This window comes from Mobula birostris, chromosome 5 (genome assembly GCF_030028105.1).
Source record: "Mobula birostris isolate sMobBir1 chromosome 5, sMobBir1.hap1, whole genome shotgun sequence".
NCBI lineage: Eukaryota > Metazoa > Chordata > Chondrichthyes > Myliobatiformes > Myliobatidae > Mobula > Mobula birostris.
Genome location: NC_092374.1, coordinates 73,276,869 through 73,348,957, shown reverse-complemented (window position 1 = coordinate 73,348,957; position 72,089 = coordinate 73,276,869). Strand labels below are relative to the sequence as shown.

General features: G+C 41.4%; 1 protein-coding gene across 5 annotated transcripts; it reads left to right on the top strand.

The window, feature by feature from the left end:
- Positions 1 to 11,893: 11,893 nt before the first annotated feature.
- LOC140197769 (SWI/SNF-related matrix-associated actin-dependent regulator of chromatin subfamily E member 1-related-like) lies at positions 11,894 to 68,415 on the top strand. 5 transcript variants are annotated; one of them, XM_072258205.1, is made up of 12 exons: positions 11,894 to 12,061; positions 13,558 to 13,720; positions 14,469 to 14,579; positions 20,727 to 20,802; positions 24,083 to 24,206; positions 30,351 to 30,557; positions 40,336 to 40,456; positions 40,695 to 40,732; positions 41,334 to 41,412; positions 50,753 to 50,968; positions 62,996 to 63,131; positions 64,225 to 68,415. In XM_072258205.1, exons 3-12 carry the CDS (start codon positions 14,546 to 14,548, stop codon positions 64,235 to 64,237), a joined length of 1,044 nt encoding a protein of 347 aa, XP_072114306.1. In that variant the 5' UTR covers positions 11,894 to 12,061; positions 13,558 to 13,720; positions 14,469 to 14,545; the 3' UTR covers positions 64,238 to 68,415. The 5 variants fall into 5 exon arrangements, with proteins under 5 accessions (XP_072114306.1, XP_072114307.1, XP_072114303.1 ...); XM_072258206.1 differs by having other exon boundaries at positions 30,348 to 30,557; positions 41,337 to 41,412; XM_072258202.1 differs by having other exon boundaries at positions 30,348 to 30,557.
- Positions 68,416 to 72,089: the final 3,674 nt, after the last annotated feature.

The following is a 72,089-nucleotide window of genomic DNA, read 5'->3' as shown; positions in this document are numbered from 1 at the left end:
CGCGCAAGGCTTCATGGTCATGGTAGTCTTTCTCGGGGTAAACACAAGTGTCCCGTATTTGACTGCTCTTTTTGTCCCTTATTTGGGAATGAGAAAGTTGGCAACCCTACAATCACCCCTCGTATGTCAACTATTTCCAAGTGACCCTGATAATCACAGTTATTTGCAAACACATGAAAAAGCCTTTGACCTGTTTAGGTTGTTAAGACAATCCAGGGCTGGACATTGAGTTTCTATCACCTGTGACTCAGCTGCCACAGGATCCCACAGTAGCGTCTGTGGTTGCGACAGCCGCATACAGCTTGTATTTTTCTTATGGGGGTAAATTTTAGACATTAAGATTATTTCGAACATATACTGGACTTACCCAAACCAAAAGCTACGGATGAACCAGGAGATTAGTAGTCTGCTGAGGCCTAGACCTATAGCATTCAAAAGCAGAGGTACAGAACGATACAAGAAGCCCAGATATGACAGGTAAACAGAACTCGGATCCACAGCACCCACTACATCATCATGTGCCAGTTTCCAACCGCCTAAAATCGAGGAAATGCTTTGCTACAGTGGAGGAACTACTGCACGGAACATCCCCCCAAACATACAGATTGACCTCTGGCAACAAACAGAAGCCAGAACCCCACCAAACAATACAGTGTAAGACCCCACAGAAATGTTACCAGACGGGGCACTGCTTGACAGACGGAAGTGGTGCATTCTCAACAGAGCGAGAGCGGGAGTTTGTAGGATGGGAGACAATATGGTGAAGTGGGGTTTAAAGACTAGTGAATCCTGTGAGTGTGGCGAAAGGCTGCAGAACATTGAACACGTTCTGCGCAACTGTCCACTCTCACCTGATTTAGCTGACACTGACCTGCTCAACATCAACCAAACAACACTAGAGTGGCTGGCTGTCTGGTGTGACAGGCTATGATGTTGATGATGACGGTGACCTATTGAAGGCTATTTTAAGAGTGAGAAAACAATTCGGATTGAAGTCAAAGATGGAATCGGATGCACGTCAGCTCTGGCGGAGTTTGCAGGTCATGACTTCCTACAAGGCTAAACCTAACATCATGGATAGCTAAGATTCTTCATCCCAGATGAGCTCAATGCCCTTTATGCACACTCTGAAAGTGAGAATAAAAATCACACCTATGCAAATCCCTGCAGCATCTGGTGACCTGTGATCTCTGTCTTGGAGACCGACATCAGAACATCTTTCAACAGACTGAACCCGCACAAGGTAGTGTACCTGGTAGAGTACTAAAAACCTGTGCCAACCAAATGGTGGGAGGGATCAAGGATATCTTTAATCTCTCACTGATGTAGTCGGTGGTTCTTACTTGCTTCATAAAGATGACAATCATACCAGTGCCCAAGAAGAGCAGGGTCCACACTGGACCGGATAATTTTGAAAACACCGGTTTCGCATAAAAATGATAGGCGTCCACACCAGGCATTTTTCAAAATACATCCGTCCACATTAGAATGGATATTTGGGAGAATCTCCTCCTACTGGGCATATGCAGGACACTGAAAACAAGCAAAGAGGAAACAGTATACTTGGTGCACGTTTGTCCAGTTAGACTAGAAAAACTTAAAAGGAAATTGCCAAACAAAAGATTTGGTGCGTGTTTGTCCAGAAACACTTCCTACAGCCATAGTTTCTTCACCAATGAAAGGGACGACAGCTACAACTAAATGCAATAAGGCTTGTTACTGGGCAAAAGTGAAATTTGCTGTTACCTCATTTGTTTGCCTTTACTTTTGCCATGTCCTTGTGTATTATTTTGCTGTATTTAACATGTGAAATAAAATGAGTTACTGGGCAAAAGTGACAATTACATCTATTGAATGTTTGCACATGCAATACATTAATAATGTTACACGAGCGTGGCGGTGGACGAACCTAAGTGCAGAACACGGGCGCGAGGGCAGAGTCGGGAGGCGTTATTGCCGTAGCAAGCGTGGAATCGTTTTCCAGGAGAGTCTTTACCTGAAGTCTTGGGTTTGGAGAGAATCCAGGAGCGATGCTAGACTTATAACAGTCCTAAGAACCATGAAATGAGGTTACTCACACCAGAGTCGACCAATGAACTGCCAGCTCCTTGTTCTGATCACAGGGTCTTTATCCTGCATTTTCTGATGGAAAGCAGGTGTGTGTAGTTAGTGGAAGCTGGAAATGATCGGAAATTAAATGAGGGGATTGAAGCCCAATTCCTGAGGTAAATAGTAAGGTGGGGGATTGCCAGGAGGGACCATGACAAATAAAGCACCTGGTTAAATGTATGAAACATGTCTGCATCAGTGTTATCTTGTATTGCCATACAATGTTACATTAGGCTGTTACACATCTATTGTCAGATGTTGTTGTTGTGGTGTTGAAGGTTGCGTTCAAGAAAACAATGAAATGCTGTGCTGCCACCACCATTTGTTCCGGCACGTCATGACAGTGTTTTTAAAATTAGCCGGTTACCCCGTACACACTACAACGTCCTGGTCATCCACTGCGCCTAGTCCCATCTCCAGCCATCTCTACTCTGTCTTGCCACTGGATCCAGATGGGAATTGGGAAGAGAGAGTGAGGCTGACGCTCTCCCTCACTTAAATCCAAACCACGCGCTAGTCTTGACACCATCAAAATGGTGTCAAGGTCCTCATCGACATCGACGATGGACGAACATCAACATCACAACGGCCAACCGGCGTTTTCAGATTTAAACACTGGAGAGTGTTTTAGAAAAGCTCCATTTTCGGGGGAGGAAAACGGCATTTCAGTGTGGACGGAGAGTCAAAACGAAGAGAAAAAGCTTCGGTTACTGATTTATCCGGTCTAGTGTGGACGTAGCCTTAGTGAGCACTTTTCTTGAGAAAATGAACAAAGTCTAATAAGTGATGCTACCAGATGTCCTGCTGCTGCAACAGCTGGCCTGCTGTCACTTCGGCCAATGAGAACACAGGGAAAACAAACGGTCGATTCCAGTTAATTGGGATACTTTGGGAAATGTACACAACAGGAATTCTGCAGATGCTGGAAATTCAAGCAACACACATAAAAGTTGCTGGTGAACGCAGCAGGCCAGGCAGCATCTCTAGGAAGAGGTACAGTCGACGTTTCAGGCCGAGACCCAACTTTTTATGTGAGTCCTGACGAAGGGTCTCGGCCTGAAACGTCGACTGCACCTCTTCCTAGAGGTGCTGCCTGGCCTGCTGCGTTCACCAGCAACTTTTATGTGTATTGTTGGGACATGTACATTTGGGTCCAATTAAGTTGCTGCCGCAATTCAATGCATTTCAGTAGGTACATCTAATGACAGGGAAATGTATACAATATACATCCTGAAATTCTTTCTCATCGTAAACATCCATGAAAACAGAGTAGTGTCCCAAAGAATAAATGACAGTTAACTGTTAGAACCCCAAAGCCCCCCCCCCCCAACTTAACCCTCCCACACATAAGCCGCAGCAAAGGAACAATCCCCCACCCCCCACCTGCAAAAAAAGCATCTACACTCCCCACTGAGCACTCAAGTGTGCAGCAAAGTATCAATAAAGATACAGACTTGCAGTACTCCAAAGACTACTCGTTCACCCAGTATTCGACATACGACAGGATCTCTCTCTCTCCTCCTAATAAGGGAAAAAGAGGTGTCCCTGTTTCACAGCGAGAGGGGAGACATAACAAAACAACTCGCTGATTTAAGGTGCTAAAAGTCTTTTGCGTTGCCTTTTCCGAGCTCTGTGCCCAAATAACTCGGGTCTCTGGGCACACAGCCAGCAGCCAGCTCGCTGCTCTTGATCTTCCATGTACTCCCACGACACATCAGGTGGCGGCACCACCAGCCTCGAATCTGCCCACCTCCAGAGCCATGAAAATCTGGCACCTGAAGGTGTGCTAGTCTTCCAGGCCGCATCTTCGGCACTTAGAAAAACGGCCAGTCGTGAGGCCCTGAGAGCCTCAACAAACCAAACTGAAGTTTCATGGAAACAGTTAAAAAGACATAAAAAGACAAACTTAGGAACAAATTATATATCTAAGTGAAATATAGAATAAATTACTATAGTACTATTGTAGTACCAATACTACTATGGTACGATAAAACTGTACACTGTATTAGTTCCTAAGAATAATTGACGTTGCAATTCATCCAATGTATACAATCAACAAAATCAGCACAGACACCTTGTGTCAATAATGGACTGCCTTCGTACAATGCTATTGACGATTGTATTTTCCAAATCTTCATTGTCGATACCTTCAAATTCTTCTTAATTCCCAAACTGTTGAAGTAGTGGAATTGTTTCATTTTCACTCCCGGCCATTTCTGAATGCTTGAAACCACAGTGAGCAACAGTTCTGAATTGTCTTATTACTTATTCCTCACCACCTATCACTGACAAAAAAAAACACTGCTTCATGCACACAGGACATGCAACTGATACTATTTAAAAACTGACCACTCTAAGCACAGTGTAGCGTCTAATGGCCATGCAAGTGTGCACGACTGATGCTAGTTAGAACCTGTCCAACAACAGTCTCCTACCCCAATTATGCAGCATGGTGTCCCAAATAAACAGAGGGAATCCTGGAAATTTTCTCAATTGATTTTCGTTTATTAAGAGTTGACCCAATTAAGTGGCAGCCCTGATGAACCGAAGGCTCAATTAACCTGAATTCGCTGCACTTTGTTTTAAATTTGTTCCATTGTTCAGTAATATTTTGGAATAACCACGACACATATTCAGTATTTAAATATGACTTAAGTAATTAAATCTTCTGTAAAATATATACGCGGAACATATAACTTGGAACAGTACAGCGCAGGATCACGCCATTCGGCCCATAATGTTGTTCCAAACCAACAAGTCAAAAACTTCCAAATACTAATCCCTCCTATCTACACCATGTCCATATCTCTCCATCTTCCTTACATTCATGTGCCTATCCAACTGTCTCTTAAAAGCCTCTAATGTATTTGCCGCTAACACTGTACCGGGCAACACATTCCAAGTGTCTAGCACTTTCTGAGTAAAAAACGTAACCCTCAATTTCCCCTTGAACCTAACTGCTCTCACTACCAATGCATGCCCCCTGATATTAAACATTTCACCCTGGGAAACAGATACTCTCTGTCCACTCTATCTATGCCTCTCATAATCTTGTGAACCTCTGTCACATCTCCTCCCAGCCTCCGGCACTCCAGAGAAAACAGCCCAAGGTTATCCAGTCTCTCATCGTAGCACATGCCCTCTAAGCCAGGCAGCATCCTGATAAGCCTGTTCTGCGCCTTCTTCATAGCCTCCACATCAATGCTTCCACTAATTTGTAATGACCAGAGTGTGCAAAAATTTTGTGCTGTGCAATTTTTTTGTCCAGTGACAACAACATGTGCACTGAATATTTAAGTGGAATAAACCCAAAGCTATTCTAAGGCTCATAAACTACCAAGTCCAGTTTGTTGTTCATTGTTTAAAATAAATAAAATAATACACATCACTGATTCTTTTTTCTCATATACTACAAATTCTCCAGCAAGTTTTGCATTGCTACAATACATACAGGTAACACCAGTTTCAATATTGTACCTACATATTTCCCATAGCTGCACGTTCTTGACCTTATGAGCTTTCCCTGTAGCAGTTGCTACTGTTTCATTAAACCATTCTGCTTTAAATGAACTAGCAGTTCTTTTGTGCTTCACGCCCTTTGCTTCTTTGGAATTCGACACAGTGAATCAATAATTTCTTCAATAAAAACAGTATAAAGAAGCCAGTTCTAAAATCTACAGACAAATCATCACAAACTCCACATTGTCAACACTGTCCACATCAGAAACCAGAAAAGGAAATGTGATTGTGTATGATCATGAAATATACTCAATATGCCAACAAGGTAGAAGGTGACAACCTTTTGTGCGCAGTTTAAATTCCTTTGTGCACTAATAGCAAAAGATGTGTGCGTGCATATGCACACACCTTAGAGGGAACATTGCTCAACAACCTCCTGCAGTGAGGTGAAGATGAATACTCAAAGATCAAAGATGAATACTCCAAATACATTTTCCTGGAAATGGCATTGGATGTCTTGAAATAAAATATTCTTCAATATCTAATGTTTAAAAGTAATAAGTCAGAGGTGCAGTTAAGCATTATTTTTAAATTGTGGACTTCACAAGATGAAAGACACATTAACATCTCTGTGTTGAGTGACATTTGACTGGATCAGAGTCCGGGTCTGAAAAAGAAACACTGCAATAGATATATAGGTGATGATCTTAGACAGACCTTGATTCCAGCACTACACATAACCAGAATTATCTTCCCTATTGACCAAGCAAAGGTAGTAACTGACACTGTGAGCTGAACCCTATTGCATAGTTCTAGCTACAATCACATAGTAAGGATACAGACAGGAAAAAAGCTTCAAATATTCAGTGGCTCATTCTAGCTAAGAGACTTAAAACAGATGAGAGTAGCAGCAGTGTGATTTTCTTTGTTATAGATTTTAGAGTTAATAATCAGATGCCATCTGCTGAAATTCCAGGAAACTACAAAGACTAATTCTGTGAGGCACAAACATACTGTACTTTTATTGTGGAGCTCTTAGATCTGACTCCAAGTTGCTTTTAGGTCCAATCCTGATCTTTTCTGTGATCTTTCACAAAATGTGACCCTGCAGGTTCATTAAAATTAAATTGATAATGAATGATAAAACCAAGTAAAATGAACTGTTCTGTGTTGTGACTCCAAAGTATATAAATTGAAAACAATACATGGAGAGTCCATAATACATGTCTAACTTTGTTTTTTCCTAGGTGTGCACATATCATGTGGCAGTGTAATGACATGCCATTTACTTTGACATACAACTCGTAATAAATTAAACAAAAAATGCTTAATCAAACAATATATTTACAATATTACACAAATATGACTGAAATATTAAATACCATGACACTTCTCCCTGCTTAGCTATAAACTACAACTCAATGTACAACGCATCAGATGGAAGCTAGTAAGTTTTAAATTGTCCTATTCAGGTCTAAAGATGTTATTACTGTGGAGGATTTCTTACTCTTGTGGGATAACATCTTCTCTGACAAGGGAGGTCACGCTGCTTGGCTGGTGAGACTTGTGGCTGTGAAAACAATCTCAGCTTTTGGGCTCCTCCGTGGTGGTTGTAGTAGTTGACTCTTTGCCTGCAGGAAGTGGTTATGACAGCTCTGGACACCTTTCTTCTACTTTTCACGGCTTTTCCTCCAGATCTACTTCCATCCTAGCTTCTCTCCCAGTCTTTGGCTTCCTTCACTCTCTTTATCCCATTCTTGATCCCTTTCTTGGTCACATTCCTCTTCCTTATTCTTGGTTCTCACACAATCCCTATCACGGTCTCACTCACAGCCCCCACCCCACTCACGCTCACATTGCCACTCTTCCTCTTTTGCACGTTCCTTCTTTCTTCGAAGTCTCTTTCTCACTCATGCTCTTTCTTTCTATGTCTCACTCCTTTTTAATTTCGTCTTTCTTTTTCTCACCTTTCTTTTTCTTCTTCTAGTTTCTTGTGAGTATCCCTGAATTTGCTAATTTCTCAAGAAATTCAGTCTTGTTTTTCCTCTTCCATTTCCATAGCACTTATGCCATCTTCCCCTTTCTTTTTCTTCTTTCTAAGATGTGTTATTTTTCACGTTGTAAATCTCAAGGCTAGCCAGTCGTGGGTCACTCTCATTGTCAGATTTTTCACCAACAGTGTGCAGAATAGTGTTCTTTCTGAAACTGCCACTCGCCTTTTAATCTTTTTCTCTCCACTGTGCAGTCCATTTATTTTTGACTGCCCGAAGCGCTATTTGTATGTGTCCTACTTTGTTGCATTTTCTGCAACTTTTGCCTCTAAATCTGCATTGGTGTAGTGTACATAAACCCCTGCCAGAACAGTAACACAATTTATTCAGCCGGGCTGGTTTTTGTCTAGGCACTGCAATTTTGTTCACGCTCACTTTCATTCCTGCCTGCAACTCAATTGCATCTCTGCTGTTTCCATTGATACAGTTATTTCAACTGCACTTTTAAATGTAAGTTGTGCTTCAGTTAGGAGCAGTTTTTGAATGCTTTCTTGTAAGATTCGACAAACTAGATGATCTCTCAGTGCATCATTATGTCCATCACTGAACTGACTATGGTCTGACAATCTCTTCAATACAGCCCCGTTTGCTGAAATGGACATCCTTTTCTTTTGATTCTGATTTACAATATAACTCAAGTACTATTAAAATATTCAATACACAACAGAAATATGGTTCCAACATTCAATGACATCATGGCAAATTGGAGACTTCAGTTCATAAAGTTGTATTTCCCAATACCCTTTGTAAGCTGTCGTGGAGAAAATAATATCAATCTCACAGCAGCTTAGAATCAATAGTTGTTTGTTAAAGGGAATTTCAAAATTCTACCAACTGTAATTTGGTGTGATCAGTCAGAGTCATACAGCATGGAAACTGGCCATTTGACCCTGAAAGTCCACACCAATAAATGGGAACATAACATTTTCCAGTACATGGCATCATAGCTGTCTATGCTTAGGGGATTCAACTGGTCATCTAGGTACTTTTTTAATGCTGTTGTGATTCTGCTCCCGCAGTTCTTTCAGACAATGTATTCTATATTCAGTGTATTCTATGGAGGGGAGGAGAAGATGGCGGCGCGACACAGCGTGCGCAGCCGCTCCGAAATTATATTGTATTTGTTAAATAGGGGGCATGCACAATCCTGATTTGATGGAGATAGACGTGAGAAGCACAGAGGAACATCTGGAGAAACTTCTGAAATGCCTGCTTCGCTGCCGCTGCTACTGTGCGATCGAGAATCTCCGGAGGGGAAAGCCCCAAACCCTCGGCTTTGCCTATTGCCTGTTGCCGGGGCCAAAGCATTCGGCAGAGATGGTGCTCAGTGCTCGGTGTCAGAGGGCTAGTCGGGGGCTCGAAGTTTTCAGATGGACTCAAGAGTCGGCTGTGGTCGGGTGCTTCCAGGATGCTGCATTGGCAAGTTTGCGGCGCTGGAAGCTCATGGCAGGGACAGTTTCTCCCTTGCACCATCTGCGTGAGATGTTGGGACTTTCTAGAGACTTTGAGACTTTTTTTTTACCATGCCCATGGTCTGTTCTTCATCAAATTACGGTATTACTTTGCACTGTTGTAACTATATGTTATAATTATGTGGTTTTTGTCAGGTTTTTTTAGTCTTGGTTTGTCTTGTGTTTCTGTGATATCATTCTGGAGGAACATTGTATCATTTCTTAATGCATGCATTACTAAATGACAATAAAAGAGAACTGTGTCTCCTCATAATCTAATCTATCATCACCACTCTCTGGATGGAAAAGGCGTCTCTCAGATCCCTTCTGGATCTCTTACCCTTTGTCTAAATATTTCTATCTTTTTCTGTCTCTTATATGGGAAAAAATTTCCTGCAGTCTTTCCCTCATAATTTTATATACCTCAATCCTGTCTCCTCCTAATCTGCTCCATTCCGGAGAAAACAGACTTAGTCTCTCTCGTCTCTCCTCATAAATGAAACAGTCCATCACATCAGGGCGAATATCCTCTCCACCTTCTCTGGCATCTTTCCTACAGTGTGAGATCTAAGCAAGGTTTTATAAAGTTGTGTTCAACACCCAGATTAGTGAAAGCTAGCATCTCAGTACCTTCTTAAGTAGATACTGAAAATACTGAAAAATGAAACAACTTGCAAAAAAAAAATCAACTGTGCAAAATCCCTGGGATCAGAACTGAAAAATGTGATATTTTTAAAGTAATAGCTGAAAGTAGAATGATATTCTATTGTGTACAACCCTTTTCAGGCCACAAAATGAAATAAACTGCAGTTCCCGAAAATATGAAACAAAGAAAATGCTGGAAACACTCACCATGGTCAGGCAACATTTATAGAGAGAGAAACAGAGTTAATGTGTCAGTTGAAATTCATAGACCCCCCTCATCAGAAGTAACTTCTAAGCTGCAGATAAATTGGAAAGAGAAATTAACAAGACAAAGAAAAGATCCAGATCTGGCTGAGACCAGGGTTTCTATGGGGATGGGTTGATAAAGGGCCATTTGGAGGATTACAAGAAGTAATGTGTTGGAGATAAAAAATCAGGGCATGCAGTTGGAAAGGGGTAAAAAGAACTAAGCCAATATTATAGATGTATGATTTATAGCTGAAATAGCCAATTTGATAAAGAAAGAGAACATGCATTATCAAAACGTGGAGGATTGAAATCGCATGGCAGATGAGGTGCTGTTGCTCAGGCTTGCATTGACCTTGTTACGGCAGTGCAACAGACTAAAGACAGGTTCCTCCCACAGTCCAAAGACATAATTGGTCATTGTAAATTGCTCTGTGATTAGGATAGGGTTAATTAGGTTTATTGGGGTGGCATGAGGGGCCAGAAGGACCTGCTCCATGCTATATTGTTAAAATAAATAAGTCAAGTCTGAATGGCAGTGGGGTGACGAATTGAAGTGGAGGACACCTAAAAGCATAGGGTTGCCTCTGTTGATTAACTACAGGTGCCCTGTAAAGTGATCACAGAATCAACATTTGGTTTCTCTAATGGCAGGACAGAATTCTCATGGTCACATACCACCAGCTTTCATATTTAATGAATAATCCTTTGAAATTACTGCAATTGAATGAGATTCCACTACCAGACATACCTTCCTCTTCCTTTCCTTTTTGGCACTTTCTTTGTGACTGCTCTTTCATTTCCACGCCATTCCTTTTTCTTACAGCAGTTTTCCATGCAACTGCAAGAGATGCAACCCGTTGCCCCTTCCTGCTACTCTGCGGCCCAAACCGTTTTTCCAGATGAAGCAGCCATTCACTTACACTTCTTTCAATGTGCTGTACATTTGGAGCCCTGCTCCTCCACGGTGCTGAAAGCAAAGGAAGACTGGGTGTCAGCCTTGCTGGAAGTTGTAGTTGTCAGAATACAGCAGCAGTCATAGTGGTGCCACACCCCAGGTTTAACACTGACCTCTAGTACTGCTTGTGCAGATGTATCCATGAAGTCACCTGGATTTCCTTTGGGTATTCTGGTTTCCTACAAAAATCCCAAAGGTATGTGGTTTGGTTGTATGGCACAGTAGATTCACTGTGGTATGTAGATAGGTTGTAGAATGTAAGGGAGATTGATGGAAATATATGAAGGATCAAATGGGAATAGTGTAGGATTTGTGCAATTGGCTGCTGGATATTCATATAAGCTTGAAGAACTGAAAAGCCTGTGTCTGTGCTGTATAATTCTGTCACATTTATTACCCTCTCCCTATTCGCAGGAATTTAAGAAATAAGAACATTTCCCTATCTGAGCCTGGTCCACCCGTGATTAATTAAACATATTTTACCTCAGAGCCATTTTTCTGCTTAATCCTTGTATCCAGAAATCGATCCATTTGTTCTGAATTAGTTTAGTGACTGAGCTTCCACAGCCGTCTGGGGCAGAGAATTATAAAGGCTCGCCACCAGCTATGGAGAAATCCCCCCTAATTTATCCCAACCCCAATCCTTGTTCTCCATCTGGAATATTTTGTTGAACCTAACTTGATTCAGAACTGATTCCCTCACAACAAATTCTGCCTGAAGCTCTGATGTTTTCTGCATTCTGCGCGGATTATAACAGGATTTAAATGTTAAAGCTGCACCGCTGAATTTTAATCCAGGGACTGCTCCAAACGGGCATTCTCCGGACGATACGGTGCTCTGGTCTCCAAGACAAGGGCTGGACGCGGCTACTGCGGTCGGACGGACTCCTCCGGCCGGCGGGGGCGCTACCGAGCCGCCTGCCGGGTGCCGATGCCGATACCGATGCCTGGTGACCTCTTCCTCTTGCCGCCCTGTAACCCGGCAGTAGAAGCAGGGTAGCGTGTGGGTTTACGGTTGAATGTGGACGGGAAGAGCGCAGCGGACTGGAGTGGGATCACGGTGGAGGGAGAGCGGCTTTCGGACGGGTAGGCACGGCGAGCTGCACACGTGGGAGCGCCGTGAGCAAACAGCGCAGCAACAGGTACATCCGGGGCTGGTACACTGAGCTGTGTACTGTTATGCGTGTGGACACCGAGGTGTGTGTTTATGTACACGTGCACCGGGCTGCTGATAGTGTGTTGTGTGTATACACTGGGCTGTGTGTGTGGTGTGTGTACATTGGGCTATGTAGAGGTGTGTGTGGGTCTACACTGGGCTGTGTAGAGGTGTGTGTGTGTAGCATGTGTGTGGCTGTATATGTAGTGTATGTATCTGTGTAGTGCATGTCTGTGCTGTGTATATGTGTAGTATGTAGTATGTATGTACACAGGACTGTGTGTGTATATGTACACTGGACTGTGTGAGTGTGTGTGTGTACGTACACTGAGCTGTGTGAGTGAGTGTGTTTATTGTGTGTGCAGTGTCTGTGTAATGTGTACTGTGTGTATACATAGGGCTGTGTGTGTAGTGTGCAAGTGTGTAGTGTTTGCCTGTATACGCATGTGTAATGTGTTTATGCTTGTAGTATATGTGTACACCAGGCATATGTATGTGCATGGGCGTGTAGTGTGTTTGTGTGTATGCATGTGTAGTGTGTAAGTTTGCATGTACTGTGTATGTAGTAACTGTGTGTACATGTGTGTGTTTGTGAATTGTGGGTGTAGTGTCAGTGCATGTAGTGTGTAGAGTTAGTGTTATGTGAGTCTGTGTAGTGTGCATGTGTATAGTGTGTCAGTGTAGAGTGTGTTTGTTCGTGTGTAGTGTCTCTGTATATATAGACTTGGATCTATGTGTGTAGTGTGTTTATGTACACTGAGATCTGTGTTTGTGCGCACACGCTCATGCATGTGTGTAGTGTGTGTTTAGCGTATGTGTACATCAGGCTGTGTGTGTAGTGTGCGTGTATGCGTAGTGTGTTTGTTGTCTGTGTGTGTATACTGGGCTTTCTGTATATAGTGTGTGCCTGTGTCTGTGTGTATCTGTAGTGAGTGTGTGTAGTTTGTATACACCTGGCTATGTGTTTGTGCATAATATGTGTGTGTGTATTGTGTAAGTTATGTGTTTCTATTGTGTGTATGTAGTGTGCATACATATAATGTATGTAGTGTATACACCGGGCTGTGTGCATGTGTACTCTGGGGTGTGTGTGTGTGTATGTATGTATGTGTATGTAGAGTGTTTAGTGTGTGTAGTGTGTGCGTACACTGGACTACGTATATTTGTGTGAGTGTGTGTGTTAACACTGGGCTTTTTGTGTGGTGTGAATGTATGCACCATACTGTGTGTGTACACAAAGCTGTGTTTGTAGTGTGTGTGTGTGTGCTTTGTGTGTATGTAGTCTGAGTGTGTGTGTATATCAAGCTGGCACTTGAACAACTAAGCAACAATCAGTAAGAGTGGAGTAGTGTACTCTTGACATCTGTTGCATTGCGGTGGGAGACTTCTATCAGACTAGGTTGAAGAAGTTTCTCCCTAACTGCTATCAGCAAATCACCTGCATTGCTCTGAACACTTTGATTACTGCTAACTCATCATCAGGAATGCCTACCAATCCATCCGTCACCACCAGTCTGGTAAATCCAACTACCTGCCTGTGTATGCACAGAGACTGAAGAGCATGGCACCAGTGAAGAGAACTACAGACAGCGAGATGGCAGAGGTGGAGGGTTGCTTTGAGTCTGTGGACTGGACCGTTTTCAAGGTTTGTCAGTGGACCTAAATGAATAGTCATCACCAGCTTCTTAAGGACATATGAGGTTGTGTGTGTAGCCACAAAATCTTCATGAGTTTTCCCCACCCAGAAGCCCTGAATGAACGAGGCATTTGTAATCTGTAAGATTTAGGGCTGGTGACCCCATTCATGTAAGAAGTCCAGGTACAATCACAAGAAAGCCATTGAGAGCACAGAGGCCATTCCAACTAAACTTGAATTGTAGGTGGATGCTTGACAGCCGTGGCAGGGCATGCACAATGTCACTTCCTACAAGGCGAGATTGGATAGTATAAGTGGCAACAGCCCATCACTCTCAAATGACCTCAATCCCTGTCATGCACGCTCTGGTAGGGAGAGCCACGACACACCCACAGAGCCCCCTTTCTGCAACATTCCTACCAAATTTTGAAAGGACTAGATGAGGTGGATGTGGAGGGGATGTTTCCTATGGTAGGGATATCCAGAACTGGATGAGACAGCCTCAAAATTGAGGGGCAACCCTTTAGAACAGAGGTAAGGAGGAATTTTTTTAGCCGAAGAGTAGTAAATCTGTGGAATGCTCCGCCACAGACTGCAGTGGAGGCCAAGTCCATGTGTATATTTAAGGCGGAAATTGATCAAGGGATCTGGAGAGAAGGCAGGTGTATGGGATTGAGTGGGATCCAGGATCAGCCGTGATGAAATGTCATTGAAGACTCGATGGGCTGAATGGCCTAATTCTCCTCCTCTGTCTTAGGTTCTTATGGACAGCATTCCTTGTGTGCTGTTGCAGGAAGGCAGCATCCATCATCAAGGATACTCACCACCCAGGTCATGACCTCTTCTCGTTGCTACCATCAGGAAGAAGGTACAGGAGCCTTAGGTGCCACACCATCAGGTTCAGGAACAGTTATTACCCTCTTAACCAGCAGGCTCTTCAACCAGAATCGATAACTTTGTTCATCCCAACACTGACCTTATTCCACAACCAATGGACTCACTTTCAAGGACTTTACAACTTATGTTCTTAAATATTTTTTATTATTTTTTCTTTTTTGTATTTACACAAGTTGTTGTCTTTTGCACTTTGGTTGTTTGTGTGATTTCTCATTAATTCTTTGTATTTACTGTGAATGCTCACAAGAAAATGGATATATATACCCTTTGCAATTACCCGGTTTTCTACATTTAATCACTCATAAAATGTGGTCTGACCTCCTGAATCACAATAACAGACAAACGCAATCTGTCTAAACTAATAATACACAAACAATTGTACTTCTCATCAATACTGAGTACACCATTTAAACAATGATAGTCTTATTTCAATAAAGTATGTAAGGTAATGCCTTCTACAAAAGCTATTTGGAGTCAGGTCTTTCAATGAATGAGATGAGATTGGAGGTGTGGGTTATAGAGGTGCCCTGCCCTATAAAAAAGACACAAAGTCAGGTTACTGACAAAGCCTGCACTTCTCAAGAAAGAAATGTTTATGTGTACCATGCTTTGATCGAAACAACTTTCAGATGACCTCATAAGAATTGTAGAGATGCACGAAGCTAGAAAAGTCTACAAAATCATTCTAAAGACCTGAGTGTCCATCAGTCCGCAGTAGGGGAAATTGTCTCCAAGTGGAGGAAATTAAGTACTGTTGCTACTCTCCCTAGGAGTGGGTGTCCTGCAAAGATCACACCAAGAGCACAGCGTTCAATGCTGAAGGAAGTGAAAAATAACCCAAAGGTAACAGCAAAAGACCTGCAGAAATCTCTGGAACTTGCTGAAGTCTCTGTTCATGTGTCTACTAGAAGAAGAACACTGAACAAGAGTGGTGTTCATAGAAGGACACTGTTCTCTTAAAAAACTTTGCTGCATGTCTCTAGTTTGCAAAAGACCACCTGGATGTTCTACAGTGTTTCTGGGACAATGTTCTGTGGACAGATGAGACAAAAATTGAACTTCTTGGCAGAAATGCACATCACTATGTTTGGAGGATAAAGGGCACTATACAGCAACACCAAAACTTCATCCCAAGTGTGAAGCGTGGTGGAAGGAGCATTATGGTTTGGGGCTGCTTTACTGCCTCAGGGCCACTGCAATCACTGAGGAGATAATGAATTCAAAATTGTATCAAAATATTTTGGAAGAGAAAGTCGCGGTAGCAGTCTGACCTGGATCTTAATAGAAGTTGGATGATGCAACAAAACTATGATCTGAAACACAAGAGTAAATTAACAACAGAATGGTTTAAAAAGAAACAATAATTGTGTTTTGGAATGTCCAAGTCAGAGTGCAGACCTTAAACCAATTGAGAAGCTGTGGCATGACCTGAAGAGGGCAGTTCATGCAAAGTATCCCAGAAGTATTGAACTGAAACAGTTTGGAGGAATGGTCTAAAATTCTTCCTCACCATTGTACAAATCTGATCAGCAACTACAGGCAAACTTTGGTGGAGGTTGTTAAATACAAGGGTGCACAAACTTTTTCCAGTCTGGAATGTGAATGATTAAACAATATGTTCAGTTAAGACATGTAAAGTACAGTTGTTTGTGTGTTATTAGTCTAGGCAGATTATGTTCGTCTGTTATGGTAGCTTAGATGAAGATAAGACCACATTGTATGAGGAAAATCAGATAATTGCAAAGGGTTCACAAACTTTTCTTTTGCAACTATATATATCACCATATATACTTATGTATTTTAATAATAAATTTACTTTGAACTTTAAAAATTTCCAGATGACCTTGTAATTTCAGGCCCTGAGGCTGATGTCCAGGTGCCTTTCAAGAGGGTGAATTCATGAAATGCATCTGGTCCAGATGGTGTACCTGGCTGGAGTATTAATACAAGTATTCAGTGTCTTGCTTCTGTGGTCTGAGTTTCCGCACTGCTTCAAAAAGGCATTTATTATATCAGTGTCCAAGGAGAACACGGTGATCTGCATCCTCTGCAGTTTGCCTAGTGCTACAACAGGCAAATAACAGATGCAATTCTTTGGCTCTTATTCTGCTTTAGGGCATTTGAAGAACACAAACTCATACGTCAGGCTCCTGTTCATCATCTAAAGCTTGTTGTATAATACATTCATCCCATCCAAGCTCATTGTCAAGCTCCAAGACCTTGGTCTCTGTACCTACGTCTGCAACTGGATACTTGATTTCCACATCAGCAGCCCTCAGTCCATGAGGGTTGGCAATAACATATCTTTGCTGATCATCAGCTCAGTAGCACCTCAATGCTGCGTCCTTTCTGTACACAGTGACTCTGTGGCTTCACACAAAGTACTTGAAATTTGCCAGTGACGAGGCAGTTGTTGGATGAATCACAGGTGGAGAAGAGTCAGCTTACTACAGCGAGATGGGAACATATGGTTGAGTGGTGCTGCAGCAACAACCTAAAGAACTGATTGTTGACTTCGGGAAGGAGAAGAAGAGTGAGCATGCACAAGTTTTCATTGAGGAATTAGCAGTGGAAAGAATCAGCAGCTTTAAATTCCTGGACATTCGCATATCAGATGGCCAGCATGTACTTACAATCATAAAGAAAGTGCACCAGCACCTTTACATTCTTCGGAGGTTAAGGAGATTTGACTTACTACTAAAATCTCCACAGGTGTGCTGTTGAAAGTATCCTGACTGGTTGCATCGAGGTCTGGTATGCAATTCAAATGCACCGGAATGTGCAAAGCTGCCTGATAGATCACAAGCACGTGCCTGCCCATTATACCGGAGGCACAGTGTAAGGAAGATGCTCACCATCCAGCAGGTACCATTGGGCAGGAAGTACAGAAGCCGAAAATCCCACACCAGCTACTTCCTTCGACCATTCGGTTCTTGAGCCAGCCAACAAAACCCTACTCATTACTGTTTAGCAGCACTCTGACTACTTCGATCACTTTGCACTACAATGGACTGTATTGTTTTGTTCTAATTGTGATCTTTCTCATAAAAATTGTGCATAATTTGCTTTTATGCGAACGCATCTTATATGATGTATTGTGCCTGTGCTGCTGCAAGTAAGTTTTTTATTTCATGTATAAATACGTGTACTCTTGCATATGACAATAAATTCAACTTTGACATTACAGTGTGTATACCTGAGAATGTGGGATGTGGTGTGTACACAGAGCAGTGTAGTGTAGAGTGCGCAGCAGTTTGTAGACACCAGTGGGTTGGTTGCAGTTCGCTGTGGGCATACTCACCTCAGGGATTGATGTGGTGTGGTAGGTACACCTGGTTAAGGGTTTCAGAAGGCCATTGGCAAGGTGCCACACATGAGGATGCTTAACGAGGTAAGAACTATGGTATTACAGGAAAGATGATAATACGGATAGAAGATTGGCTGACTGGCAAGAGGCAAAGAGTAGGAATAAAGGGGGCCTTTTCTGGTTGGTTGCCTGTGACTAGTGAGGTCCCCCAGGTTCTCTGTTGGGGTCACTTCATTTCACATATGTGTTGTAATATGAACAAAATCACCAGAAAGACACTGAAGCTAGTGGATACAGAAGTGTTCATTCAACAAAATGAGATACTTTTTGAGGAAGAGGCCTGTTTGACCCAATAGAACTTGACATTTTGTATGCAAAAGATCAAAGGTAGCCGCTGGACAATTCTATAGTTACAATGTATCTACAGTGCTTCCTTTGAATTACATATAGTTTTCATACAAACCAACACACCCTTCATCAGAACCCGTAACGTTGACTGTACTCTTTTCTATAGATGCTGCCTGGCCTGCTGAGTTCCTCCAGCATTTTGTGTGTGTTGCTTGAATTTCCAGCATCTACAGATTTGCTCTTGTTTGCAATTGGACTACTTTTCAAACCTCCATTTTCGTCCCCACACTCCAGACATATATAGGCATCCATTAGTCTCGTGACACCATGGATTTGTGCCTTGGAAGGTTTCCAGGGTGCAGGCCTGGACAAGGTTGTATGGAAGACCGGCAGTTGCCCATACTGCAAGTCTCCCCTCTCCACGCCACCGATGTTGTCCAAGGGAAGGGCACTAGGGCCGATACAGCTTGACACTGGTGTCGTCGCGGAGCAATGTGTGGTTATGTGCCTTGCTCAAGGACACAACGTGGTGCCTCAGCTGAGGCTCGAACTAGCGACCTTCAGATCACTAGACCGATGCCTTAACCACTTGGCCATGCGCCAACATGACATCCAGACGTCCAAAATGAATGTTAATCAGCATTGGTTTTCAATTAATGGTGACCACGGCTCCAGGAAACTATCGTGCAGGGCTACATTTAATCTACAATCCATATTCAGGTCTAAATATTTGTTGCTGAATTTAATGTTTTGCTATATACCCAAACTGCAGAATATACCCCAACAATATGTCAATGATTTGGATGATAGAATTGATGGTTGGAGGGGCAGGTAGTGTTGAGGAAGCAGGGAGTTTGCAGAAGGACTTAGACAGGTTAGGAGAATGGCAGAGAAGTGGCAGATGGAGTATAGTGTAGGGAAGGGTATTGTCATACACTTCGATAGAAGGAATAAAATTGTAGATTATTTTTAAGTGTGGAGAAAATTAGAGGTGGAAAGGGACTTGGGAGTCCTCTCGCAGCGTTCCCTAAAGCTTAACTTGCAGATTATGTCGGTGGAAAGGAAGGCAAATACAATGTTGGCTTTCATTTCAAGAGGACCGGAATATAAAAATAATGGCTTATAAGGCATTGGTCTGACTACATTTGGAGTATTAAGTAGATTTGGCCCCTTCATCTAACAAAAGATGTGTTGGCATTGGAGAGGGCCTGGAAGAAGTCACGAGAATGATTCTGGGAATGAAAGGGTTAATGTGTGAGGAGTGTTTGATGGCTCCGGGCCTGTACTCACTGAAATTTGGAAGAATTAGAGGGTGAAGAGAAATCTCATTGAAACCTCTGAAATATTGAGAAGGCTGCGATAAAGTGGATGTAGAGAGGATGTTTTCTATAGTGGGTGCATCTCGGACCAGAGGACACAGCCTCAGAATAGAGGGACATCCATTTCAAACAGAGATGAGGAATTTCTTTAGCTAGAGGGTGGTGAATCTGTGGAAATCATTGCCACAGACAACCATGGAGGCCAAGTCATGGGTATGTTTAAAGTGGAAGCTGATAAGTTCTTGATTAACCAGGGCAGGAAAATGGGATTGAGAGGGATAACATGATGGAGTGGCGGAGAAGGCTCAGTGGGTGTTACATACACTGTGGGCATTAGTCCATGATGGCAGTTGCAACCAGTATTTGCCCTAGTAGGCACTGGAGCAGGTACAATCAGCTGTAACTGTGGTGAACATCAAGCCAGGCACATTCAGCAGTGACATTAGCGTGCAAAGTGGCAAACTGGGATGGTTGTGGTCCTAGAGTGCACTGCAGCTGGTAAACTTCAGTATGGTTATAGTGTGTACACTTTATGGGCGTATTTTACACCATGGCTTCCACCCTTGTGGACACCTCTACAGTTTCTTCCTGAAGCACAGCAGCAGGTACACCACCTGTGGCTCCAGCACATCTCATCACAAACTTTATCTTGACAATTGTTTAAAGGGAGAATAATATTGTTTTGTAATTATTTTGCATTGTTGTTCTTTATTTCAAACTTTGTCATTGATAGGATGTCGATTTTGTAGCAACTGAGAATCTAATGGTTTTCCTATATCTAGCTGTGCCCCGGAATTGTAATGCAATGCCACAGCATTGGGAGACGGACCTGAATACTGTCTCCTGCTCCCCTAGCGTACTTCCCATGGTGCACACTACCACAGCTACCTAGTGTAAACTTGTATTATTGTTTTTAAATTATACGTTTTAAAATTTTGCAGAATAATGAGAGTTAGTGAATAATGAGAGGTAGTCAGTCCAAATTTAAATATGTACTAATATAGAAGGATTCTCTTGTAGAACTTGTAATAAGATGCTAAAAATTGGTTCTTGTGCACCTGACTTTATTTAATTTGAACCTGGAATTGTACAGAATTGTAATTTTCAGGTGTTAATGCAGCTTCTTTTGCAATTCTCTATTCAGGCACATTGTGTAACCTCTGTTGTTTGACTTCGTCATTTGCACATTTGCCAATGATGGATTGTACTCCAGACTCTGGGTAAGTTCAGTTTTTAGTATGGAAATATTTATTTCTAATGTTTTATAAATATGTTCATCAGTTGCATGTGGCTGTTAATATCTATTTACTATGGTTGCACAACTAGTTTGACTTATTTAGCAAAATTGCAGTAGACCAGTTTTCTGAATGGACATCTTCTTTCAGATAGATTTCAAATGCTTTCCTCTGAGCAAGTTTTTAGTGACCTCCCTAATAATCTCTTCCACAGTGGTCAATTTAACTGCCTTATTAAATGCTCAGAGGTTCATTTATTATCATAGTACGTATGCAATTATAACTCTGAGATTTGTCTCCTCAGATAGCCACGGAACAAAGAAAACCATGGAAGTCAGTTCAAAGAAAAGCACCAACACCCCCCACACAGACAAAAAAATTGCGCAGTGACATCAAAACCCCACACAAAAAAAAGCGCAAAAGGCAATAAGAACATCAACCTCCTCACGCAGAAAAATAAATCCTGCAAACGGCAAGAACATTAAACCCCAACACTCCCTCCCCCTGCACAAATAAAAGCTAACAAATCACACCAAATTTGCATAGTAAGGGAATTAAGGGTTATGGGGAAATGACAGGTAGGTGGAGATAAGTCCATGGCCAGATCAGCCATGATCTTATTGAATGGCAGGGCAGTCTTGATGGGCCAGATGGTCTACTCCTGCTGCTATTTCTTACGTTCTCATGTTCAAGTGGCAACAAGAAAGAAAAGGTGAAAACGCAGAATATATGTAAAAAATACGTAAATTACAGAACTTCAATAACATCTTCTGATAACACTGAGGGAGTGAGAGACCACTTGAACACAGAGACCTTCCCTCAGGAGCAGCGAGTGATAGGCTGTCATACATAGACACCTTATCTGGCAGCAGCGAGTGTGAGATCCATCACAGTAGCGAGCAAGAGGCAGGTAGTCGGTACTACACGCTTGCTCGCCTTCTGCATTCACCTCTGTTTCAATCTACTTCGACAGTTTAATGGGTGAGAAAGGAAGTTGATCATGGGCACACACCCAATCACTTAAGCTTCTTTGGCTCAAGGCTGATCTCCTACTAGAATTTTCTTGAATACAGCAAAGTGCTAAATCACTGGATTGATCTCCAGGCTATAAATCACAGGCTCTAACAGTTCCAGAAGCACATTTAAAATAAAAAGAAAATGAGGAAGTGAAGTTTTCATGGGTTATCTAGAAGGTACCGCCTGAAGTCGCATTGTTTGCTAGCGCCATCTTGACTGATAAAACCTTGACGTGTTTTGATACGTGCTGTAAATGGCACATCCTCACTTTCTGTTATCTTAATCAAAAGTTAGGCTTTAATATAAATTATTGGGCCATTTACTAGAATAGTACATTCATCTCTTCACTGGCTTTCAATAAAAGTTCAGTAAATTAACATGAACTTGATAATTCAAAAACTGCCATTTTTGAGTTGTTGAGCAACACACACGAAATGCTGGAGGAACTCAGCAAGTCAGGCAGCATCTACGGAGCTGAATAAACAGTCAACGTTGCAGGACGAGACCCATCATCGGGACTAGAATTAGGAGGAGGGAAAATAAATGACCCCAACCGATTCGCAGTTGAAATGTTGTTTGGAAGGTTTGTTTGGAGCCCTGAATGGTGGTGAGGGAGGAGGTGTAGGGACAGGTTTAGTACGTGGTACACTTGGAGGGATGAGTGCCAAGTGTAAGATCAGTGGGGAGGGACAAGTGTTCAAGGGAGTTATGTGGAGAGTGATCCCTATGAAAGGAGGAGGTGGAAATAAAGGTGTTTCATAGTAGGATCTAGTTAGAGATAGTGGAAGTTATGAAGAATGATGTGTATGGAGGCTCATCAGATAGTGGGTAAGGACAATGGGAACCCTAACCCTGCTACAGCACTGGAAGGATGGGGTGAGGGAAGATGTGTGGAAAATGGACGTGTGTGAGGGCAGCTTCGATGATGGTGCAAGAGAAACCCTGTTCCTTGAAAAAATATGGCTTTTCAGATGTTCTAGAATGGAAAACCTGATCCCGAGAACAGATGTGACAGAGATGGAGGAACTGGGGGTGATGGCAGGTGGCATTTTTACAAGTGACAGGATGAGAAGAGGTATAGTCAAGATAACTGAGTCAGTAAGTGTAGCCAAGGGCATTCACATGGGCCTCAGCTCTGCCTGCCTTTTTGTTGGCTACTTGGAACAGTCCATTTTCCGAGCCTTCACTCCCAACATTTTGTCCGCTACATTGACAACTACATTGGTGCTACTTCCTGCAATTTCATCAAATTTTCCTCCAACTTTCACCCTGCCCTCAAACTCTGACACTTATCACCCTTTTTTTGAGCTCCCTGTCTCCATCTCTGGAGACAGACCATCTACTGACGTTTTCAGCAAATCCATTGACTACAGACTAACATTGCTTTTGTGTAGTTTTAATCAAACTTTCTGAGCACCTTGTAAGCGTTGGAATTTGAATTTTTATTCAGGGAAATATGGAGAATATAGACCAGTGCAGCACCGGAACAGGCCTTTTGCCCCTTGATGTTGTGTAGAATTAAAATAAAAATTCTACAAGATACTTGTAAAAACGCCATCCCCTTCTCTCAATTCCTCTGCCTCCACCACATCTGCTGTTAGGATGAGGTTTTTCATTGTAGTACAAAGGAGTTGTCCTCCTTTTTCAAAGAAAGGGGCTTCCGTTCCTCCACCATCAATGCTTCCCTCAACTGCGTCTCTTCCATTTCAAGCACATTTGCTCTTACTCCATCGTCTCGCCACTCTACCAGGGATAGGGTTCCTCTTGTCCTTACCTACCACCCCACCAGCCTCCACGTTCAGCACATAATTCTCCAAAACCTCTGCCATCTTCAATGGGATCCCATCACCAAACACATCTTTCCGTGCCCCTGCTTTCTGCAGGGATTGTTCTCTACGTGACTCCCTCCCCACTGATCTCCCTCCTGGCACTTATCCTTGCAAGCCAAACAAGTGCTACACCTACCCCTACACCACCTCCCTCGCATTCAGGGCCCCAAACAGTCCTTCCAGGTGAGGTTACACTTCACCTGTGAGTCTGTTGGGATCATTTACTATGTTCGATGCTCCTGGTGTGGCCTCCTGTATGTTGGTGAGACCCAACGTGGATTGGGAGACCGCTTCACTGAGCACCTACGCTCCGTCCACCTCCAACCTGATGGCAGGAACATTGATTTATTGAACTTCCAGTAATGCCCTCCACCCCACCCCCTTCACCATTTCATACTTCTGTTACATTACCTCTGTAGATGCTCAGGTGCTCCAGGATCACCACACGAAGTAAAACAGGATGGAAGTGAGACGTCAAAAGATCATAATATGTACAATGGATCTCAGAAGAATGATAAACCCATTGAGAAGAAAAATGAAGAAGTAAGTAGCATTATCTGAAAGGAACTTTGCCAGATGTTATACTTAATTCTCAGAGGTGTGATTTGTTGGTGAATGCTTCCCAGTTTAATTTGGGCAAAAATTCCAATGCCATTTAGTTGATAGTCACAAAGCTCGGGGCAGTTCTGTTCTGTAGATTCTTTGAATACTCTAGTCTACACACTTTGCTCAAACCAACCGTCTGTTTTTGATTCATTACTTTTCAAGCATCAGGTAGGCAAATGGAATTGCTCTGTTCTTGGAGAGTACATTGGGACCATTTTCTTTGTATACAGCTGTTTCTTGCATGTTTGTCACTTGTTCCCATGAATGGCTGTTACATAGAACAATGTTCTCACTGTTGATGAATTTGTTGGTCTCAATTTGATGAGAGCATTTGATTGCTTTGACTTGTTGCTTTCGACGGGTGATCAGTTTGCTAATTTGTTGGTACTTGTACTTACCTCCATTTACCCAATACACTGCTTTTCAAGGCATAAAGAATCCAATTAAAGGGTTATTTGGATTATTGCTAGTGTTTGAAAGTTAATCTTCCTGCACACTTATTTTTCTCACAGCATTGTGCTCTGCTGTGATTTTAAGTCTTTTCTTTTTAACCCAGTACGACCCACAGAGATAGAAATGGCAGACAGTTAAATGGCATGCTCCCTGTGAATTGTGGGAAATCAAGGAAAAGTTAAGTGTTCCTGGCGATTACATTTGCAGGAGGTATGTCTAGCTGCAGCTCCTCTTAGATTGCATAGACTGGTTGCAGTGGCATTTGGACTCGATGAGGAAGCAGAAAGTGTTATATCAAGAGTTTACACTGCAGGGTTATTAGATGGTTGGGTGACTACCAGGAGGAGAAGCCGAGGAATCTCTTGTACTATTCCCCTCTTTTGCAGGGATATTGTTTTGGATACTGATAGGTGGGGGTGAGGAAATGGGTAGGAGGGTGGGCTGCTAGAACGGCTTCTCAGAAGAAAGCAATTGCAGCAGCCAGATCAGTGGCACCATGACTGGTTTTTTAGTTCTTGAGGGCAGGTCAAAGTCTAGGGGAGCAGTAGTGATAGGCCTGCTTATCAGGGACACAAATAGGTGTTTCTGTGGCTGCTAACAAGACTCCAGGATAGTTTGTTGCCTCCCTGGTGCTAGGGTTACAAGGATCTTTTGAACTAAATACAGGACATTCTTCAGAAGGTTATGGTTCATATTGTTACTAACAACACAGGGAGAGTATGTTCTGCAAAGTGAATATAGAGACTGAGGCAGAAGGTTACAAAGCAGGACATCTAAGGATGAAATCTGAGAATTGCTCCTTGTGTGTCGTAGTGAGCATGGAATTGAAGGATAGGCAAATGAATCTGGCTGAAGAGATTGTTCAGATGGGAAGAGTTGCTTGGACCACTGGGATCTTCTTAGGGGACAGGTGAACTGTACAAGAGAGACAGATGGATCTGAGCAGGAGGTATCCAATATCCTTGTAAGGAGATTTGCTAGGCCTACTCAGGTAGGTGTAAACTAGAAACCTGGTGGGGTGAGGGATTGTGGGCAGTTGGAGCCAGGTGTGGTAGGAAGAATAGACCAAGAGAAAAGAAACCAGGTGGATGGGTGTATAAGAATGTTGGGCAGATGGAACCAGGTGGGTGAATAATGGATCTAGGTAACAATGGAGTGGGTGGGGTGCAGGAGAAAAGGATAAATCAAAAGGGGGACTTGCTGAACAGTGCTTGACTTGCTGAGTTCCTCCAGCAGTTCTCTTTTGTTCCAGACTCCAGCAATTGTAGTCTCTTGCATTTCCAAATGAACTCAGAGCATAGATTGGTACATGGGATATGATATTATACCTATAACAAAAATATCATTGAGAAATAGGCAGGGCTAGCAATTCAGTGAACCAGATATTTATGCTTCATGCATGAAAGAGATGGAAGTAGGAGAGGAGGGTGAGTTGCAGTACGATTAAGGAGAATGTTCTGGCAGTATTTAGGATATCCTGGATGGAATGTTCAGTGAGGTCATGTGGATAGACCTGAGAAACGAGAAAGGTTCTGTGTGATAGATTGATCAGGAAGGTTGGGGCATATGGGATCGAGGATAAGCTAGTGAGTTTATATCAAATTGGCTCGATGAAGGAGGCAGAAGATTGTGGTGGAGGGTTGTTTTTCACATTAGATGCCTGTGATTATTGGTGTGCTGCAGGCAGTGTGCTGGGTTCTTTATTCTTTGTCACAAATGTTAATGATTTGGATGAGAACGTAGCTGGCACGATTAATAAATTTGAAGATGACACCAAAGTTGATGGTGCTAAAGGTTCAGTTGTTAGTGAAGAAAGTTGATTAAGGTTATAAAGGATAGAATAAGATAGAGAATAGCAGATGGAAACTAATTTGGACAAATGCAGAGTGATTCATTTTGAGAAGTTAGACCATAAGATATAGGAGTAGAATTAGGCCATTCCAACTTAGCTGATGTATTATCCCTCTCAACTCAATTCCCTTGCCTTCTCCCTATAACCTTTGGCACCTTTACTAATCAAGAACCAATCACCCTCCACTTTAAACATACCCAGTGACTACCTCCACAGCTATCTGAGGCAATGAATTCCACTGATTCATCACCCTCAACCTAAAGAAATTCCTCCTTATTTCTGTTCTAAAGGAACGTCCTTGTATTCTGATACTGTGCCCTTTGATCTGAGACTCCCCCACAATGGGAAATATACTCCCCAAATTCACTCTATCTAGAACTTTCAATATTTGACCACTTTCAATGAGACCCCACCCCCATTATTCTAAGCTCTCGTGAGTACTGGTCCCAAACCATCAACTGTTCCTCACACATTAACCCTTTCATTTCTGGGATCATTCTCATGAATCTCCTGGAGCCTCTCCAGTGCCAGCAGATCATTTCTTAGGTAAGAGGCCCAAATCTGCTCATAATATTCCAAGTACGGTCTGACTGATGCCTTATAAATCCTCAGCATTACATCCTTGCTTTAAAATTCTAGTGTTCTTAAAATGAATGCTAACATTGTATTTGCATTCTTTACCACCGACACAACCTGCAAGCTAACCTTTAGGGAGTCTTTCTGGGACAGTGTTCTGTGGACAGATGAGACACAATTGACCTTTTTGTCAGAAATGCACATCAGTATGTTGGAGGAAAAGGGACACTGCACAGCAACATTCCAACTGTAGAGCTTGGTGGAAAGGGCATCACGGTTTGGGGCCGCTTTGTTGCTTCAGAGCCTAGACAGATTGCAATCATTGAGGGAAATTGTATCAAGAAATTTTACAGGTGAATGTCAGAGTAGCAGTCCATCACCTGAAGCTTAATAGAAGTTGGAAGATGCAACAAGACAGTGATCAGAGTAAATCAACAACAGAATAGTTAAAAAGAAGAAAATTTGTGTTTTGAAATGGCCAAGTCAGAGTGCAGTCCTTAACCCAATTGAGCTGCTGTGACTTGAAGAGGGCTGTTTATGGAAGCTTTCCCACAGAAATATAGCAAGGGTCAGGATGTCGTGTTCCAACTGTATAAAACATTGGTGAAGCTGCACAAGGAGTATTTTATGCAGTTCTGGTCAATACACTTTCAGAAGATGGGATTAAACCGGAGAGGAGTGCAAGAAAACATTCACAAGGATGTTGCATGAATGGAGGGCTTGAGTTATAAAGAGAGATAGGATAGGCTGGGTCGACTTTCCCTGGACTGAAGGAAGCTGAGAGATAATGTGATAGAGGTATGGAAACTTATAAAAGGCATCATTAGAGTTGATAGTTAGGTCATCAGTTTCCTGTGGTTGAAGTGTCTTAAACCAGAAGACATAAGTTTAAAGTGAGAGAGAAGTTGTTTGAAGGGGATATGAAACAAAGTGCAATAGGTATCCGGACTGAACTGAGAAGGTGTTGGAGGCAGACACAGTATTACCAGCTAAAAGGTATCTAGACCTGTATTTGAATGATGGTATGTGGGGAGATGGGATTAGTAAAACATAGGCAAAATGGTTTACATAGATGTTGTGTGGCAAAGAACTTATTTCTATTTGCTTAACAACTCTGACTCTATTGTTCTTTTAAAACAGGCAACAGCTTCTCTTTTAGCTTCTAACCACACCATACACTGTATTTTTTTTTAAGAGAGAAATCACAGGAGGATTAACCAATATAATTTATTTTACTTCCCAATAATGGAGAAAGTTCAAGTTAATCTTCAAATAAAGGCAGTTCTGCTGTTATAAGACGATTAAGTGGTTCCCTAGTTTGATAAGTTAGACTCTTGACCTCAATCTTTCTCAGTATATTCTTGCACTTTATTGTTTACCTGCAGTGCACTTCTCTGTGTGACTTGCACTTTATTCTGCATTGTTATTATTCAATTTTGTTTTGCCTCAATATACTATGTAATGATTTGATCTGAATGAACAGTTTGCAAGGCAAGCTTTTCATTGTGACTACAATAAATTAATTCCAGTTCTTCCCATTGTCCCTAGATATGTTAATTGGTTGGGTCAGATAATTGTTTGATTTCCACAGCCGTAATGGCTTGGGTTCTGTGGCATAATAAGAGACTTGAGCCATAATGTGTATTTGATACACTGATGCATTTAAAGAATGAAACAGATTTTATTTTTGCACTATACAGTGTAAAATAAATCTTTAGTAGTTTGGCATGATATGATGCAAAGAGTTTCCATTATTTCCAAATTTAGTTCAGCAGTTTCTTTACCTGAAGTTTTCATTTCTGAGACGATAGCTCAAAGTGAGGCAGTTACACAGCCCAATGAGATTTATTGGAACACTGGAAGAGTACTAAAGAGTGTACTCAAGGTAACCATGGGAGTCAGTAGTTTTATAAAAGGTATCGGTAGACAGGTTGTCTCCAGAGATGGGGACAGAGAGAGATTGAGAAAGGGGAGGGAAATGTCAGAAATGTTGCAAGTTAAATTTCAGGGCAGGGTGGAAGCTGGAGGCAAAGTTAATGAAATTGACAATCTCAGCATAGATGCGTGAAGCAGCACAAAGTAGTCCTCAATGTACGCACTCCCATGGTTACCCTCAATATAACACTTTGAAGCTTTCAGAATGAATGTTTCCTTTCTCTGACTGTTCTCACTGTTATGTAGGTGGACTTCAGAAAAATTCAGTTTTGTTGGTTCACATCCTAAATTTTAATGTGAGGCACAAAGTTTTCTGAGACATTCACAATGACTATCAGGACGGGAAATATTCTTTTTGGGTGTGTTCTGAGAATAGAATTCTAAACAGTCTGGAACAGTGTTCAGAGTTCCGCTGTGTAGGTAGATGGCTATCGTTTAAGTGATTATTTAATGCTGACGTGAACAAGATGAAGAATGCCAGTCTACTTAATTACCATGTTTTGTTGAAATCAGATTGAAAATACATTCTAATTATGTTTTATTTTAACTCACAATGATCAATTGTTTGAACTTACTGCTTTCATAACAAAATATGGAGACTTTCTAAGGCACTGGGTAGACTGAATTTGGAATATGGTGAGCAGTTTTGAACCCTTATCAAAGAAAGCATGTGCTGGCATTGGAAAGGGCCCAGACGAGGTTCATGAGAATGATTCCAGGAATGAAAGAGTTAATGTATGAGGAGCATTTGATGGGTTTGGGTCTGAACTCACTGGAATTTAGAAGAATCGGTGGGGCGGGGGGGGGGCGCAGAATCTGATTGAAACCTATCAAATATTGAAAGGCCTAGATAGAGTGGATGTGAACAGGATGTTTCTTATAGTGGGAGAGTCTAGTACTAGCGGGCACTGCCTCAAAATTGAAAGACATCCCTTTTGAACAGAGATGATGAGGAATTTCTGTAGCCAGAGTGTGGTGACTCTGGAATTCATTGTCACAGTCAGCTAGGAGGCAAATTCATTGGGTATACTTGAAGCGGATATTGTTTGGTTCTTGATTAGTAAGGGTGCCAAATGTTATGGGGAGAAGGAAGGAAATTGAGGTTGAAAAGGATAATAAATCCACCATGATAGAATGGTGGAACAGACTTGATGGACCGAACAGTCTAATTCTGTTCCTGTGTGTTATGTTTGAAAAGAAAACACTGGACATTTAACTCCAGGTTTTATAATGGTAGTTCAATATTTTTATATTCTTATCAGCAGCATGTGACCAAGAAAAGAGGCTGGCCAAAGGGTAAAAAGCGCAAAAAAAATGTCCCCAATGGTCCCAAAGCTCCACTGACAGGATACATGCGATTCTTGAATGAACGCCGTGAACAGTTACGGGCACAGCAACCAGATTTACCTTTTCCAGAAATCACCAAAACATTGGGCAGTGAATGGAGCAAACTCCCACTTGAAGACAAACAGGTTTGGTGATTTACAGTGTATTATCTGCTTTTTTTAAATACTAGTAAACTGCTAAGGCACTGTGTCTTTGATTAATCTGAGCAAATTCTTTTGTTAAGTAACTAAAGAAATTAATGAAGGTGGTGTAGCAGCTAAATAAATGTATGTGCTGATAAAGTAATCCATATTAGTGTTGTTTAAAAGATAGATTTTCTCCAATCTCATCTGTAATTCACCTCCGCATATCTCAATTCCATTTTATCACCTTTGTTCAGTCCCTTCTCACCTACATCTTGACACTTCACATGCTGTCGATCTCCTCAGCGATGTTCAATTCCCTGACCCTAATTCCCGAATTTTCACCATGGATGTCCAGTCCCTGTATACTTCTATCCTGCATCAAGAATGCCTTAGAGCTCTCCACTTTTTTTTCGACAACAAACCTGACCAGTTTTTCTCCACCATCACCCTCCACTGTCTGCGAAACTGGTCCTCACACTCAACAATTTCTCTTTAGGCTCCTCCCACTTTCTCCAAACTTAAGGTGTGTTGATACGTACCCACATGGGGTTTCAGCTATGCCTGCCTTTTCATTAGCTACATGAACAGTCCATGTTCTCAGCCATTCCTGATAACATTCCCCAACTCCTAATGCACTGCATTGACAACTGTTTCGTGAACTCATGCTGTGCTTGTCAATTTCATCTAATTTGTCTCCAACTTCCACCTTGCCCTAAAATTCAGTTGGAACTTTTCTGACACCGTTCTTCTCCTTCTTGATCTCTCTATCTCCATCTCTGGAGACAAACTGTTTCTGATATCTTTTATAAAACCAGTGACTCCCATGGTTATCTTGACTATACCTCTTCCCACCCTGTCTCCTGTAAAAATGCCATTCCCTTTTCTCAGTTCCTTTGTCTCCATCGGATCTGTTACCAGGATGAGTCATTCCTTTTCAGAACTTAAAGATGTATCCTTCAAAGAATTGGGTTTCTCTTCCTCCATCATTGATGCTGCCCTCATCCTCATCTCCTCGCAGGATCTCAGAAGGTGTCCACATTTCCTGGACATCTGCGCTCACCCCATCTTCCCACCATCTTAACAGGGGTAAGGTTCCTCTTGTCCTCACTTATCATTCCATGAGCCTCCACATCGAGCACATAATTCTCTGCAACGTCTGCCATCTTCCATAGGATACTACCATCAAATACATCTTTACCTCCCTCCCACTGTCTGCTTTCTGCAGGGATTGCTCCCTCTGTGATTCTCTTGTCCATTTGTCCCTCTGCACTAATCTCCCTCATGGCACTTATCCCTGCAAGCGGAAGAATTGCTGAACCTGCCCATTCACCTCTTCCCTCACCTCCAAACAGTGCTTTCAGGTGAGGCAACACTGCACCTGCAAAGCTGTTGGAGTTGTCCACTGTATCCACTGCTCCCGGTGGATTGGTGAGATTCAACGTAGATTGGGAGACTACTTCTCCATCTGCAAAATTCAGGATTACCTGGTGGCCAACCATTTCAATTCCAATCCCTTTTCCTATTCTGACATGTCTGTCCTTGGCTACCTCTGCTGACACAATGAGGTCAGTCCAGTTGGAGAACAGCACCTCATCTTCTGTCTGGGTAGCCTCCTATGTATTGACATGAGCATCAATTTCTCAAACTTCCAATGATTTTTTTCTTCCTTACCCCCCTCCTCCTTTCCCCCCTGCCCCTCTCTGCCCCTCCCCCCCCCCAGTTGACTTCCCCACTCTGGCTCCCCTTCTCTTCTCCCACCTATCCCCTCCCCCTGGTGTTCCTCCTCCTTCCCTTTCTCCTATGGTTGACTTTATTTCCTATCTGATTCCTCCTTCTTCAGCCTTTCATCTTTTCTACCTATCACCTCTCAGCTTCTTATTTCATAACCCTCTCCCATCCACCTGGCTTCACCTATGGCCTTCTAGCTTGTACTCCTCCTCCCACCCCCCACCTTCTCTTTCAATATTTTTGTTAGTTTCTGCTTGGAAGAATACAAAGTACAAGAAGCTATATATTATAAGTCAAAAGAGAAAAAAAGTACCAAATACAGGTTTCCCCCGCCATCCGAAGGTAGAGCGTTCTTATGAAACGGTTCGTAAGCCGGAATGTTGTAAAGCGAAGAAGCAATTCCCATTTACTTATATGGGAAAATTTTGTGAATGTTCGCAGACCCAAAAATAACCTACCAAATCATGCCAAATAACACACGAAACCTAAAATAACAGTAACATATAGTGAAAGCAGGAATGATATGATAAATACACAGCTGAAAAAAGTAGAACTACTTTTCCACAATCATTGCCTGAACTGTTCTCTGTAGTGAAAATCTCACGCAAGCACTGTTGGCAAAAACACGGTGTTAGCGCTCTCCAGTAACCTTTAAGCTATGAAGCTGTCAAATCATACCAAATAACACGTAAAAATACACAGCCGATATAAAGTAGAAATAATGTATGTACAGTGTAGTATCACGTACCGGAATCAGGAAAGCGCAGAGCACACTGATGATGGTGTGTTAGACTTGTCGGAGTTTGGGTGGTGCAGTGGCCCCCACCCTCCAGGCCGCCAAGCAATACATTGCTGCGAAGCATGCAGGTGTCCAGTGGTAGCTGGGACGCATCCAGCACATCTTTAAGAAAGAAGTCAAAATAAACATGCTAATTAATTAGGTACCGCCCGGCACGTAATTGTCAGACCAGATCATTGCCGATTGCATCGCCTCTGAACTCATCTTGCAAACGGCTGCTCGGGGCGCGCGCTGATTTTTTCGTAACAGTGAAAACACCTTCTGTTAGCGACAACAGGGTACTAATGTAGGTCTTTCGTAACAGTGAGGTTTCGTAAAGCGAACGTTCAAAAAGCGGGGGGCACCTTACATTATATTAAAAATACAATCACAAAACCCTGTATTCATAAAAAATTAAGTAAAATCGTAATATTGAAATATAATAATTTTATAATACAGAAAAAATATCTAAACCCACTACTGAAGTCAGAGCTGTTAGGACAAGCATGTAAAAAGGGAGAAAACCCTTATCATGTAGTAAAATATATTATTAGCCACCATATGTACTTCAACAACAAATCAAAGTCTTTGAAAATAACTCAAAAATGATCCCCACAATGTATAAAGTCTTGGCTAGATTCAAAAACTGAACAACGGATCTTCTCTAAATTTAAGCCTGACATAACATCACGTAACCATTGAGCATGAGTAGGTGGGGCAGCATCCTTCCATTTAAGCAAAAGAGCCCTTCTAGCTATAAGAGAAATAAAAGCCAAAATATACATATCAGGTGTCTCCAAAATGAAGTCTTTTCTTCCAACAATATCAAATAGTGCGGTCAAAGGGTTAGGCTTAAAATTTACCTTGAAAAGTACCGAGAAAGTTTGAAATACTTCCTACCAATATCTTTCAAGACTCGGACGTGTCCAAAACTTGTGAATTAACAAAGCTTCTCCATTATTACATCTATCACAGAAAGGAGATATATCCGAGTAAAAACGAGGTAGTTTATCTTTAGACATGTGAGCCCTATGTAAGAGAGAATGACCGGCACTTAACGATGAAGCGTTCACCAATATAAAAATTTCATTCCAAGTTTCCTCAGAGATTGAAGTCTGTAAATCTTGTTCCCAAAGATTTTTAATTTTGTCCATAGGAGCATTTCTCATTCCTAATAGCATACCATAAATATTGGAAATTGAACCATTATAAAAAAGTTTCAAATTAAAATTTACATCTAATAAGTCCTTATCGGAACTTATAGGAAATTTATATAATTGAGAGTGCAACAAGTCTCTAATTTGTAAATAACGAAAAATGTGAGTTTTGGGTAAACGATATTTAACTGACAATTGCTCAAAAGATAGAAGACTTCCTTCAACAAATAAATACTGGAAGCATTTAATACCCAATCTATCCCATTCTTTAAAAACTGAATCGGTCATCGAAGGTTTAAAATAATAATTAGAACAAATGGGACTATACAAAGAAAATCTCAATTAACCAAAGAATTTCCTAAATTGTACCCAGATCCTCAAAGTATGTCTAACGACCAAATTTTCAGTCAGTTTGCTAAAAGATAAAGGACGTGAGGATCTGAGAAGATAAGTAATACAAAATTTATTAACAGAGTTAGCTTCTAAAGAAAGCCATATCGGACAGTCTTCACAGTTAACATAATATGTCCAAAACATAAGATTTCGTATATTGACTGCCCAATAATAAAACCTAAAATTTGGTAAAGCTAAACCTCCATTCTTCTTAGATTTTTGAAGATGAACTCTAGCGGTGTGCTACACACAGCGCTAGAATAACGACACGTAGTCGGTGAGTTGTAGTTGTGAAAAAAGAGGTTTATTCAAACTTCGCGGCCCCCTTTAAAGCCTTCCCATTCCCGCCCTCCCCAGGCAGGACTGCTGTGGGGAATGCATATTCACAGACCCTGCCTACGCGCAGGTATTTCCTGCTGCTGGTGAAGATGGCCTGGTGCCCTTTTTGGGGCCGGCCTCTCTGCCGGCGCGCGTCATTTTGTGAGCCGGTTCGAGTGCGCTGGAGAGTGGGTCGCCACAGAACTTTAACACGAGGAATTCTGCAGATGCTGGAAATTCAAGCAACACACATCAACGTTGCTGGTGAAGGGTCCTGACGAAGGGTCTCGGCCCGAAACGTTGACTGTACCTCTTCCTAGAGATGCTGCCTGGCCTGCTGCGTTCACCAGCAACTTTGATGTGTGTCGTTACAGAACCTTATTTAGTCGAGAATGTCTGTTTTTCCAGATATATATTCCTCAGTTCGTAATGTAATTAAAAAATGGCAGTGAACAAGAATGGTGGAGGTCAAGTTGAGGTCTGGAGGACCAAGAAAACTTTCCGAGAGAACTGCTCTTAGGATTGCTAGAAAGGCAAATCAAAATCCCCGTTTGACTGCAAAAGACCTTCAGGAAAATTTAGCAGACTCTGGAGTGGTGGTGCACTGTTCCACTGTGCAGTGACATCTGCACAAATATGACCTTCATGGAAGAGTCATCGGAAGAAAACCTTTCCTGCATCCTCACCACAAAATTCAGCATCAGAAGTTTGCAAAGGAACATCTAAACAAGTCTGATGCATTTTGGAATCAAGTCCTGTGGACTGATAAAATTAAAATAGAACTTTTTGCCTGCAATGAGCAAAGGTATGTTTGGAGAAAAAAGGGTGCAGAATTTCATGAAAAGAACAACTCTCTAACTGTTAAGCACAGGGGTGGATCGATCATGCTTTGGGCTTGTGTTGCAGCCAGTGGCACGGGGAACATTTCACTAGTAGAGGGAGGATTTAATTCAATTAAATACCAGCAAATTCTGGAAGCAAACATCACACCATCTGTAAAAAAAAAGTTGAAGATGAAAATAGGATGGCTTTGACAACAGGATGATGATCCTAAACACACCTCAAAAATCCACAATGGACTACCTCAAGAGGCGCAAGCTGAAGGTTTTGCCATGGCCCTCACAGTCCCCCAACCTAAACATCATCGAAAATCTGTGGATAGACCTCAAAAGAGCAGTGCTTGCAAGACGGCCCAAGAATTTCACAGAACTTGAAGCCTTTTGCAAGGAAGAATGGGCGAAAATCCCCCAAACAAGAATTGAAAGACTCTTAGCTGGCTACAGAAAGCATTTACAAGCTGTGATCTTGCCAAAGGGGATGTTACTAAGTACTGACCATGCAGGGTGCCCAAACTTTTGCTTGGGCTCTTTTCCTTTTTTGTTATTTTGAGACTGTAAAAGATGGAAATAAAAAAGTAATCTTGCTTAAAATATTAAAGAAATGTGTCATCTTTAACTTTATGCCTTTTGGAAATCAGGTAATCTTTTACTTGCTCAGCTATTCACAGTAACAGAAATTTTGACCAGGATGCCCAAACTTTTGCATGGATTCTGGCACTGCTTCATTTGAAACCTAATTCTCTTTAAACTTGCCTTTCAGAACCCTAGTTCCCTGTTCGCTTTAAATGGCTTTTTCAGGCTTCTCGGTGTTGCCAAATGTTATGGGTTATTTCTGAGACATTCAGGAACATTTCAGGGTGTTTAGAAGATTCAAGTGTAGCAGTTCCATCAAAATTTGACTACTCAGTCTTTTCTGATGCCCTTTTAAATTTGAATAATGCAACAATGCACAAGACTTTACTGAAGGAACTTTGCAATATTTTTCTAAGTATACAGAGGTAGGAATACTAAAGGTAATTACAATATTTTTGTACTGAGTTTTGCAGTAAGCTGACAGTGCTGGTTGTCTATTCCAAAGCCCAAGCCGTTATTTTCATAGTCATAGTCATAGTCATACTTTATTGATCCCGGAGGAAATTGGTTTTTGTTACAGTTGCACCATAAATAATAAATAGTAATAGTAATATTACTATTAGTAAATAGTAATAGTCATAGAAATAATAAATAGTAATAAAATAGTAATAGAAAATAGTAATAAATAGTTAAATCGTAATATGTAAATTATGCCAGTAAATTATGAAATAAGTCCAGGACCAGCCTATCGGCTCAGGGTGTCTGACCCTCCAAGGGAGGAGTTGTAAAGTTTGATGGCCACAGGCAGGAATAACTTCCTATGACGCTCTGTGCTGCATCTTGGAGGAATGAGTTTCTGGCCGAATGTACTCCTGTGCCCACCCAGTACATTATGTAGTGGATGGGAGACATTGTCCGAGATGGCATGCAACTTAGACAGCATCCTCTTTTCAGACACCACCGTCAGAGAATCCAGTTCCATCCCCACAACATCACTGGCCTTACGAATGAGTTTGTTGATTCTGTTGGTGTCTGCTACCCTCAGCCTGCTGCCCCAGCACACAACAGCAAACATGATAGCACTGGCCACCACAGACTCGTAGAACATCCTCAGCATCGTTCAGCAGATGTTAAAGGACCTCAGTCTCCTCAGGAAATAGAGACGGCTCTGACCCTTATTGTAGACAGCCTCAGTGTTCTTTGACCAGTCCAGTTTATTGTCGATTCGTATCCCCAGGTATCTGTAATCCTTCACCATGTCCACACTGACCCCCTGGATGGAAACAGGGGTCACCGGTACCTTAGCTCTCCTCAGGTCTACCACCAGCTCCTTAGTCTTTTTCACATTAAGCTGCAGATAATTCTGCTCACACCATGTGACAAAGTTTCCTACCGTAGCCCTGTACTCAGCCTCATCTCCCTTGCTGATGCATCCAACTACGGCAGAGTCATCCGAAAACTTCTGAAGATGGCAAGACTCTGTGCAGTAATTGAAGTCTGAGGTGTAAATGGTGACGAGAAAGGGAGACAGGACAGTCCCCTGTGGAGCCCCAGTGCTGCTGATCACACTGTCGGACACACAGTGTTGCAGGCACACGTACTGTGGTCTGCCAGTCTGGTAATCAAGAATCCATGATACCAGGGAAGCATCCACCTGCATCGCTGTCAGCTTCTCCCCCAGCACAGCAGAGCGGATGATGTTGAACACACTGGAGAAGTCAAAAACATGACCCTCACAGTGCTCACTGGCTTGTCCAGGTGGGCGTAGACATGGTTCGGCAGGTAGACGATGGCATCCTCAACTCCTAGTCGGGGCTGGTAGGCGAACTGGAGGGAATCTAAGTGTGGCCTGACCATAGGCCGGAGCAGCTCCAGAGCAAGTCTCTCCAGGGTCTTCATGATGTGGGAGGTCAATGCCACTGGTCTGTAGTCATTGAGGCCGCTGGGGCGCGGCGTCTTCGGCACAGGGACGAGGCAAGACATCTTCCACAGTACAGGAACCCTCCGGAGCCTCAGGCTCATGTTGAAGACATGGCGAAGTACTCCACATAGCTGAGGGGCACAGGCTTTGAGCACCCTGGTACTGACACCATCCGGTCCTGCAGCCTTGCTTGGGTTGAGACGTTTCAGCTGTCTTCTCACCTGTTCAGCCGTGAAGCCCACCATGGTGGTTTCGTGTGGGGAAGTGGTATAGTCATGAGAGCAGGGTGGGGGACTGTGAGGAGGGGTAGGAGGGGAGAGTGGAATATGTGTTGGTTGGGAGCCGACAACAGATGGCTCGTGGGGGATGGGCAGGGGTCACAGTGTCAAATCTGTTAAAGAACAGGTTAAGTTCATTGGCTCTGTCCACACTGCCTTCAGCTCCTCTGTTGCTAGTTTGCCGAAACCCAGTGATGGTCCTCATCCCCCTCCAGACAGCTCTCATGTTGTTCTGCTGGAGTTTCCACTCAAGCTTCCTCCTATACCTGTCTTTAGCCTCCCTGATCCTGGCTTTCAGGTCCCTCTGTATTGCCCTCAGCTCCTCCCTATTTCCATCTCTAAACGCCCTCTTTTTAGTGTTCAGTATGTCCTTTGTCACCCATGGCTTGTTATTTGAATAACAAAGGACAGTTCTTATTTGAACATTGCAGTCCACACAGAAGTTAATGTAATCAGTGATGCACTCTGTGAGCCCATCAATATCCTCTCCATGTGGCTCACAGAGTGCCTGCCAGTCTGTCACCTCAAAACAACCCTGGAGCGCCTCATAAGCCTCTTCCAACCATTTCCTCACTGTCTTTGAGGTTGCAGGTTTACTCTTCACCAGAGGCACGTAGCAGGGTTTTAAATGCACCAGGTTGTGATCTGACCTTCCCATTGGGGGGAGGGGAGAGGAGCTGTATGCATCCTTAACGTTAGCGTACATCAAATCCAGAGTCCTCTCACCTCTGGTTGTACAGCTCACATACTGCGTGAAGTTAGGCAGTGTTCTAGCCATGGTAACCTGGTTGAAGTCACCTGAGATGATAATGAGGGCACTCGGGTGCTGGGTTTGTAATCTGGCTATGACGGTGTAAATGATACACGCCGACGTCGGGTTGGCAGAGGGAGGGATGTACACAACAACCACAATTGCATGCGAGATTTCCCTTGGCAAATAATATGGTTGGAGTCCAACAGCAAAAAGTTCAATATCCGGGCTATAGACACATTCCTTGATCGTAATATGCCCAGGATTGCACCATCTGTTACTTAGCAGAACCGCCAGCCCCCCTCCTTTGCGCTTACCGCTCTCAGTGCAATTCCGGTCAGCTTGAACGGTCTGGAAGCCCTCTATGGAAACGCTTTGATCGGGTATGTCGTCGTGCAGCCACGTCTCAGTCATGACACTGCTCTCCTGAAATGTTCTCTGACTACTGACAAGCGCAGTCAGTTCATCGATTTTATTCCCCAGCGACCTCACGTTTCCCATGATGAGAGAGGGGAGACATGGCTTATAACTTCTCTTCTCCATAAGCCTAACCCGGTCCTCTTCCCTGGCCTTTTTGATCCCCCTCTGCATCCTCTGTGTGTTTTCCTCCAGATTTCAGCCGGGATGTCCGCTGCTCTGTTTGCTAAACCAGCGGGCATGAGCACAATCAATTGGTCCCTTGAATATACAATGCGGCCATCCTGCTGCCACGCTAACGAGACGTGTCCGAAAGTAACTAATTCCAGCGCTAAAAAAACAAATAAAACTCTCTCCACCAGCATATTAGAGAGGGTGCAGCTTCAACGTGTTACCGTGAGAAAAAAAATACAACAAATAACTAAGTTTAAAAAGTTTAAAAGTAAGAAATTACAGAGCAACTGTAACCAGCTGCATGCACGACCGGCACATGCGCACATTTTAAGCTATGATTTATTATTCTTAGTCTTTGTAGTCATATATCCAATATGACAAACCAATGAATTACTTTTCATTCTCCCCCCTCCACATTAATTCTTAAAAATATGTATTATTCATTTTTAAGTTCTACCTTGATGAAGCTGAACGGGCAAAGCAACAGTATATAAAAGAACTGCAGGAGTACCAGCGAACTGAAGCTTATAAAATGAGCAAAATTGCCATCCAGGAAAAGAAGCTAAGAAAAGGTAGCCCTGCTTTTTCTTATCATTAATATAGTGTACTAACAGAAAAATATTTAGTTTAAAAACTGGATTCTTAGCAGCAGATAAAAATAGATGTTTACCGATTTTGTATCTTTTCATTGCACGTCAGATTGCAAAGAAAATAAATCTAAGGTACAGTAAGACAGGTGGAAATTTTATGGATCAATGCTTTTCCAAAACTTTGTTTTTATCAATTAATCATCATTTATCCTTATTTTAGAAACCGCTCATTCATTGTCAAATGGCATGCATGGTGAGGTAAGAGCTTCTGGAATGCATCTCGGTATCATACTAAAAGTCACAGTTGGATTGTTTTCAAAAAGGCAGTTCAGCTTTAGGTACAAGTCTTTTTATTATAGTTGTCTACTGTGTTTGCAATAAAGTTTGCCTTGAGATTTGCTAAATTATGTTACAGCCAAATTGCAATTTCAGCAGTTGTTTCCTTGAAATGTACAGTAATTGACAGTGCAGTGTAGGGAAGTGACACCAGGTGGCTCTGTAACACAAGTTCATTTCAGGTAGAGGGGAATGGTCCAAACAGCTGCAAGTCTAGGTGTCTCAGCTAATATACAAAAGTGTAATGTTTCATTTAGATTGTTCTGTGAGTCTAAAGGCTCGCTAATTAGCCATGCAGCTAACTACGAAGTAGCTATAGTAGTACATTGCTAATGCATGTTCAGTTGAAAATTGCTTTTAGCTGGTGTCGTTGCACCAGAAGTATGCAGAAAAATAATGCATAAAAATTCTGTAAGTGGTATAGGCTTCTTTTAGTCAGTCTGGCTTAGCAGTATGAATCAGCAAAATCCAATACATTTTTTAATGACTCACATCTTTAATTCAGCTCACTTTATTTTCTCAGAAGAACAACGAGCAGCAAGGGAAAATGTCTATGTTTAATATTCCAATTTTTACTGAAGAATTTCTTGATCATAACAAAGGTAGGGAATCAACAATTTTTAATTATGTGTATTTATGATTAAATACTTGGTTCAAAACACCAACTTTGAATTTATATAGATTTTCTGATGTTGAAAACTGTAATGAGGATTTAAGTTAATGGGTATTGAGCCAAGGAACCAGGGCAAAAAGTGACATTTTAAGAGTGGTGTTTAAAGAAGAAGTGGAAGCTGGAGAGTTGGTGGGATCTGATTGGCTGAAGTGGCTGTGAACACTGGAGTGAAAGTGGGAGGAATGCAACAGGCTAAGTTCTGTGGAAGAGAAATGAAAAACAGATATTTAATATGGAGGAGATTGGAGATCTGTGATGTGGTGAAGTAATGGAAGGATTTCAATACAGTGATTCAAATCTTTAAGAGACCGGGTGAATTATGATCAACTGTAAGTCAGTGAAGTCATTGCATGTGATTTTGTGGTACAAATCATCGTTTATCTTGTGAAATAGTGTCCTTGTGAAACACATGAAACTAAATGACAAAGGACATGTCTGCAAGGTGCCTTTTATTATTGGGAAATTCAAAACAGCATGATGTACTTAAGGGCCTTGATATATCAAAAGGTTATTGTTCCATTAAAAGACACTTCATAATGACTTTGAGGGTACTATCAGTTGTTGTAATTTCAGAGGTTTAAATCAATAATAAGCCAATTTACCAAACACAATTTAAATATATTTATTAAGTTGTGCATCCATGAAAACTAATTGAGATCTTGTTATTACAAAACAGATGGGTCAAATGGTTCAGGAAAGTTGTCAGTAATTAAGCATTGCCATTGTACTGGAAATAGTTTATGAAGATCATTTGCATGAAATATGAAATGTAAAAAATTAATGTGCATAAGAGAATGTTAAAACCACTGATGTGCATCTATCAAAATCTCCGTGGTTATGACAAAATGAACAAAGGCTACTTAATATGCTGATCGAAGAGACAAACTTTGATATTGTATAAATAACAAAGGCATAAACAGAAAGAAACCTTGTAGCTATAATAACAATGTTAGGAAATACTGATTGCAACCATTATTCCCATTACCTGTCGTCTGATTTTAAAATTGAGGCAGCTTTGTAGCAGGGTTGCACGATAATTGGAGATGAATGCAGGTGAACTATACCCTCGGGATGGAAAGTTAATGGATGGAATAGTCTAGTACTGATGAGTGATATGGCTGTTCGTAGTGATGGCAGTGAGAAGTAGTAAATCAGGAAAGCATGTTGAGTGGGTGAAATGATGTTGGAGTTAATAAAAAAATGTATTCATGCTTATTAAAGAAAAATTAAAAGAAGGGAAGAGGCAGAGTTGCAAGATGTCTGAGTGAATCAAAGATTTGTCAGTTGCAAGAAGATAAAAGGTTGAGCAGAGCTAGGGCTTCTCGTAGGTGTGAAGAAGGGTGAGACTCGGTGAAGTGACTTGATGGAGTTGTATAAGATGATAAAAGGCATTGGTAGAATGGATAGCCAGATATTTTTTCCCAGTATGCTAAGGCAAGGGTCATAATTTTAAGGTGATTGGAGTATGGGGGGATGTCAGTGGTCAGTTTTTTTCTACAACAGTGTTGGGTGCATGGAATGCACTGCAGGGGTGGTTCTAGAGGTAGATACATTAGGACATCACATGGATGATAGAAAAATGGAGGACTATGTAGGAGGGAAGAGTTAGAATGATCATAGACTAGGTTAAAAGGTCAGCACAGCATTGTGGGCTGAAGAGCCTATACTCTGCTCTTATGTTCAAAGGAAACATTCCAAGCTAATAGCCTGGTGTAGAATCCCAGAGCTCAATGCATTTTGATAAAACAAGGCCATCTGCCATCACTCTTCAGACACGGAGAGGTTCATACTGTATCAGCAGTAAAGCACAGAGGGGCAAGCCTACTGTCCGTCACTAAGTTCAAGTTCAGACTGTGGCAGAGCAGAGAGATGGAAGTCTGTGCAGAACTTGATAATGAAAATGTGAAAGACTAGCGTAAGAGTGGAAATGGCAGCATGTGGAAAATAAGCCGCCTGAAACACATTACAAATAATTTTGTGTTCTCTTTCTTATGTTACGTACACACAATGGGTTAAATGAACCAGCAGCAATAGAACACACTTTGAGTCTGGTTTTGCTATTAAAACCACTATTTATTAGTAACTACTTAATGTAGTAACTTATCCCAGGTAAATCCAAAGTTAGCAGTGTTATGTGTGTGTGTGTGTGTGTGTGTATATATGTGTGTTTGTGTGTGTGTGTGTATATATACACACACACACACACACACATATATATATATTTCCTAAACTCATTCTTGCTCGGGTGGCAAGATTTTAAGTCTTACGATGGTAATGTAAGGAAGTTCAGTTCAGTGCACGGAGTTGGTAGGGGAGAGGGAGGTGTTTGTAAGCTGAGGTGAAATCCACAATAGGAGAAGAACGAATTAACAGGTGCTGTTAGTCTTCCATCGTCAGACTCCGAATCCACTCTCGAGTTAGCCAAACATAGCTTATCACAAAGGGGACTGCCTTCGAGGGAAAGCTATCATTAGGCAAGGGTAGACACACCAGTAGCCTCCACAGGGTCAACTCTTCCACACACTGTGACAGCCACTGATCGATTCTCCTGATCGATCCTCAACCCACCCTTGTGGGCACTCAGAAGTTCCACCCAGTGACTCTACTGTCACTGGCTTCCTTTCGTTGACCGGTCGCCTTAATCGGTGTTCCACTCTGTGTCTGTGAGAGTCATCTGACCTTGCTTAAATAAACATGCTGCGAAGCGACTAAACATCAAACTGTCCATCACATAACTCCAACTCTCTCTCACCATAGCAACCCAGAAGCAGGCAGCAGTACTGTAGTCAGTTTCTTTCTTTCTTTCTTTCTTTCTTTCTCTCTTTCTCTCTTTCTCTCTTTCTCTCTTTCTCTCTTTCTCTCTTTCTCTCTTTCTCTCTTCTCTCTCTTCTCTCTTCTCTCTCTCTCTCTCTCTCTCTCTCTCTCTTTCTCTCTCTCTCTCTCTTTCTCTCTCTCTCTCTCTCTTTCTCTCTTTCTCTCTCTCCCTCTCTCTCTCTCTCTTTCCCTCTTTCCCTCTTTCCCTCTTTCCCTCTTTCCCTCTTTCCCTCTCTCTCTCTCTCTCTTCCTCTCTTTCCCCCTTCCCCCCCTCTCCTTCTCTCTTTCTCTCTTTCTTTCTTTCTTTCTTTCTCCCTTTCCCCCTCTCCCCCTTTTAAAGGCACAGTCCATGTGCGTCACAGTTATATTAAAAAATCTGCTCGTTTTAAGCTGTTGGCCTAGAATTTCCTTCTCTAGATATATCCATGAAACATCCATTCATTTATTTTATGTAGAATTAATAACCTGGTTCTTAAACTTGGGCAAGGACCTGCACCCGCTGCAGTTTGCTATCTATACAATTGGTCTACAAACGTTAGTACATCAGATGCAATCTTACTGGCTCTCCACTTGGTCTCGGATCACATGGAAAATACCTATGTCAGGCTGCTGTTTATTGATTACAGCTCTGTGTTCAACACAATCTAGCCCTCAGTTCTAATCAACAATCTCCAAAACCTGGGCCTCGGTACCTCCTCTGCAACTGGATTCTTGATTTTCTCACTGGAAGGTTGGAAATAACATCTCCTCGCTGACATCATAGCTCAAATTGCATCTAGATTGTATTTGTTGCTGGAATTTCAGATGGTACCGAGGAGGTGTACAGGAGTGAGATAAATCAGTTGGTTGAGTGGCACCCAGCAAGGAATTGATTGTTCACTTCAGGGAGAGGAAGTAGAGAGAAGACACTCCAGTTCTCATTGAGGGATCAGCACTGGAAAGGGTGAGCAGTTTCAAGTGCCTGAGTGTCAAAACCTTTAAAGATCTATCCTTGGCCCAACTTGTTGATACAGTTACAAAGAAGGTACGACAACGGCTATATTTCATTAGAAGTTTAAGGAGAATTGATTGTCACAAACAACACTTACAGATTCCATCTGGTTGCATCACTGTGTGGTATGGAGGGGCCTCTGCACAGGATAGGACAAAACTGCATGGAGTTGTAAACTCTGCCAGCTCCATCATGGGCACTAGCTTCCCCAGCATGCAGCACATCTTCAAAAGGCAACGTCTCAAAAAAGTGGCATCCATCATTAAGGACCCTCATCATCCAGGACGTGCCTCCTTCTCATTGCTACCATTAAGGAAGAGGTACAGGAGCCTGAAGACATGCACTCAATGTTTCAGGAACAGCTTCTTCTCTGCCACCGTCAGATTTATGAATGGACAATAAACCCATGAACACTACCTCAGTATATTTCTTCTGTATTTTGCATTAGTTGTAGTGCATATGCATGTGTTGAGGAAATGGCACTGGGAGGGCGCAGGTTGGTGGGGTCGGCCAGATGTAGGATGTGCCACTGACTGGCTGGTGGGAGGGTGTGGAGACCTCAGAGCGGGGCAGGCCCGGACCGGAAAGCCAGTTCATCGGTTGGTGGTCAGTACCCGATGGGGAAGGGGGTCAGTATCGGGGATAGTGACCGGGGTGGGGGAATGAAATGGAAGGAGTGGTTCGGTGCTGGGTGATCAGTTTTGGGGGAAGAGGAGGTACCTTAGCTGGAGGAGTTACCTAAGTGAGAGGAGTACTTGGGGTTGGTAGTAGGCAGTGCGACCAGTAATGGGAGGAGAGCTCAGCCTGAGATCGGGAGAAAGATCAGTACTGTAATGTGGGGGAGGGAAGAGTACTGGGTTGTGGGGACGATATTGGTCAGAGGGTTGGTCCTGAAGGGAAATGATTTCTGCTGAGCAAAGAGTCCCTCATTACCAGGTAATGAGGGGAGAATCACTGCAGAAGGGTCGGTAAAGGTGGAGAGGGGACTTCTTTCGGCGGGGACCAGTTGTGGGAGGCAGCTCAGCGTGCACCTGCGAGATGGATTCGTTGGTCTGGCCTGGGCATGGGTGCGGGTCAGTCGGGTCGGCCTGGCAGCCCTGGCAGAGGATTTGGCACTGACTGGCTGGCGAGAAGGTGTGGAGCCCTTGTGATGGGGCTGGCCCAGACCCGGGGCTCGGCTGGGGAGCGATACCAGTACACAGCGGCTCTGCCTTGGACAGCATTGTTGTTCCAGAAGTTGTTGATTTCTGATCTTGATCAAACTAGTATTATTTCCAGAGGTTATGGAGAAACAGCTGAGGGAATTATCGCCGGCAGCACCATCAAAGCTATGGGTAAATAGTTGCACTGCTTTGTGTGTGTCTTGGGAAAGGCAAAGGCTAAGGGAGTAAATCCGTACAGAAAATCTGGAGTGGAGTCCTAAGGCAGATAGATAGCTTACTATGTCACCTTCTGACAACTTTTGCAGCTGTGCTGGCACCAACTGTATTGGTTCTTCCTTTCCGTTGGACTCTGCCGGCAACTCCGAGAGGGGGGTCTTGACATCAGGGCCTCCATATCCCCTCACACAGAGCCTCGGCACTATGGAGAGGACACTCCATCGATGTCACAACACGGGAAGTGGCAGTTACCAGTTATAAGCTCATCTGATTGGCTTAGGAAACGAGTGCCAGGGGCGACTTCTGATGGTGAAAGAGATCATCATATCTCACTGGACAGCTACCGTCCACCTCAAATTGGGCAGTCAGTCAGTAGGTGTCATCCCGCCACTGCTTGCCTTCCTCTCTGGGTTCGTGGAGCTCAGAGTTCACCTCAACAAGTAAGCTGTGAGTCCTCACTAGGTGAGAAGTATTAAAACTAGGAAGGTGCCAGCTCTTCACCTCACAAGCTGGAACATCTGGACAACGTATCCCCGACTGACTGATGACCTCCCACAGATCGGCAATGCCCGGAAAACAGCAGTCATTAACAGGGAGCTCACTTGGCTGAACATTGAGATTGCCTGCCTCCAGGAGACCCATTTGGCAGGTAACGGTTTTGTCAGAGAGTCCAGTTGCACCTTCTTTTGGCAGGATCTCCCTCATTAAGACCCAAGGCAGTGTGGGGTTAGGTTTGCAATGAAGAACTCTTATGTACGCCACCATGGAACTACCAACAGGTGGAACAGAAAGGATCCTTGCTCTCTGCTTATTGTCGCTTTCTGGCCTCGTAAATCTCCCGAACACCTATGCCCCAACACCTTGTTCTTCACCAGAGGCCAAAGACCAGTTCTGTGAAGCTCTGGACGAGGCAATATCCAGAATCCCAAGCACTGAAGGATTGTACCTGCTGGGAGACTTCAATGCTAGAGTTGCAGCTGACCACGAAGCATGGGCTTCTTGCCTTGGCCATCATGACGTCGGCAAGATGAACAAGAACGGGCAGAGACTGCTAGAACGGTGCTGCCATTATGGACCGTGCATCACCAACATGTATTGTCAGTGTAAGGAACAGCACAAGGTCTCCTGGAGACATTCACAGTCCCACCACTGGCATCAGTTCGACCTTATCATCACCAGGCGCAGGGACCTGAACAGTGTACTTGGCACTCGCAGTTACTCGCACTGTGCAGACTGTGACACAGACCACTCCTTTGTTGTCAGTAGAGTGGGGCTGACGCCAAAGAGACCCAGTCATTCCAAGACTAAGGGCTGATCTTGCATTAAAGCCTGCTGTACAGCGAACACCATCAGAGCACAGCAGTTTGCAATGCCTTTGAAGCTCCAATGAAGAACAGTTTTGGTGACAGTATCTCTATTGACTCCAAGTGGTCGCGACTCTGTGATGCCATCTACAGCTCAGCTATAACAGCATTCGGAAAAAGGGAGCACAAGAACACAGACTGGTGCAAAGCGCACTGGGAAGAAATGGAGCAAGTGACTGAGGTCAAAAGAAAAACCCTGCTGGCCTACAAGCAAAACCCCTGCACCAGCACACACGACGCCCTCAGAGCTGCTAGAAACAAGGCACAGCAAGCTGCCCAACATTGTGCAAACAACTACCGGCTGAATTTGTACAGCAAAATCCAATCAGCTGCCGACAGCGGGAATACAAGAGAAATGTTTGACAGCATCAAGTCAGCAACAGGCCCTTTGCCCATCAAGACAGCCCATTTGAAGTTGAAAAATGGGGTAGTCATCACAGTCCAGAGTAAGCAGCCTGAATGTTGGATAGTGCTGTATGCAACCTGGTACATGGTGACTGATGCTGCCCTGGAGGCACTGCCTGACTTGCCAGTCGTGGAAGAGCTTGATGAGTAGCCATCTATGGAGGAGCTCAGCAAATTCATCGACTGTCTCGCCAGTGGGAAAGCCTCGGAAAGATTAAATTACTCCCTGAAGTCTTGAAGAGTGGGAAGCCTGCCTTGCCATGAACTTCTGTGTCTTTGCTGGGAGAAAGGCCCAAGACATGTGAGATGCCAACACTGTCACACTGTACAAAATCAAGGGTGACCATAGTGATTGTAACAACTACCAGGGCATTTCTCTCCTTAGTATTTTGGGGAAAGTGTTCACCTACGTCATCTTGGCACAACTTCAGAGCCTTGCATCCAGAGTCTACCTAGAGTCTCAGAGCAGGCAGGTCTACAGTGGACATGATCTTCTCACTACACGGCCTTCATTGATCTGACAAAGGCGTTCAACCTCATTAGCAGAAACGGGGTAGTCATTCAAGCTCCTGCTAAAGATTGGCTGCTCCCCCAACATGACTGCACAGCATCATATCATCCTTCTATAAGGACGCGCACAGCACTGTCTGCTTCAATGGAGCAACTTCTAATGCCCTTCCAGTGAGCAGCAGAGTGAACAAGATTGTGTCCTGGCACTGACCCTCTCTGGATCTTCTTCTCCATGCTCCTTCACTATTCTTTCGCAGACTGCACTAAAGGCATCTACCTTTGCACAAGAGCTGATGGCAAGCTGTTCAACATCGCTCGCTTGTGCTTCAAGACCAAAGTTAGGACAGCCCTCATCCACAAGGTGCTGTTTGCAGATGATACATCATTGACATCGCACACTGAAGGTGGGCTCCAACAACTGATTAACGGCGTTGCCCATACCTGCAAGGAGTTCAGATTGACCGTCAGTCTGAAGAGGACAAATGTCATGGCCCAGGGTGCAGAATCTCCCCCAAACATCACCATTGATGGTTGCTGTCTTGACAGAGTCGACTCCTTCACCTATCTTGGGTCGACCGTCACCAGCTCCCTGTCTCTCGAAGCAGAGGTGAAAAGCAGGATAGCCAAAACTGTGGTTGTCATGGACGGACTGAACAAGAGAGTGTGGAACAACAGACAGCTGACAAAGAAGACCAAGTTGAGTGTGTACCAGGCATGTATGTTCATCACATTCCTCTACGCCAGTGAGACTTGACACCGTACGTCAGCCAAGAAAAGAGGCTAAACTCGTTCCATCTACACTGCCTCAGGCACATTTTGCAAGTCTCCTGACAGGACAGAATCACCAACACAGAGGTTCTGCAGCAGGCTGACACCTCCAGCATCCACGCACTACTCAGCTATAACAGCCTCAGATGGTTGGGCCGCGCCAAACAGATGGACCACGGATTCATTCCCAAGGACGTGCTGCATGGTGAACTGAATGAGAGTTACCATCCACGAAGAAGACCATGCCTCCGCTACAGGCATGTCTGCAAGTGCCTCGTGAAGCTGGCAGGCATCAACCTCAACACATGGGAGGAAGCAGTTGAAAACCAGACAGCATGGTGGGCCGCAGTCAGAAGTGGTGTACAACATGCTGAGATAGCAAGGACCAACATGCTCACCCACAAGAGAGCCAGAAGAAAAGCCAGAGCTGCATCACCCTGAGCACCTTCCTCCTTCACCTGCAGACTGTCACTCTAGAGTGACGCTGTACAGCCACTTTAGAAAGTGCAAATAGCCCCAAGAGCCATTAGAAAAAGTGTCACACCATCGTCTCTCAAGATGTACGATGCCACTGCCAATGACTTAATGTAATTTTCTTTCTTATATATGTTTATAGTAATTTATAGTTACTATTGTGTAATGTTGCCACAGGATAGCAAGTTTCACAACTAATGCCAGTGATATTAAACCTGATTCTGATCGATCCAGTAATAATGCTTCCCATAACTTTCTAATACTTCCCGGTGTAAATCAGCAAAAAGACTATCTACCATATGTGATCTTAACGTCAAATAAAAATGTAAGATGCTGAAAGTACAGGTGCCAGGAGCTTGTGTTTTGCCTAGTGATCATTTATCAGAGTTCCATGCTTAAATGATTCTTGATCTTAAAAATAAAAATTTCACTCACATTTGCAGACAGAGTGGAGGTATTTGAGCAAATATACGATGTTCCAGTGTGTTGTGGGACTCTTCAATATTAAGGGAACCAGATCTTGAAAAGCAAATTAAACTTATTGTTTTTTGAATTGTTTTACAGCTCGAGAAGCAGAGTTGAGAAAGTTACGAAAGACAAATATCGAATATGAAGAGCAGAATGCAGTCTTGCAGAAACACATTGACAATATGAGAAGTGCTAAAGAGAAACTGGAGGAGGAGCTGGCTGAAGAACAAAGCCAAAATGCAAATCTACACAAGCATCTTGACAATTTACGGCAAATGTTAACAGCTAGTTTCACTGATGTCTCACTGCCAGGTCAGAAGAATATGTTGTTGTAAGCAGAGAATCTATCCACCACACATTTGCAGCCTATCAGAAAATGTTTTGAAGCTGAAGATTCTGTGACCTATTTGGATGAATTAGTTGGTTTAGTTCAGTGGTTGATTTAGTACAGTGTGTGGACTAAAATATTGATGCCAGTTTCACAAGAGAAAACCACCTTACTTTTGCTTAAGACAAAATCAGTGCATGGAATTTTATTCATGTGGCTAGTGGTAGAGTAAATCAAAACTTGAATAGGAAAAGATTTTTTTTTAATGAAATATGATTTCTATGGATTGATCCTGTAAGTAATTTAGTACTTTGAAAGAAATGTATCAATTTCTTTAATGTTAAGATACAGATTTAAACAGTCATCACAATTCATTCATTATGTGGTGTGGGCGATCATGGTCTTTTTATGACCGTGATTGGTCTTGGCAAATTTTTCTACAGAGGTGGTTTGCCATTGCCGCCTTCTGGTCAGTGTCTTTACAAGATGGATGACCCCAGCCATTATCAATACTCTTCAGAGGTTGTATGCCTGGCATCTGTGGTTCCATAACCAGGACTTGTGATGTGCACCAGCTGCTCGTAAGGCCATCCACCTCTTGCTCCCATGTCTTCACATAACCCTTGTCGGCGGCTGAGCAGATGCTACACCTTGCCCAAGGGTGGCAAGTGGAGGGAAGGAGTACCTAACACCTCCTTTGGTACAGACGTATCTCTGCCTCAGCTCACCTCACCTCACAATTATTCAGTATTATAGCAGTTTTTTACTTTAATTTTAATGCAAAATTTTTCTGCTTAAGCTTTTGATGTGAAGTTTTTTCTTTTGGATATAGCTATGAATTTTCAATTTATTTCCATTATGTTCAATTAATAATTTGATTCTAATTAACAAGAAGTGAATGGTTAATAGTAAACGAGGCTAATTTATTAATTATTAAACAACACATTAAGATATTGCAAAAGTATTTTGTATAGTACGCAGCTACGTTTTAACGATAAAAGGATGAAAATTCACATGTAGTCGATGAAAAGGATAAGAGAATGCTTCAGATAATTATAGAATTTAATATGTGAGGGTCTTTGATGTTGTAGAACAAGAAGTAAAGAAATAGTTTACTTCTGCCTCTCTATGTTTTCCATATTATATAGCTCTATTCTGAAAGCAAAGGAGTATTTTGCAAATATGCTGCTGCTCTTGCAGAAACAGCAAAAGCATGTAATTAGATAGAATCTTTAACGAAGAGCCTCAAAAAGCACTTTAATGGATCATATTAATGGGGATCCAGCTAGGTTGTGAGCTCTGGTGTGGTGGATGATCATGGCTTGGTGCAATTAAGAATGAACTGAATTTAAGATGGTGAAAGAAGTCTGGCCAGGAGTGGATCGCAATATTCTATTCCCGGAGCATAGGTGGGTGTCTGACAGAAGATCATATGTGAGGATATGTAAATGTGCCCTAGTAGAGGATATGAGAGTACCAATCCATTTACAAAATTTTACTCAATTCCAAATTATATAGATTACGAACAAATTGGGTTTAGCTTTAGACAACAAAAAAATAAAGTCTTTTCTCAGGGAAACTGAGCTCAGGTGGTATCTAAAAACAATGGGGTAGATCTTTTACAGTCGAGGATTTGTTAGTTATCTAGTTCCTGAATCATGCTGTTTTTTTACTACTTTGCTGAGGGCACTGTCTTCTGCTGGGTCCACGGTGCGTGACAGCAGAATCAGATTCAGGTTTATTATCATCAGCACATGTTATGAAATTTGTTAACTCAGCAGCTGCAGTTCAATGCAATACATAATAACATAGGGAAAAAAAATGTAAATCAATTAAGTGTGTATTAGATTAAAAATAATGCAAAACAGATAATATTAAAAAAGTGAAGTAATGTTCATGGGGTCAGTGTCCATTTTGGAATTGGATGGCAGAGGGGAAAAAGCTGTTTCTGAATCGCTGAGTATGTGCCTTCAGGCTTCTGTATGTCCTTCCTGATGGTAACAATGAGAAGAGAGCATAGGGCTTCTTTCTCACTAGTCCCAGAGTCATAGAAAAGTACACACAGAAACAGGCCCTTTGGCCCATCGAGTTTATGCTGAACCATTTAAATTGCCCTCTCCCATTCCTGTTGCTATAGCTAGTATCCAGCCAGAGTGACAGGAATTTCATTGGTAGTGCTGAGGCCTAGGATCACTGGATTTAGACATGCAATTTAAGTAGAGTGCATATGACTCTCGCTCGCAATTACTCCAGGTCTATTAAAATTTATATCCAAATAGTTAAGTTTTTTTTTCAGGAGAGTTTTAGTAGATTAGTGCACAAACAAGCAATTAAAATATTTGTACTAACTTAATTAAATCAAGTAAAAATTCCTTATTTCTCCAGGCGGCTGATTTCTGCCATTGGTTTCAATGGACTCACTGTATTTATGCCAAGGCAATCTGGCATGGCTTCAGTGAGTAAATTTCCAAGTGTGGCATCTGGGATAGCAGCAGATGCATCTGCTCCTTCATTGGACTCTGAAGATCTCAGGAGAACATTTTTGCTGGTTGCCTTTAATCTTCTTAATGTTCCTAATGAAGGAAATTTTGGCTTAATAGGGAGTAAATGTCAGACAAGCAGTGAATACCTTAAAGTGAGATATCAATGTACTTGAAACCAGAGTAAAATTGATTTTCATGGTAATTAAACCTGTGACAGTGACAATTTTCCTGTATTTAATACAGGAAGAAATATAGTAGAAGCAGGAGGAAACACTTGGCTCTTCATGCCTGGTCAGCCATTCCATTAAACATGACTAATGTTTCACTTGCTTATTAACTCTTCCTGCATTTCTTGAGTACTCTTAAATATTGTGAACAACTTTCTCCCCGGGAGCTCTAATTGTCAAAACCACCCTTCCCAAATGTGTGACACATAATCCTGCACATGTTTTCATCCATTAACTAATCTCAGTCTGTGCCAGAAGTGAACTGGCAGGGATGTAGGATTGTTAGTGGACGAAAAATTCTGTGTGCTCTGTCCAGTACCTTGTCCTGGTCTTTCTGAAACCCCATATAGCCATACTCCAGTGGCTTGCCCTTTCTGAAAAACCTCTTAATAGATTTTTGAAACATGAACAACCTTGTTATTTCATGTTAATTTTACCCAGTTCTATTATTGTTACACAAGTGCTTGTCACCACTCCCTTAATAATGCAATCCAGTATTTTTCCTCACTATGGATGTTAGGCTAACTTATCTATAGTAACATACACAAAATGCTGTTGGAACTCAGCAGATCAAGCAGCTTCTATGGAAATGAATAAATAGACAGTGTGTCGGGCCAAGACCCTTCTTCAGGACTGAGAAGGAAGGGGGAAGACACCAGAATAAAAAGTTGGAAGGGGAAGGGAAGGAGGCTAGTTAGAAGGTTACATATGAAACCAGGTAGGTGGAAAAGGTATAGGGCTTGAGAGGAAGGAATCTGATAGGAGAGGAGATTGAACCATGGGAGGAAGGGAAGGAGGTGGTAGGAGGCCAGAGTGGGGAATAGAAGAATAGAGGTGGTGGAGGGGAATATTTTTACTGGAAGGAGAAATCGGTATTCATGTCATTAGGTTGGAGGCTTCCTAGATGGAATATAAGGTGTTGCTCCTCCACCCTGAGGGTAGCATCATCACAAGAAACTGTTTATTCATTTCCATTGATGCTGCCTGACCTGCTGAATCCCTCCAACATTTTGTTTATGTTGCTTTGGAATTCCAGCATCTTAAGAATTTTGTGTGTTTTTGATCTATAGTACTTCTTATTCCTTTCTTGAATTTGGGATTACATTTGAATTGAGTTGACTTTATTTCTTACATCCTTCACCTACATGAAGAGTGAAAATCTTTATGTTACCTCTCCATCTAAATGTACAATGTGCAATCATATAAAAATTTATGTTAAATAGGGGCAGTCAATATAACATAGAAATACACTGAAATCAGCATGAGTTAATCAGTCTGATTGCCTGGTGGAAGGAGCTGTCCCGGAGCCTGTTGGTCCTGGCTTTTCTGCTGTGGTACCGTTTCCCAGGTGGTAGCAGCTGGAAGAGATTGTGGTTGGGGTACCTCAGGTCCCCAGTGATCCTACAGGCCCTTTTTATACACCTGTCTTTATAAATGTCCTGAATCATGGGAAGTTCACAACTACAGATACGCTGGGCTGTCTGCACCTCTTTCTGCAGAATCCTGCAATTAAGGGAGGTACAGTTCCCATACCAGGCAGTGATACAGCCAGTCAGGATACTCTCAACTGTGCCCCTGTAGAGAGTCTTTAGGATTTGGGGGCCCATATCAAACTTCCTCAACCATCTGAGGTGAAAGAAGTGCTGTTGTGCCTTTTTCACCACACAGCTAGTGTGTACAGACCACGTGAGGTCCTCAGTGATGTGGATGCCGAGGAACTTAAAGGTGTTTACCCTCTCGACCCCAGATCCTTCGAAGTCAATAGGGGTTAGCCCGTCTCCATTCCTCTTGTAATCCACAACCAGCTCCTTTGTTCTTGCAATATTGAGGGAGAGGTTGTTTTCTTGGCACCACTGTGTCAAAGAGATGACTTCTTCCCTGTAGGCCACCTCGTTATTAGGCCAATCAATGTAGTGTCGTCAGCAAATTTAATTAGCAGATTGGAGCTGTAGGTGGCGACACAATCATGGGTATACAGGGAGTAAAGGAGGGGACTTAGTACGTAGCCCTGAGGGGCTCCTGTGTTGAGAGCCAGAGGTGTGGAGGCGAGGGAGCCCATTCTTATCACCTGCCAGCGATCTGACAGGAAGTCCAGGGTTCAGCTGCACAAGGCAGGGTCAAAGCCAAGATCTTTGACCTTCCATTCCAGAACCTAAGCAATTTTGGATGATGACAATCACTATATCCACTATATACGATAGCACCGCTTTCATTGTTGAGCTGTTGGTAATCAGCTCTATTTTATGGTTTCATTAATTTTTGCAAAACTTTTAAAAGCTAAATTCCTTGCCAATATCCTGTAGACTTGGTAATATTGAAGCTAGTATTGCTGCAATTTAATAAATTGCATTTGGAAAATGGAGAATTTTACTTAGCAGATTTAGGGAATTATTGCAGAGCAGTAAGAGCCGCACACACATTCATTGAGCAATTTGGATCCATTTCATAACATAATGCTGTTGACTTGGAAAGCAACCTGATCCTTTATGAGACATGGTCATCATTAAATTCAAGAAGACTTGTGCTTGAAAGCCTGTCTTTAGGAACTATACCCATTACCTGAAATTAAAAAACCATTGGAATAAATAATTGAAATTAAGTAAGTGAACAAGAGTAGGCAATTTGACTCTTCCTGCTTGTTCCAGATATCTTGTTTAACCTTTCACTTAGTTTAATTATTTCCTAGGTTTTTTCAATTTATTGTTTTCATCATTAGATACAAGAAAGCAACATAATTGATAGATATGATTTCTAATAGAGGGACAGATGTAGAATAACTTAGAAACAAAAGAGAATTACTTATCCTCAGTGTTTTTTATTTGCAGACTTAAAATAAGGTGGTGAAATTTTAATAACTCCAGTGGAATGTGTGAGAATGAAGGAAGTTACTAATCTTCTTTTGATCAGTGCAAAATTTGTCTGGGCAGAAGTTGCCACTGGCTATCTTTAGGTTCAACAATAGGTTTTTTTCCAGAAATGAGTAGAGGTTATACCTTAATTATCTGATAAATCAGAAATTCAGCCCAGTTCTGAAACAATTTTAATTAAATTAGTGTCTCAACAATTTAACAAGCAAAAGCATAGGCAAGATTTTTTTTAATGAGTGGGTTTCCTTTTGCAATTTTTCTGATTTGCCAATGTTTAAAATAACTTGAACAAATTGCCTAGCGCTACAAATTGAAAATATATTTCACATCTCGAAGTGTGATTGGTTTTCACATTCTCTCCAAAAAGAAGCCCAAATAGATAATATAGAAACAAGAAATTTCTAAACAATGTCAATATCCTCTATATGTTTTGAAAAGTAAATTGGTAGTGAAGAAGGGGAATGTGGATCACTAAAGTCATGTAATGGTAGGACTTGTTAAAGTGCTGAAATGGCTAACACAGGGATGGGAGCAGGGGCATAGTTTTAAAGTGCTTGGAATTTAATACAAGGGGGATGTCAGAGGTAAGTTTTTCACACAGAGTGGTGGGTGCATGGAATGCACTGCCAGTGATGGTGGTAGAGATAGATACAATAGGGTCTTTTAAGAGACTTTTAGATAGGTACATGGAGCTTAGAAAAATTAGAGGGCTATGCGGTAGGGTAATTCTAGGCAGTTTCCAGAGTAAGTTACATGGTCGGCACAACATTGTGGGCCAAAAGGCCTGTATGGCTGTAAATTTCTACGTCTCTATATTTTTAACAGCCAATAAATATCTATTCACAATGGTGAAAAGGGCAAAATACCACCTATATAAGAAAACTTAAATGCAAAGAAAAGCCTGGTGCATTTATTTTTTTTTAGAAAAGAAGGTAGCAATGTGAATAATGAGATTTAAGATAATACTGGAAATGCTCAACATTTTAGGCCCTGTTTGTGGGAACCAACATTTCCGTTTGAAGAGCCTTTGTCGGGGACTTAGATATGCAGGTCTCCAGAATCAAGGATGGTTTGAATTGAGTATTTAAAAGAAAAAGTTGCGAATGTATTAACTGAGTTTTAAAGTTGATACGTGTCCCAGTTATTTTTGTAAGGATATAGAAAGTGAGTAAATAGGGCATCTCAATTTAACATGGATTTATGACTGTGGTAGAATTGAAAATTAGTGAGTGACTCAACACTTGGACAAGTTTGAATTAATCAAAGAATATGAATTTATAAAGGGCGGATCATATGTAACAAATTCAGAAATGTTTGAAGAGATAGTTTGTGTAACAGAAATTAGATTAGATTAGATTATGAGGACACTCAGTCCTCGTTTATGGTCATTTAGAAATGCATGCATTAAAAAATGATACAACGTTCCTCCAGAATGATGTCACAAGAAAACACAGGACAAACCAAGACTAAAACTGACAAAACCACATAATTATAACATATAGTTACAACAGTGCAAAGCAATACCATAATTTGATAAAGAACAGACCATAGGCACGGTTAAAAAAAAGTCTCAAAGTCCCGATAGGCTCATCATCTCACGCAGGCGGCAGAAGGGAGGAACTCTCCCTGCCATGAACCTCCAAGCACCACCAACTTGCCGATGCAGCACCATTGGAAGCACCCGACCACAGCGGACTCTGAGTCCGTCCGAAAACTTCGAGGCTCCGACCAGCCCCTCCGACACAGCTTCTCTGAGCACCATCCTGTACCGAGCGCTTCAACCCCGCCCCGACCACCAAGCAACAAGCAAGGCTGAGGATGGTTTGAGAGTATCTCCGGATGTTTTTATTTATTCATTTCTGGGATTTGGGTACTGCTAGAATGCCCAACTTTTATTATTTATATGCATTATTGAACTTCTGCAGTCCTTCAGATACAGTTATTTCCCCAGATTTACTAAATAGCGATTTTCAGTGTTGATATCCTGAGGCGCTTAAGAGCTATTTTCATATCAGAGTGCTTACAATGTTGAGCTGCTACCTTTTTCTTGGAAGGACAGGTGGCAGGTTTCAAAAGAGCTTTCAAAGTACACAGAGCATGTACTTGCAGAGCATTGTGTAATTAGCTGTGTAGATGATTGTGCAGTGTTCGAAGGTGCCAATTAAGCCAATTTTTTTTTTCTGGATGCTTCCTGAGTGTTGTGGAGCTGCACTCATTGCCCATGCAAGGGGTATTTTAGCATACTTTTGTGCCTGTAGATAATGAAAAGTTCTTGGAGTACCAGAGGGTGAACATTTGCCACGTGGTTGGTTCACTTGTATTTTGGTCAATGTTGACTCTCATGATATTGCTAGTGATAAGTCGACTTGACCGTGATATTCAGTAGTATTATCAAGGGCACTTGGCTACAATTTGGGCAATTGTCAGGTTCTTATTTGATGGACATGTTCTTAAGTGAAGGTCTTGACTGGAAACAGTGACTCTCCACTTCCGTCTATAGATGATTGCTGACTCGCTGAGTTCCTCCAGAAATTTATTTTTGTTAAAGCTTTATGCACTTTAAATCAGGGTTGATCCCCTGGATTGACAGTAATGGTAAAGGAGAGATTTCCTGGACCATGAGGTTACAGCTGGAAATTGTTTGGGCTGCTGCTGATGGTCTAAGGAGGGAGTGTTTGGGAAGCTGAAAAGTCTGAAAGTAGGTAAGTTACCTGGACCAGACGTACTACACCCAGGGTTCGGAACGAGGTAGCTGAAGAGTTTATGGGGCATTAGTAGTGACCTTTCAAGAATCGTTGGACTATGGAATGGTTTTGGAAGACCATGAAGTTGTAAATGTCAATCCACACTTTAAAAAGGGAGGGAGGGAGGCAGAAGAAAGAAAATTATAAGTCACTCAGCCAAACTTCAGTGGTTGGGAAGGTGTTCAAGTCCATTATTAAGGATGAGTTTTGGGGGTACTGGGGGGCACATGATAAAATAGGCCAAATTCAGCATGATTTCTCAAAGGGGAAATCTTGACTGACAAATCGATTGAAATTCTTTGAGGAAATAACAGGCTGGATAAAGAAGAGTCAGTGGATATTGTTTACTTGGATTTTCAGAAGGCCTTTAACAAGATGCTGCACATAAGGCTACTGGACAAGATAAGAGTCCATTGTATTACAAGAAAGATACTAGCACGGATAGCCGATTGGTTGTCTGGCAGGAGGCAAAGAGTGGGAATTACTTTATTGTCGCCAAACGATTGATACTAGAGCGTACAATCATCACAGCGATATTTGATTCTACACTTTACGCTCCCTGGATTACAAATCGATAGTAAATATTAAAAATTTAAATTATAAATCATAAATAGAAAAGGGAAAGTAAGGTAGTGCAAAAAATAAAGCAAGAGGCAGGTCCGGATATTTGGAGGGTACGGCCCAGATCCGGGTCAGGATCTGTTCAGCAGTCTTATCACAGTTGGAAAGAAGCTGTTCCCAAATCTGGCAGTACGAGTCTTCAAGCTCCTGAGCCTTCTCCCCAAGGGAAGAGGGACGAAAAGTGCGTTGGCTGGGTGGGTTGTGTCCTTGATTATCCTGGCAGCACTGCTCCGACAGCGTGCAGTGTAAAGTGAGTCCAAGGACAGAAGATTGGTTTATGTGATGTGCTGGGCTGTGTTCACGATCTTCTGCAGCTTCTTCCGGTCTTGGAGGGGACAACTTCTGTACTAGGTTGTGATACACCCAAGAAGAATGCTTTCTACGGTGCATCTATAAAAATTAGTTAGCGTTTTAGGGGACAGGCCAAATTTCTTTAGCTTTCTCAGGATGTAAAGGCGCTGGTGGGCCTTCTTGGCAGTGGACTGTGCTTGGTTGGACCAAGTCAGGTCATTTGTGATATTGACCCCGAGGAACTTAAAGCTTTTGACCTGTTCCACTTGCGCACCACCGATGTAAATTGGGTCGTGCGGTTCGCGACTCCTTCTGAAGTCAACAACCAATTCCTTTGTCCTGCTGACATTGAGGGATGGGTTATTGTCTTCGCACCAGGTTCTTAATTTCCCCTCTGTACTCAAACTCATCATTACCCGAGATACAGCCTACAATTGTGTCATCAACAAACTTATATATTCAGTTTGATGGAAACCTGGCTACACAATCATGGGTGTACAGTGAGTACAGCAGGAGGCTGAGTACACAGCCTTGTGGGGCACCGGTGCTCAGAGTGATTGGAGAGGAGAGCTTGTCCCCTATTTTTACAGCCTGGGTCCTGTCTGTGAGGAAGTTGTAGATCCAGCTGCAGATCTGAGTGCTAAGGCCCAGGTTCTGGAGCTTAGGGATCAGTTTATTTGAAATGATGGTATTAAAGGCAGAGCTGTAGTCAATGAAAAGGAGCCTTACGTATGCGTCTTTATTCTCCAGGTGTTCTAAGAAGGAATGTAGGGCCAGAGAGATGGCATCTGCCGTTGACCTGTTGCTCCGGTAGACTAATTGCAAAGCGTTGAGGTTGACTGGTAGGGAGCATCTTCTGGTTGGCTGCTGGCGACTGGGGCAGAATTCAGTGTTGGGACCATTTCTTTTCATGTTATATGTCAATGATTTAGATGATGGAATTGATAAGTTTGTGGTCAAGTTTGTAGATGATACAAAGGTTTGATGGAGGGGTAGGTAGTGTTGAGGAAGCAGAGTCTGCAGAATGACAGATTAGGAGAATAGACAAAAAATTGGCAGATGGGATACAGTGTAGGGAAGTGTATGGTCATACACTTTGATAGAAGGAATAAATGTGTAGACGATTTTCTAAATGGGGCAAAAAATTTTTAAAAAGTCAGAGGTGCAAGGGTGCATGGGAATCCTCGTGCGGGATTCCTAAAGGTTAACTTGCAGGTTGAGTCGGTGGTAAGGAAGGCAAATGCAATGTTAGCATTAATTTCGAGAGGAATAGAATATAAAAGCGAGGATGTTATGCTGAGGTTTTATAAGGCATTGATCAGACCACACTTGGAGTATTGAGATCAGTTTTGGGGCCCTTGTTTAAGGATGGATGTGCTGGCATTGGAAAGGATCCAGAGGAGGTTCATCAGAATGATCCTGGAATGAAAGGCTTGGTTCTGGGCCTGTACTTGCTGGAGTTTAGAAGAATGGGAGCGGGGGGGAGGATCTCATTGAAAACTATCAAATATAGAAAAGCTTAGACAGGTTGGATGTGGAGAGGATGTTTCCTATTGTGAGTGAGTCTAGGAACAGAGGGCACACGCTCAGAATAGAAGGACGTCCATTTAGAACAGAGGTGAGGATTTTTTTTAGCCAGAGGGCAGTGAATCTGTGGAATATAGTCATTGGCTATATTTAAAGTGGAGGTTAAAAGGTTCTTGAATATTCAGGGTGTCAAAGGTTATGATGGTAGGAGACTGACATTGAGAGGAATAGTAAATCAGCTGTGATGGAATAGCAAAGCAGACTCAATGGGCTGAGTGGCCTCATTCAGCTCATGGTCTTATCACCTCATGATGTCTACTTATGTACAGTACACTAGATGAGTGGTTTTATCTGTGGTATATGATGGGATATGTTGGGATAGCGAATAAAATATTTTTAGTGTAGAATTGGGACAAATGTGTATTTGATGGTCAACATGGATTTGATAGGCTGAGAGCCTGTTTGTGTGCTGTATATTTTGATGTCTGCTCCTATCTGCATCTTCAGGCAGCTCAGTTGTGAGCAAGGATTTATCTCTGTCTCTTAGCCACACCATTGTCACTAACGTCAATCTTTCTTGGTACCTACCCTCGCACAAAAATTCTCTTCAATTTCGTTCCTCCCCCTTTGTTAGATTATTAGATGTTCTTACCTCTGATGAAACTGATACCCAGTGTTCCTAGCATTTTCTGTTTTATTTCTCTTCCAAAATCTTGAGTAGTGAATGTCTAATTGCCACAAATAACCAAGTAATTAGATCAGTTGTTTAACTAGAAGTGGGTACCCTGTGAGATGTGTACCTATCTCAAAATTTATACTTGCACGTACTACATCCATGCCGTGTTTTGTATATTTTGGGCATATTGGTCATAATCTGTCAACGACTAATTTGTATTTGGTTTTCCTTGATTAGATAAATTGTAGTTAGTAAACAACCTATCAAAGAGAGTTTACATTGCAAATAAGTTTCAGCAAATGCATTGTATATTAAACATCTGTCAAATTTTATCATGATATTTGAAGTGCTTTACTTTTCAGAAAATATGATCAACAACTTAATTTTCAAACTAATTGTTAAATTCTGATATGTTCCATGTGGGAAATAATACATATACAGGAAGACTAGGAAATGTTGAGAAAAATGTATAAAGTTATATCAGATATATATAATTTTTCAGGAAACCAGTGAAATTTATTTGCTTTTCTATTAATATGTAGCAGGACATCATTTGTTCTTTCCTCACTCTGTAGGAAGTGGAGAAAGTGTGACAGTTGACACAATTGATTCGTTTATGACAAAACTGCATAGTATCATAGACAACAACCCTCAGCAGAATGAAAAGCTTGTGAAGAAGGTCCAGGAGATAGTCAGCAGCCTAGACAGCAGGTAAATATGTGAAAGTGTGGAAAGTAAATCATATTTGTTGCTGTCCGTATTTGTGTAATTTAGAGGAATGCGGACTGTGCAAGGGTAATATTTTTTACTTTTTTGTTTAACAAAGCTTTATTTTTATATGTTAAATTATATACTCCTTGTAGTTTTCAGCAATATTAATACTTTCCACTTTCTACTACTCATTTTCTAGCATCAAGAATTAGAAATTTACAAAGGAATTTCTTGTCTTTTTTTGATCCTTGGAAAGCCAGATAAGACCCTTGTCATTCAGTGGTTCATTGCTACAGCAGATTGGCCCAAGGGAAATGTCAAAACCACAAACTCTTTTGTGTCACTTTTAGCAAATATTAAATTTCTTTAAATGCAAGATGTAATAAATAGTAATTCCTATTGGAAATACTGTATGGCGTATCTGAAATAACATCTTTGTTCAGAATGGGTACGATGCTTCTGCCATTATTTTATTAGTACTAAAACAAAAATAGTCTTAAATGTGGAGGTGCAGCTGTTGACAAATTACATAGTGGAAATTATAAAAACTGTGCTAGATTATGATTTTTGTAAAAAAGAAAAATCACTGTAACATGAACTTATTCAACATGGCCACTAATTCACTCTCATTCTTAGCTAATGGGTAAGATCTAAATGTATGTTTTCAGTTCTCTTTTATTTTGTGTCATGTAGTGTTGAAAAAATATATGATGAAAAGGTTTTGGTGTTACTTTAAAAGTTACTTTTGAAGGGAAACTCTGTAGCTCATCTAGTTCCCCATGTATTGGAGAACATTTGTTACCCACAATATCACCATAACATTTAGCACCACTGTTAGATTGACATTTAGAGTGTTGCAAATGTTAGTTGATTAAGAGTAAGCCTTTTGCCTCCTTGTACCTTGTAATCTATTTCACTTTGTTTTCTTTCTGACAATATGAATTTTCCTGAGGACAGTATTAATTCTGTTAAGGTAATTGCTTCATCTGACACACCAGATCACTGGGGTTTTGTACCACCCTTAGAAATGACCAGTGATTGAGAAATCTGTTTTATGTTAGTGATCTGATCAAATTGTGTTTTCTCGTTTTAGTGATGGACCTTAAAACACGAGGAACTTCATCAGCGAATAAGGTTCAGTGATCCATGTTAGCTGACATCCCAAGTTCCTTTATCTTTCTAAACTTTATAATGTTTTCTGTAACTCCATGAAGAAGGTAAAACTTTTATTTTGGAGTACGGTGCAATTATGGAGAACTACATTTCTACATCATTCAAGATTAAAGTAAGCATATTGAACTCTTTGTCAACTATGGCATCATGCGGGTTGTGACCTCCGAGTTGATTTTTCTAGTTTTTATTAACTTTTATAATTAGTATGTCTTTGTGCATGCATAGTCTATAGATTTAGAAACTGCATTGTAAAATTTACTGCCATTTTGTTATGACTAAATTATGTTTGTATTAATGTTTTGTAGACAAATGTGAAATACTATGTTAGTAAAGGAAGCTAGAGTTTGGTTTGAAAGCAGCCGTGAAGGGAGGGATGTAGGCAGTGCCATTTCCACTTCAATGTAGTCATGCTTACAGCCAATAAATATAAGCTAATGATGATTTAACTTCTTGGAGTCAGCTTCAGAGAAAAAAATCTGGTAAGATGAAATTCATCACAAACTCAGTTCTTTAGGAGACGTGCAGGGTTATTTTCTTTTAGATTTAATTTTTTTGGGGAAAATGTGTTTATCTTGAAACTAGAATTGAGTTTTCTTCCTGGGTACAGTAGCAACTGTTTACATGTTTGGGTATTGTGTTTAGAAAGCCTCATATTCTAGGTTATTTTGTGAAATGATATATAGACCCTTGGTAACAACATAAAGTTATGTCTGGTGTAGTATCTCAATGTTATTGGCCCCGCTATCTTGAAGTAATAAGAAATGCATCTTGGTTTAACTATACTGGGGTTATTAGCATATTTCAGTAATAAATCTTAAATCAGTAGGAAGCTACCTTGTATACTCATGCATACTGTGAGGCAAACTTATTATTTCACTGTTTCAATTTAAATTATATTTCTTAAACTGACACACCTGGAAGTGATTATGTTATAGAGGGAGGATTACATTAAAAGAATGTATATTTCTGCCTGAATATTTGAGATTTGTTTAAACCCACTGAGTATTGTCAGACAACTGTTATCAAGTGTGCAGCTGCTTGGAAATGTTACCTGAAAGGAAGAAGTCTGCAGCACATTGCTGAAGATCTTCGAGGCAAAATGCATGACAAATCACCACAGAGAGAGCCAAAGCTATTTGACATTTCAGAGTTTGGTCTATTGAATCAAAACCACATGCAAACCTGTTATATCTTGGTAAAGTTCTGCTGCCGTTAATCAAAACATGCCGTATCCTGTTGAATCAAAACCATATGCATATTGTTATATCTTGGTAAAGTACTGCTGCCACTAATCAAAATACGCTGTATCCTATTGAATCAAAATCACATGCAAACCTGTTATATCTTGGTAAAGTACTGCTGCCGTTAATCAAAACATGCCGTATTCTATTGAATCGAAACCACATGCATACTCTTATATCTTGGTAAAGTTATGCTGCTGTTAATCAAAACATGATGTATCCTATTGAATCAAAACCATATGCAAACCTGTTATATCTTGGTAAAGTACTGCTACCGTTAATCAAATACGCCGTATCCTATTGAATCAAAACCACATGCAAACCTGTTATATGTTGGTAAAGTACTGCTACCGTTAATCAAAATATGCGGTATCCTATTGAATCAAAACCACATGCAAACCTGTTATATCTTGGTAAAGTACTGCTGCCGTTAATCAAAATACGCAGTGTCCATTTGAATCAAAACCACATGCAAACCTGTTATTTCTTGGTAAAGTACTGCTGCCGTTAAATCAAAATACGCCGTTTCCTATTGAAGCTTCATTTGTTTTTCTCCTGGAGTATGCATTTCATCAAAAAAATATTATAGGACATTTTTATGGATTTTTTTCATCTGTATAATTTCCTATACCAATGACATTGAGGCTAATTTTAAGGCATCTAATCTCATTTCATTCAGATCCATCAAAGAGCAAAGATTAGGGATCAGAAATACTGCTTTGGTGGTGAAAAGTAATAGGATCTCATAAAACAGTGATGTTTCTTGTCAGAACCCTTGGCGAAAATCCAAACCTCCTCCTATGCATGACATCCAGAAGTAGGAAAATAGGGATTTCATTCTTGAGGAAAGACTTAAGATAGAATGCTCTTAAATGTTGCAATGAAATGTTAACAAAAGCTGTTAATTCTTGTATAACAATCTTCACAGCCGTAATAGAGTAAAATCCACATATTATCTTATTGGATTCTTTCCAATGATTGCTAATTGGGCAGTTGAAAGAAATATTGGGATTCGTACAGCAAAATATTTCTTAACTCTGGTAGAGTGCTGTAGGTCTGATATAAAATGAGTGGTGTGAGATATCACTTGTGTATCATGGATTATTAAAACCAAATGGAAGTAGAACAGAGCTGTTCTGTAAAGGGAATATAAGGGGAAGAAGAAGAAAGCCCTTAACTCCGAGTGGAGTCATTGGGACGCCGTCATGACGGTGTTTTTTTTTAGCAGGCTTTCTTATTTTTACAAGGCCGAGTTGCTAGCTCGATGCTCAACCCAGCACAGATGGAAAGCATGCAAGGGAGCTGGCTGGATTCGAACTTGGGAGCCTTCGCTCCAAAATCTGGCGCTGATGCCACTACACCACCAGCCGGCTAGTAAAAGGGGAAGATAGCTAATTATTTTGGTTATTTTCTTTTATCTATTCTTGAATGTTAACATGAAATTGTTATTGACACTACATTTTATTGCTCTATGGAATGTTTGCAATTTGGATTTATTTATGTAGCTGCAAAATTTTACCATTTGTATTGTATAATACTGCTATGATCAGTTTAAAATGCTATCATTCAAATTACAGAAAGACAGTAAACCATACAACATTTTGCTGCTTTTTGTACTTCTAATAGCATTTCTACTACCTACATCTTCATGTTTTTTTAAAAATTCAGTACAATCGTTATTTTCCTTTTTAAGTAATATTGCCTGCTTGAAATCCACTTTATAAAATAAATAATGTTCAAGTTTTGTCAAAAACACTATTTACCAATCATCACTTTGAAACATCAAAAAACTTTAAAAATCCATACATGGTCTGTCCTGGAGAAGGTGATTATTTTGGAATTGTAACTAAGTAGTCTGTTGCTCCCTTTCCATGGTCAATATCTATCATTAATAAGGTATTTAAGTATTTATGCATTATTTCAACTGATACACTAGTCAGGTCAAAATGACTTCATCCAACCTTTTATATTAAAATTATTCAACATCTTGCTGGCACCCAGAATTACATTTGCCTGTTATGGCTTTTCACATAGATTAGAATCTACTTCAGTGTTCATATTTACTTTGTGAAACAACAAATTTCCTCTTTTTATCCTTGAGTATAAAGCATCATCAGTATGTAAGTCATTTGTAAAAGGAAATAGGTGATATGTAGCACATAAATATCCCCATTAAACTTTTTTGTTTATAGGTAAATAGAAAATCAGATAGGCTGTATCATAGTATGTGAAGCACACTTTTCAAAGTGTACCATCCAGTTAATGATTTAGCTCCAATTGTTGAAAAGGCAAATATGCCCCTTGTTGTTTGGGTTTTTCCCATTAGTTTTGTATCCTAACACTTGTAGTTTTCTGTTCTTGACAATCTTTAACATCTTCCTTGTGTCTATTTTCGAAGTCATTTGGGTGCATGCAGCTTCAAATCTTGTGTTGATTTAATAGGATGATGGTTATTGTCATGAAAATGTTTTGATGCCTCTAGGTTAAAGGATGAGGGCAGAACAGCTGATAGTAGGTTGCAATATGTTTACTCTGCTCCTTTGTATGGAAATGACAAAAGGAAGCCTTAGCTACATAGCAAAAAACATGTTTGTGATGATAGTGAAATCTTTGGGATCAGTTGTATCGTCTCAAGGATTTATAATGTTATATTTCTATTTAGTAGGGATGCCATTAAGTTTTGTGATTTGATGTACTGTGTTCAGACTGTATCGCATTAGATTAATTCCATTAAGTAATTTCATTTCCCTCAGTAAATTTGTATTGTCCAAATTAACTACCTGTTTTTATCTGCAAACTTTGTATATTAATTTAATTATGTAGATCAGTTTGTTGATAAAATGTAGCAATCGGATATGTAACACGCAATAAACATCTGATATTGTTTTGTCTCAATAGTCTAATTGTGTATTTTTAAAGGAACTTTTGGTGAGCTAAATGTCGTAAACATGGGCCAAAGAGTTCAAACTATTATTGAAAGAAGAGTTTTCTGAAAGAGATTCATATACATTTGTTATCTTCAGATTGTCTCAATGTGTTTTGGGACTAATTAAAATTGTTGGTGATTAGGATAATATTGAGAAGTAAAGCTGAGATAAAATATCAATTATAATTTTACTGAATAGTAACGGAGCTGTGAGGGGAAGCATGGGCTAGAATGTATGAAAATAGGAAGAGAAGTAGGCTATTGGGCCTTCAAATCTGTCCTGTCGTTTAATATAATTTTGACTAATTCTATGCTGACCTGAACATTTGTTAATTTGTTTGTATTTATATCAACTTTCTTTTGATAAAGAGGTTAATAGGATTATGTCCCACTACAGAGATTTGAGTATAATCTAGATTTGTTAGGAAGGGCCCTCTGTGTGGCCAAAGCAACACGATCAAAATTAACACAAGGGAACAATAGCGATGTACATAAAAATGTCAGAATAATGAACCATCTTGGTCCATGAAAATCGAATCACAATGAAAAACATAAAACACAATCTGTGAAGAACTTTTTTTAGCATCAGGCTTAAGGAGTATAAAGCCAGAAAGAGAACTATTCCACTGTTGGGAAATATTTCACCTGCAAAGACCAAAATTTCTGAAGGCATCAAATTTTAACCAAGAAAAAGAGTTATTTTAAGCAGCTTTTCAATAAAAAAGAACTATGAAGGCAAGGTAGCCAATAATATAAAAGAGGATGCCAAAAGTATTTTTTTCGGATATATAAAGAGTAAAAGAGAGGTAAGCGTGGATATCAGACTGCTGGAGAGGTACTGATGAGCAAAGAAATAGCAAAGGAACTGAATAAGTATTTTGCTTCTGTCTTAACTGTGAAATGCACCAACAGTATGCCAGATAATTGATAGTGTCAAGGAGCAGAAGTGAGTGTAATTGCTATTACTAAGGAGAAGATGGTTGAGAAGGTAGATAAGTCTCCTGGACCATATGCACTAAACACAAGGGTTCTTAAAAGAGTGAAAGCTGAAGAGATTATGGAACCATTAGTAATGATTTTCAAGAATCACTAGATTCTGGAATTGTTCAGGAGGACTGGAAAATTGCAAATGTCTCTCCATTCTTTTAATAATGGAGGGAGACAAAATACAGGAAATTATAGGCCAGTTAACCAGACTTCTGTGATTGGGAAGATGTTGAGAGGCCATTATTAAGGGCGTAGTTTCAGGGAATTTGGAGCCACATGACGAAATAGACCGAAGTCTGCATTGTTTCCTTAAGGGGTAATCTTGCCTGACAAATCTGTTGGAATTCTTTGAGGAAGTAATAAGCAGGATAGACAAAGGGGAGCCAGTGGATGTTATTTACCTGGATTTTCAGAAGGCCTTTGACAGGGTGCCACATATGAGGCTGCTTAGCAAGATAGTGAGGGTGTGGGCCTCCGTCAGTCAAAGTTGACCTTTGGATATTATGCAAGCCTGGGCAGTACGATATTGAGAGCAAACTGTTGCCCATGTAGCAAGTTCCCCCTCTCCAGGCATCTGATGAATCCAAAGGAACGGCAGAAACCAATACAGTTTGGTACCAGAAGCGTTGCAGAATTTGCCCGCCAGCATTGAACTCAATGTAGGACTGACCTAGGAACTCCAGCTCCAGATTTTTTCTTCAGGGTTTACTCCCAATCCCTTCCTCATGAGTAGATATAGCTGCAAGGCAGCAGAGGTTTGAGATCAGAGTTTTCCTTCTAGATGAGCTGCCAACTACAGCTGACGAGATCCATCTGCCCAAAGTGACTTTTTTCAAAGTAACCCACTTTTGCTCCTTCTCTTGTCAGTAGAAACTGTTCCAGTGGGCTTATTAGGTAAGCCACACGTGAAGGCCGGGAGCTGAACTTGTTTGTCAGAGGCTATTTGAGGCACACGCCTCTGGGAGCACTTAATAGGTTGTGGGAGCATGTTCCCATTAACACACTCACCTGGCTATAACAACCTCAAGGAACCAAGATAAGAGCCCATGGTTTTACAGGAAAGATACTAACGTGGATAGAAGATAGGCTGACTGGAAGGAGCCAAAGAATGGGAATTAAGAGGGCCTTTTCTGGTTGGCTGCCAATGACTAGTGGTGTTCTGCAGGGATTGGTGTTGGGACAACTTCTTTTCATGTTAAATGTCAATGATTTGGATGACTGAATTGTTGGTTTTGTGGCCAAGTTTACAGATGACTCAAAGATAGGTGGAAGGGTAGGTAGTGTTGAGGAAGCAGGAAGTCTGCGGAATGTAGATCGATTACAAGAATGGGCAGAGACGTCCAGATGGAATACAGTGTATAATAAAAACTTATTTAGAGAGCACACTTCATACAGCTGATGAGGTTCAAAATGCTTTACAATGGATAAAGTGCAAACATGAAAATAAAATGAAAAATAAAAATAATATGAAAATAAAAAAGAGGTTAAATAAATAGGCTTTGAGCTGGCATTTATATGTCGACTGAGTTGTGTCCTGTTAGTTTTAGGCATTGAAAATTTAGGAGTGTAGTTCATAAAAGCTGATCTGGCAATATCTTTTGAGGGAGATTGTTTACATTTAAGAGACTAACAGAAGAAGACCTGAAAGCCCAACCAGGATTATAAAGTAGAAGTGATCCTGTGATGTGTTCCAGGCACAGACCTTTAAGAGCCAGAAAAACAAGTAAGAGAACTTTAAAATCAATTCTAAAAGATACAGGAAGTCAGTGCATCTAAGTGAAAGGATGAGAGCAGAGCAGCTGATAAAAGGTTGCATTATTTTTACTCTGCTCTTTTGTATGGAAATTTCAAAAAGAACCCTTAGCTACATAGCTAAAAACACGTTTGATGGCAGTGAAATCGGAGATTGTGAATTGTATTTGCGTGAATGAAGTCACCAGAGAAAAATACAGAAAGCAGCTTCTTGACTCAACAAAACAAGGTACAGCAGGCATCATATGGAGATGCTTTTGGTGGAAAGGTCTGCCTGGTCCAGCACTACACATATTTTATGTGCTAAAGATCAAAGAAAATTCAGGCTGATTCAAACAGATCCATATTTACAATCTTCCTACCATCATACCCAAAACAAGTGTTAATCACTGTTGCATTCATGAATGGAATTTTGATTGGACTCACACATATGCAGACAATCAGCTAAGTGCCTGCTTCCTGATCAGTGAACCTATTCAGAGTTGAATTAGAATCAGATCCACAATACATATTCAGATGTGAAGACTGGTAGCTGAAGTCATTTGCTAAATGTAAGTCTGATAAACCCAAAATTCACTCTTCACAGTATGGATATCTAGCAGTGATGTTCTGAATGAATTAAAATATGGTAAAAGATGTAGTTTTCTCTAGCTGGTGAGTAAGAAATCAGAGGTGCAAAGGGACGTTGGGGTCCTTGTTCAAGATTTCCTAAAGGTCAACTTGCAGGTTTAGTTGGTGGTAAGAAAGGCAAATGTTAGCATTTATTTCAAGAGGACTAGAATATAAAAGCAAGGATGTAGCGCTGGGATTTTGAAATGCATTGTCAGACAGCACTGGAGTTTCCTCGCAGTTTTGATCTCCTTATCTAAACATATGTGC

Coding starts and splice junctions, on each gene's coding strand:
- LOC140197769 (XM_072258204.1), top strand. CDS start 14,546: ATGACCTCTTCTCGTTGCTACCATCAGGAAGAAG. Junction 40,457..40,694: donor GGAAAAGAAGCTAAGAAAAG/GTAGCCCTGCTT, acceptor TCCTTATTTTAG/AAACCGCTCATTCATTGTCA. Junction 50,969..62,995: donor CACTGATGTCTCACTGCCAG/GTCAGAAGAATA, acceptor CTCACTCTGTAG/GAAGTGGAGAAAGTGTGACA.